At 39.1% G+C, this 72,089-nt stretch overlaps 2 protein-coding genes and 3 pseudogenes across 2 annotated transcripts; all 5 read right to left on the minus strand.

Moving 5' to 3' along the window:
* Positions 1-9,149: 9,149 nt before the first annotated feature.
* On the minus strand, positions 9,150-13,107 carry LOC139456043 (sulfotransferase 1E1-like). Its single transcript, XM_071237554.1, has 5 exons — positions 12,936-13,107; positions 12,501-12,824; positions 11,689-11,792; positions 11,150-11,336; positions 9,150-9,265 (listed from the first exon to the last, which is right to left on the minus strand). Exons 1-5 carry the CDS (start codon positions 13,105-13,107, stop codon positions 9,150-9,152), a joined length of 903 nt encoding a protein of 300 aa, XP_071093655.1.
* Positions 13,108-33,363: 20,256 nt separating this feature from the next.
* LOC139456044 (uncharacterized) lies at positions 33,364-38,134 on the minus strand (annotated as a pseudogene).
* Positions 38,135-42,534: 4,400 nt separating this feature from the next.
* Positions 42,535-46,798, minus strand: LOC139456045 (gustatory receptor for bitter taste 93a-like; annotated as a pseudogene).
* A 5,569-nt stretch (positions 46,799-52,367) lies between these two features.
* On the minus strand, positions 52,368-53,153 carry LOC139456046 (uncharacterized). The gene has a single exon (XM_071237556.1). It carries the CDS (start codon positions 53,151-53,153, stop codon positions 52,368-52,370), a length of 786 nt encoding a protein of 261 aa, XP_071093657.1.
* A 2,509-nt stretch (positions 53,154-55,662) lies between these two features.
* On the minus strand, positions 55,663-59,878 carry LOC139456047 (gustatory receptor for sugar taste 61a-like; annotated as a pseudogene).
* Between the last annotated feature and the right edge of the window lie 12,211 nt (positions 59,879-72,089).

Consider the following 72,089-nt stretch of genomic DNA (forward strand, 5'->3'; position numbering starts at 1 on the left):
TAGTTCATAATAAGTGTTCAAAACACATAGTTTTTCAAAAGAAGTCGACAAGTAACACTCCTAACTTAGTCCAAAGAGAGATGTTTTACTTTCCGCCAAACTGTTTGTACACTGTTGTACACTGTGGACTGACTGTCATTTCTCGGAATTTTGTGAGAGCGGTCATTTCTTGGAAATCGAACATGCCATCATTTCTATTGTAGGGGTGACGGGTAATAGAAAAAGGTTTTAAAATGCTAAACGAATATATTTCTACAGCAAACTTTATGAACTAAGATTTTATTATACATTTAACATGTGTAAGTGTTATTAGTTAGTTAGTAATTACCCCCAGTAAACAATGATAAAAAATAAATAAATGCCTCTCCACCCCGAACTTGGATGTGGCAGAACTTGACCTACATCACGGTAACTCACACCTCACAGCTGTCAATGGCTGGCAATCAGTGTTTACATTCTCCGTAGTGAGTTAAAGAAAGAAGCGGAATGACAACCCCGATCTATAATGTGGTTCAACATTAACATGTAGATTATCTGGGATTGATTGAGCCTGCTTGTACATCCATGTGATTACCTATGTGACTGAGTATGACTGAACAGCCGCTTTTTAGGCTGCAGATGAGCCAGATATTTTGAAACGAGGAATCTGCATGGTGTGACCTATTAATTTCAAGATTTCATGGATCCAAAGCCAAATAGTGACAGAACTTAGACATCTGTGTCCCAGAAATAGTGGATCGTGTATGATTTTCTTAATTGTGCTGTTCTGAAATGAATTTAATCAAGTTTGATAAGCTGTCACTACAGTTGGGACATTGTTTTCGTGGACTTTTGAAGGGGAGTGTTTTCTGATGGACTTTCAAATCCCCTCCTGGTTGAAGGAGATGGCAACGGAAATTGATCAGAAAAAGGTTTGTAAACAACATGTTGTCATGAATAAAGTTTTTTCAAACAATCTTGTATAATGTTATAGATCTATTTTACTTTCATTGTCGGTTGTTTCAATGAGGAAATAGCTTAAATTGTTCCGATTCTGGTCACCATAGAACATTTCTCTAACAGTTTCATAAACATTTCATTTGTATGCAAAATATATGCCTTCGTTAAATCTTTCAATGTCATCATCGAAGCAGTCAGAACGCCCCAATCATCCGATATCAAACTACCGTATTTCCTCTATTTGACACTACGCTGTCTATTAATTTCGCGAGAGGCCTTTGACTCGGCGTGTATTAGAGACCTGGCTGGTATTAGAGACCCTGCGTGTATTAGAGGAAATATAGATATGTTTTACAGTTCATATGGGGGTGATCGATCGACAGCCAACACTGCCATTTTCTATGAATCGATATGTAGGCTATCCATCTATTCATACGCACGTTTTTTGTGAAAAGGCTTAATATATTTGAAAGGGGTTTCTGTAGCATAAAGGAAACCGCTTTTTAACCAATCAGAATTAAGCATTCATCAATGTCATGGTAGAATGTTGGATCATTACCTATTATGACAGAAACTTGTTTTACTGAGCCTGATTTGAATATACACACGCAACCTGGAATACCCGATAGTGGTGAGTACATTCACTCCTCTCATCCCGACATAACTTGATAATCATTGCATTAGACAAAGTATTGAATATGAATATTTTAAATTCAAATTCTATGCAGAAGTCATGGTGAAATGTCCAGTTAATTGCCCTCCTCATTCGGCGGTAGGGACGCCCACATAAATACAATGGGATTTCATACCTGTTAGTCACACCACTGGTGGGGAAACCTACATCAGTTCAACAGAAATCCATACCTGTGATTCACACTATTGGTGGGGAAGCCAACATAAATATGATATAATATCTTCCAAGCATCAACCACACTGTGCCTTGTTACAGCGAAGAGTTATGGATGGCGGCCTGTAAATAATGAACCAGACGACAGTCCACGCCTCGGAAACGATAACCCGCAATTCACCGAGCCTGACATCCCAGTCAATCAGCCGGAATGCCATGGGGTTCAGCTACACTGGTAATGTGTCCTATATGTGTTGCAAGTCATTTGAGTCATCCCGGAATGTATAAGTGCAGACATACATGGTGATTGTGCAAAACTTGGAGAATGAGCAGTGTCGTCATCCAAAACTGGTTCCCACAGGAGATATCTCTTGGGTGAGATCAAGCGATTTCTACTGATTTAAGAATGATATTGGGTGATCCAATATTAAATATATCATCACTCGTTGACAAAGGTGGAAAAACTCCTTGGCAAACCTCGGAATTTTTCCACCTTTGTCAACTCGTGTTGATACATGTGATATCCAAAGACACTAAGGTGAAATTATCTATGTATGAACAGTGACAGAAATTATATGAAATCATGACTGAAGTATGAGTGCTGTTTAACAATATATACTCACACGCAAAAGAAACGCAAGTGAAGCCTGATTGTGTTATCAATATTTTTGGTTGCATTTTTGAAGCCCCGAGTAAAAACGCAACATAAAAAACGAATCGCCAAAACGCACCATTTCAATGAATATGTGGGTATCATGCACCCATTTCTCGCGAAATCGAAAATGAATGAACTGTCACAAACTGTAGTGGGTATAAAACTGTGGCCGAATCTTGGACCTACCACTCCGTCGTCAACAATGCAACCCCTAACTCAAATTCAGAGAAACCAGGCTATCGGACGTTTGGAAGCTGCAGAGTCTGTCCCAGATGTTGCCCGTCATTTCAACGTTAACATAACCACAATTTACCGTCTCCTGCATCGATACAATGCTACAAGACCATAGATGACCTTCCTCGGAGCGGTCGTCCTAGGGTCACTACACCTCGACAAGATCGGCAGATTACCCGTCAACACCAGCGACATCCGTTCCTAACTGCAAGTGGTGAAAGTGCTTGACAGACCATAGGAACACATAATTGACACATTAGCCGGGACACTGTGATCAGACGTCTCTGTTCCAACAACTTCAGATGTCGCCGACCAGCACGATGGAAGAGTCAGAATTTGGCGGCGTCGAGGTGATCGTTTTGCTGACAGAAACGTTGTGGAAAGGGATCCATGGGGTGGACCTAGCGTCATGATATGGGCAGGAACTGGACTTAATGCGAGACTTGGACCCATGTGCTTTCTGAATGTTGGTCAAGGTCGGGGACACGGCGTCACTGCTCAGCGGTATATCGACCAAGTGATCAGACCCCACGTTGTTCCATTTTTTGCGTTTCTTTTGCGTGTGAGTATATAAACAACAGCACGACATTGTGGTTTGAGCTGAGGTGAAATGGGGTTTTACGTCGCGTCCAAGATTATTGTACTTATATAGCGACGTGCATGCGCGCGCGCGCGTTTGTGTGTGGCTGCTTGTACTAGTCCGGACTCCAAGCCGACCAGTCCTTGTTTTAGCCCCTTAATGCCGAGCGCCAGACAGGGTAACACCAAGTACCATCTTTTAACATCTTTTGGTATGACGCGGCTGGGGATCGAGCCCCGGACCTTCCGCTCTCCGGGCGGATGCTCTACCACTAGACCATGGAGGTGGTCTACCAAAAATAAACATGAATGCAACTACCATTTCCAAAACAATTATTCATTTAGTGGGGGGAGTGATACACACAGAAGGGCGCACCATCAATAAAGACAACGTGGATGTTTTACATTTGCTTGAAGTATAATAATAAAAAGGACAAAACTCTTTCCAGAAGTCTGTTGTCCGATTGTCTTTTTATGAATCACTACACATGGGTGATGACACAAGGTTTTCGCGAAAAGGTGAGCATATCCTGCCCCACCGGTGGCACGGGTCGCAAACACATGTAACAGCAAGTTAATTGTTCACCTGAGAAAAACAAACGAAAATTCCATCGAACATAAGATGGATCGGCGCTTTCGACGTCAACCAAGTGTTCCACTCCAGGAACTTTGAAACATGCTCCAGCAGATATGGACAGGTCCCACAGGACTTTGTGCGACGCCTGGTCCATTCTATGAGACGAAGATGTGTTGCTTGCATCGCAACCAAAGGTGGACACACACCCTATTGATTTGTAAATTGACATTTTGGCATGTTCATGTTTTTTTTAAATGAAATCACGCATTTTCTGAAGTCAGTATGGCAAAGTAAACCATTTTACAGGAGTCTTTTATCTGTTGCAAACCGAAATTGTTTAAAAAACCCAATAATTTTGCATTAAATCTTATTCAATGTCTCAGGAACTTTTGTTGCTCAGTATAAAAAAGGGCAAGTATGTTACTTAGGGAAAACTCAGTCAGAAATATCAATTAGTACTATCACTAGTGCTCAATGTCCCATGTTTTACAGAACTTGGAAAAGTACTTGGATACAAACTATGGACCGTTGTCAGAGATGATTTTGCTTGGAGTTCCGTTTCTGGCAAAATGCTGCTTCAGCGGAGGTCGTTGTGATGAGTTTATCAACCTCCAAGAAATTGCTGAAATAGTCAACTGTCAGGAGATATTCGTTTTGTTCCCATGTAAAGAAATCCACACCTACAATTTCCCCAGGGGAAATCAGCTGTTATTGGCATCAGAGTCTCTTTCTGATGACTATTTGTATAGCTTTGACATGCCTCACATGTTTCAGTGATCTACTTTATCTGGTCTGTCATCCCAGACCAGAAGATACACTCCTGAACTCCCCTGAGCATACTTTCTTTGCCAAGGTGAGAGGAGTGTAGATGGGCTAGGGCTGCTGGACTGGAACTCTTGGGAACTACTATCTCTTCCCCCTTGAAGATCAGTGCGTCATGGAGAGGTAATTCATATTGATATGAGAAACATGGCTTAACTTGACTCCTTGTAGTGTCCATCCTTGTCACCTTACGAAACTTAGTCAGTCTCTCTGAGTTGACTCTCAGATGGCTCACAGCATTTATTGAGGAGAACAGGTCTACATGTGTGAGTTGAGACACAGAATTGACATAGGCTCTAGACATCATGTCTGAGATATATATCTCTTTTCCTCGCAGATAATCCACTTCTATGTCGTATTACTGGAGTCGGAGCATCATTGACAGTAGTTGTTTTGGAGCTTTGTGTAATGGTTTTCTCATTATTGCTTCAAGAGGTTTGTGGTCTGAGAAGACATGAGTGGTGTGCCCGAATGTAGACTGGTGGATTTTCTCTAGTGAGAAAACTATGGCTAAACACTCAGTGTCTGTCAGGGCTCTACTTGCATAGGCCACTGGTTTGCCTTCTTGTAGCAAAGCAGCTCCATGGCCAGTGCTTGAGGGATCACATTCAATCTGCAGGTTCAATTTTGGGTCATAGTATCTGAGAATTGGTGCTTCTGTCACAAACATTTTGATTGATGTCATTGCCTGTTCCCGTTCTTCTCCCCATTCCCACTTCACCTCTTTGTGGGTTAGTCGACGTAGTGGTTCCATCACGGCGGAGATCATAGAGAGAAATCTTGAGAGATAGTTAACAGACCCTTGTAGTCTGCAGACTGCCTCAACATCAGTTGAAGTTTCCATTTACAGAAGTGCTTCATCTTTCTTTTTATCTGGCTTTAGACCTTATGTTGTGATTCTCATAGCCCGGAAATTCAACATGGTCAAATTTGAAACAACATTTGTCCTTGTTGTGTTTACTGCATCTTTCTAGCAACTGTTGAAGATTGCCTTCATGGTCATCGTCAGACTGTCCATGAATGAGGATATCATCTGCCACATTGATGACACCATTCAGACCTTCCAGATTCTGGTTCAGCATTCTCTGGAATATTCGAGAGCTAACTTTTGTACCGAATGGTAATCTCAAACATTGATACCTGCCGAAGGGTGTTATCACTGTAGTCATATGACTTCTCTCTTTGTCGAGAACACAATGCTAGTATCCACTGGTTAGATCCACCTCACTTAAGACTCTTGCTTTAGAAAGTTCTGGGAGAGCATCTTCTATTGTCGGGAGATGATATCTCTCTCTTTGCAGAGCCTCGTTTAGAGATATTGGGTCAATACAGACGTGTAAAGTCCCTTCTTGAATGGGTGATCACGTGCACAGAATTTGCATGTTTGTGATTTTGTTGCTTGAGCTTGTGAGAATTTCCTACTAGAATTGTCACTATGCTTTGATTGTTGTGATTGACTGTGATTGTTTCTCTTATATTTTCTTGTGAAGTTTATGTTTGATCGTCTATGTGTGATTTGGTTTACATCTGCTGTTTGATCACTTGAAATATGCTTTAGTTGTGATGCTGTGTTTTCATACCTTCTACAAATTTCAATCCACTTAGCAAGTGTGAGATTTCTCTCTCGTAAAAGTCTCATGATCCTTAAAACTACCCTTTCTCTGATTAACGAATCTCTAAAACATTCACAAAAGTTACATGTTTTGGCTAGCATCTGCAACATAAGAGTCTACGTTTTTATCTGGCTGCTGCGTTCGAGTGTTGAATTTGTATCTCTCAAACGTTTCATTACATTCTCCGAGAATGTGCAAGTCAAGTTTATCAATAATGCTTTTAGCAGAATCTGTGTCAGATGGGTCACAACCATTGTAAATTTGTAACCCTTCCTTTCCCATAGTGGAAATTAACAAAGACTTGAAGTAATCTGCACCACAAATCTGTTCATTCAATCTTGAAATGACACAACAGTGTCCCCACATTTGCTTCCATAACGTCCAATTTGTGACTGCATTGTCTGCTAATTTAAGCGAATCGGGTGCCGTAATGTGGATAGAGTTTAAGAACTGATTATTTGCTTGGTTAGGTGCAGGTGCGCCCTCTGTGGCTTCCATTTCATAAGAAGAATTTTCACCAGAATTTGGGGGCGGTCGGGTAGCCTAGTGGTTAAAGCGTTCGCTCGTCATGCCGAAGACCCAGGTTCAATTCCCAACATGGGTACAATGTGTGAAGTCCATTTGTGGTGTCCCCAGCCGTGATATTGCTGGAATATTGCTAAAAGCGGCGTAAAACCATACTCACTCACTCACTCACCAGAATTTGACATTTCTATGGCAATTTAGAGACGTTTTAGACGTTAATAGATCAAAGATATATCTGATCAAAGGCATAATTCTTCAGGATATATCTAATCTTCTTAGAGAATGTCTATACTTCGATAAATAATCACTATTTATCACAAAGAAATTCCGATTCACGATTTCCGATCACGTTGATCGACAACTGAACAGATTAGAAAGTTCGGGAGTTTTCACTCAGAAAAGTACTGCAGAGAGTTAGAAAGTTAGATAAATGTCATTATTTATCTAAGAAAACTTATTTCAAGCTCTTCCCTACGCTGCCACCATGTTTCCAGTTGTAGTTTTGTGGGTTCCAAGAACAAACACCGTTTTCATTTAAACACGAAGTTTATTAACTGCCGGAGAACTTCTTGTTCTTGCATAACATAACATAAGCCGGAATACTGTTACAAATACGATGTAGGATATTGCTCTAAACAAATCAGGATTATTGAAGAGATATGATTAGGAAACAAGATAATATAATAACAACTGATACCTACCATCAAATCCAGCAGCACTACAGACTACAGTCATTGACAGTCTTTTGTTCAGTGGGTGGGACGGAGTACCATCAGTCTCGAGTAGAGTTTACAAACTCATTTTGCTTTTCACTTGCTGGAATTGTTCCACTTTAAGGCAGCGATTATCTTAACCACTTCTAAGTGCATAGTTAAATCCAATATCATATACCATCGTATCACGCAGGGCTTGAAGGCTTAGATGGTCCCAGTGTTCCCTTTTCTAACAGGATCTTTTCCTTTTCAATGATTAGACGACCTTTCCTCATAATATGACTTCTAATTAATCCGAATCAAAGGACTGTCTTCATATTACTGAATGCATTCGAGACAATGTGGACAATAATACCATGTAGATTCTCAAAAGATCAAATTCAATATCAGACAAGAACGAAATTCAAATCATTTGAGTTGTTCAACTTTGTAAACCATTATCCAACACAGCAAACTTAAAGAAACCTTCATTTCTTGAAAACAAAAGTCATCTAAAGTTTACCAAGAAAACAATATTTGAAATGCTGGACTTCGTCATTGATGACATATGTGTGAAATACGTGGGAAGGAAATTTAAGCAGGAACTAGGCATCACCGTTGACACCAATTATGCTCGCCTTCCTGTTCATCTGTTTCTTTATGAATATGAATCGGACTTGCTCGAATTAAGCTTCTAAGTAAAAACAAAGCTTCAGTGATATCGTTCAGTAAATGTCAAATAGCAAATTCCCTTCCACTTAAATCCAAGAGAGCAGTGAATAAAGCAACAAAACCCTTTCAATATCCAATACGAATCTCTGCATAAAACAAGTAATAAAGCAGAGTCAATTGTACGATTCCAAGCCCCTTCAATTGTTTCATGTTTAGAAATATACATAAGGGACCACGTTTTGTGGACGGAACATATACCCGGAGACTGGTGGTCGGTGATCTGTGGCCGTGTCCAACCAAACGACGTTGAAAAAGGTTCTTGTAATTATCCTGCCTGGAACTCGGTTTTAAGGGGTTTTAACTCGTCAGTATACTGTGTAAACTGCGGCATGGTGGCCTAGCACGTCGCTGAATAAGTGCAATTTTCTTTCATGCGACGGTAAACACCGCGTCAGCCTATTTCACCTCACTTCACCTTTGCGTGAAGATTCAGAGTGACAATAAAGTATCCACAAGACCAAAAGGGATGACTTCAACTTTAAGGTTTTTACACATTCCGTCTTTTTTCGAGCAAGAACCCCACACTCCGACTCTTCATACACCAATGAAGCAGGACGGGTGGCCTAATTGATGTACATGTATGTTCGCCGAAGACCCTGCTTCTATTCCCCACAAGCTGACAAGGTGTGTAACTCATTCTTGATTCCTTCTGTCGTTGTAGTATGGTGTTAAAACGGTCTTAGAAACATTCTAGCTAACTTATATACCTATGACCTGACACAAAGTAAGTAAGTATTTCAACAGTAACGTGTAGTGGCGTGCATTATCTGCAAGGCTACAAAGCAGCGTCACTGGTGTATTGTAAGACAATGTCCGTGACTGTCCATTTTGTTTAGAGAAATGAAAGTGCCGTATCCTATGATATGCATGTTGATGACCTATTTAAATATGCAAGGAAGCAAATCATAAAAATCACAGTTCAAAGCAAGGTTAATTATGCAATCGAATACGAAAATTCGATCCCCGAACCGTTCATCTTCTCATTCCATTTCTCATCAAATCTCTCGCTGTCTGCCACAGTGAACCAGTTTTTCCAGTCCCCAACCTCTCCTGAAACACACAACACTGCGAATAGTTTAAGTTAATATGTTTTTTTATGTATATTATGTTAATCATAACATAAGACCCACTAGGACGGCGAAGTAGTGAATATTGCATCAGTCAGCACATTTATACATCTAAACGCCACGAATGACGACAAGTCCCGTCCCTTGGTTGCCACAAATTCCTCCCTAAACAATCACTCTATCTCCACCATATGGATGGACTTCTTCATTGTAGCCTTCCGCCAATCGTTCCCCTCTGTGATGATAAATCTGTGCAAAAATCTGCCAGCGTTGTACTGAACTTGCCCAGTGACGTCTTCAACGTTAATGTTCGATCGTTAGTCAAGTCCATTTCACGAAATGGGCGGTAGACTCGAATACGTTGTTATATGGCAGTTTAATATATTGTTAAACATTGATTGTAACTGTGTTAGATTGTTTCTCTTGAGATTCAGCAGAAGTTAATGGCCTTGTATTTGGACAATGATGAGTTGTCGGGAAAGTAGTACTATTTAAAGTAAGCAGTGTTGAGGAAGGTTTTATATTTAGATGCTCGAAATATCCATAAACTGGAATAGCATAGACAGATGTTAAATGTTATAGAAACAATTGGAAGATTCTGAGATGTTCTAGTGACACTGTATTCTGTCAGTGTGTGGAACGTGCTGGAGCTGGCTAGACTTTTTAAGTGGAGACCAGCTTACGTGTGAAAATCCCTTTCCACCCTGGTGTTCAGCCAAGGTGATGTGATTATTATTCTTGTCATTGTCATTTCCACTGCTCACATTTTATACGGCCATTGAATATTATACAACCACTCTATTGTGTACTACAATTGTAATTGCTGTGCAGTAATTTGTATTGATTTGTAAACCTAGTTAATTTTGCAATACAATTGTTGATTGTATACCATTTGTTGGATGTTTGTTGGTTTCACACAAAGTTCTTTTACGGACCGATTTCTTGGCTAACACATTATTTCAATTTGGGAATCGACATGAACAACATGCCACACGGAAACGTTGTTAGGAGAGTGCGTCGACTGATAGTCAAAGTGTTGCTGCAGTTTCGTCGTTGCAACAAACCTGTTGCTCAAATGCAAAATGTGCAAGTACCGGTTGTCCTGTACCATAGTCACGCGTAGTCTGTAAGATCTTGCCCAGCCCTGTGTTCTGCCAGTCACTGGGGCGGTCGGGTAGCCTAGTGGTTAAAGCGTTCGCTCGTCACGCCTAAGACCCGGGTTCGAATCCCGACATGGGTACAATGTGTGAAGCCCATTTCTGGTGTCCCCCGACGTAATATTGCTGGAATATTGCTAAAAGCGGCGTAAAACCAAACTCACTCACTCACTCTGCCAGTCACTCTTAAACGTTCAAATAGACTGACGATTGTTCCACGTGTACAGTTGAAGTTTCACGCAAATTTGGGTGTGGTCGGCACTCGTTTGTCTTATTCCTACTGCCCCCTCTCTGTTGAGCTTTTTTATTACCTGTGATGTTTTGGCAACGATCCATTCCTCTGTATACCTTTTCTGCACGTTCCTGTTACGGGTACCCGAAAAGTGGAAGTAAGTTTGAAGTGTTTCGACAACTGATTTCATCCTAGTATCGTTTTAATAAGGTTTGTAACTATTTTTGGTTAAATTCTACTTTCAAGTGTATGCGTTCTTTTGCCCGGCAGTTGATTCATGTCTCTAGATATTCCAAAAAGTGCTTGGCAGTGGCAGGCAACGTGACGCGATAACACAGGATCAGTCAGGCCACACACTGCAAACACCTGGACCTCATCCACAATTAATCAACTGTATTGAGGACCATAATGTCCTGCGTTCATATCTAGACTCAATACTGGGTTCCAAACAGGATAATATATTTTGCGTCGGACTTACCTTTCCTGTGGAATGTACCTCCTGAATTTTCCTTCCAGACATCCACTAAAACACCGTCTTTGATGCCCAAGCTTTCTTTCATCTTTAGCTTATCAAAAGAGCACGCCTCCACTACAGCCTCACAGAATGTGTCTTTGATGTTAAGGCCCAGAAACGTACGAAGGTCTTTCACACACTTCACGGGATCCTGGTGGTAAAACATGCATGCATCACTTACAGGTGAAAATTTAGACATACGAAATATAATGATTAAAATATTTCTATTATGTCTATGGCATAATTCAAACAACTGAGTCAACAAAATTGTATCAATATATGAATTTTGAATTGATTAACTATATACTGCATATATTTGAAATATTACTATTCTCACTTAGCGAAATAATACTACTTCAAGAAGAGATATAGAAATTAAGGCCGGAAATATTCAATTTGCCTTCATGATCATATTTTGGGTGGCCTTGACTTAAAGCAAAAATCATTTGTTCCCCAGAATACTCGATGTAGCAGAAAATATCAATTCCAACACAGACACTAACCACTTTCATGTCCTCATAGAACATAGTGAGAAACGGCAGGTCTGGGTACTTTGATACGTCAGCCTTCCAGGTTAACAAATAGTCATAGTAGGACCCATATGGAACTGAAACATTTAACATTTACAAATAAATTTGATTGAAAATGACCAGTAACACTCGGAAGGATAAACTGCAAACACGTTTTTGTTTCTTGTCTATCGCCACACACAGCAGTATCCCAGCTATATATATATATAAATAACTGAGCTTGGACCAGACAATCCAATGATTGACATCGTGAGCATCAGTAACCGAGCCTGACCACACTATCCAGTTAGTTGCCTCCTCCCGGCAAACGTGGGGGGTGACGACAGATTCTAAATCTGATCCTCACGGGTGCAGACGATGTATGATAACTGCTCGGTGATCAGTGAACAACTCATTGACCCGAGATGAACCAGTCTGCATACATTTGCGTTGTTTTCAACTACATCCATTAGAGTCAACTTGGGCCAAATACGTTTACGTCTTTCTTTAAGCTAATGATATAAGCCTTTTTGACACATTTTATCCCTACTTGCAAGTTTCCAAGTTTTCCTTATTTCGTAACTTGTGCAAATATAGTGAACCAAAGGTATTTCTGTTCATATATGTACATGGTTAGTTAATCTTCATCGTCAGTTTAACGAAGCGACATCTAATGTTTGTCCTTGTGACAATGCTTTTGTTTTTTGCTCATGTCAATAGGAGCAACTGCCTTTAAACGTATGGCTAGCTACAAGACAGCTGAAACAGTAACCTGAGAAGAACAATCAGAAGGGCTATCCACTCACATTTTTCTGTAAGGAAAACGTCTGTAAATTCTGGAAAGTCTACTTCTAAGGTATCAGGAGGTGCAATCTTTGTTGCGTGGTTAAAATATGACACACAAACATCTTTTGGATTGCGCAGAATCTGGATACATTTGATTTTCTTTTCCACGACCTGTGTGGGCAGCATGCGCAGAGGGAGGTGTGTATGAAGGATCCTTGGAGGAGATAGTGCGTCTATTCCTTTCTTGCTGATCAGTTCGATTAATCTTGATGCCAGGAGCGGACTTGCATATTGAATGGACCCATGAGTTAGCATGTGGAGGACCTGAGAAAGCCAGTGATTCCCTGAAACATGTACTGATTATGTAGGTAGGAGGGTGCATGAGCGGCATTGGGGAATGACGGACAAACGGAAGAGACATGGCAAAGGTTAGAAAATGAGGAATAACCACGTACCAGATTTTGGATACGCACAAAGGATGATATCATCTTCATACATCCGGGCTGATTTTATGCTCTTCATCTGTTCAGTAGGATTGTCACATGTTATTCTAAGTCGAGGCAGCATCGGGATGCACAGGTCGTCATACACGAAAGTCGCCTTGGCTATTTGTTTCAGTACAGCCATAACTTTACGTTTTCTAAAAAAATGTCATGTATTTACAGCTAGATATATAAAGTCACATTTCCTCAAGTTTGACTCCGGATCAAACAAACTAAACTGCCGGAGAACAGAAAGTACACACATGGTGGCTAAAAATGAACCTAATGAGAAATGTTGATATAATCGATACGTCTATCACAGTGGTGTATTTGACCTTAAATTTGCATTTTTTTCGGCGTATTGATCACGTTCAGTTTTTGTACTTATCCAATTTTCAAATGTATACATTCCTTGCCCGGCAGATTTGTACACTGTATAAAGTCGTGTATACACTAATGGTATACTCTTCTCAGGCTAATTCGTTGTTTATACATTTCGTTAAACATTAAGATCTTGCCCTCCGAAAAAGGCAGAATACTATTATCAGTGACTGATATGACATCATGAGACAGAAACTCAAAATACTTTCGTCAAATGCAAATGCATGTTTGAACTGCACTGTTCGATTTGTTGAATTAGATTAAGGAACTAGCTCCCCTGGCAATCCCTTATAGTCTTCCCGCATAAAACATTTAACAATGCGTACCATTCGTGAACTGTTACATAGGAACCCTCGGTCAGAATAAATTTCCAGTTTAACCTGTGCTTGCCGCAAGAGTCTGCTTATTTCTAATAATCCGTGGGTCTATTCCTTTGACTTGCCCGATTGTGTCGCCTACCCGATGATGTGAATCACTGCTCATGATTTCAGTCACTGCTTTGCCTTGTCGAGACTCGATTATTTTAGAGACTGTTAAACAACATTCATTCACTCTTACCTAGGAGTCTCCTGGTCATCCTGATCTGCGATCATTTTTGAAGTTTTATGTGCTGGTGCAGAGAACCGACGTCATGCTCTTATATTAGTCACGTGAACTGCTCCAGTCTGTGGACGGGATATATTGAATCGTGCACACAAAAGAAGATTAATAACACAAATTACAACAGAAACAGAAATTGTTTTCAATAAAAACTGCTAAACTGGATGTGTAAATTGATCCCAGCTATTGTCAGGATGTTTTCAGGCTTACCTTGAATTCAAGTGTTTATAGTATACTATTGTCAGCAAATTATATCAAAACCATAACATCTCAACGCCAGTCAGCCTCGATTATCTGACGAAACATATTTCATTGGGGACAATTAAAGCTGACAGGGACCTTTGCCGGTGGAGTTCAGAAGTAATGTGACCACATGACGGGAATGAATTGCTGACGCATACATGGGATGTTTATCTCGATGATTTATTAAAAAAAATCGAGTGCTCAATTAAGGAACATTGATGCAACAATATCAAAATATAACATAATTGCTGTTACACGTTTGCGTATTGTAAATATCCGGAATCATTTATGGAGAGCAATATGGAAAATTCAATAGAGAGAGTCCACAATGGGTTCTGCTTTTCTGAAATATTTCATTGATTATGAAATCCCTTTGTCGCTCTTATTTACTTTGTTTTGATGTATTACGAATACTGATTTAATTTGTCATTTCTATCACTACAGTAGATGGGGTATGATGTTGAACTAGCTTCGTACCATTTTGTTTTATCTATCATGTAGCAGGGTACTGGCTCATTGTCAAGGAAATTTCTAAGACGTTTTGTTCAGGGCTTTCTACATATACCCGAACCTGCGTCCACGCCGGGTGTTGCATTGTGTTTTGATTTTGGTTCTTTGAAAGAGAAAAATATGAGGGTTCTTAGACATTGACCTTTCTGAAATTATCCTTTTTAACAGCGTACTATATGTTGATGTTAATGGTAAATATGTTCGTGTACATGTAGCCTGCAACTTTAAAATTCAAAAAGGTTTTGTCTCAGTCATATATACAGCGGTCGCCGGACGATGTGGGGGCATCGGTGATTTTCCCTGTGATTGTTGTGCAGTAATTTGTATTGATTTGTAAACCTAGTTAATTGTGTAATACAATTACTGAGATTGTATACGAGTCATTATTGGAGTATCCTTTTTTCGACATCTAAACATTGTTTCTCGTCGATAATGCAAGTCACAGATCTCACCTGATGGAAACAGCGTTGGTGGCGGAACTATTGATGGACGCAGATCTTGGATCCAAGTTGCTGTACTAGATCCAGTAGCCACCACAAACATAAGCACAGCCCTGCCCAGAAGCAGCCTTTATCCTGTCGCCATACCGGGCGTCCACTGACTCGTGGGGTTGTATGGTTGACTTTTGTCCATTTGTCCCTTTGGGTTGCACAAAACACCCTTTTGTCGCCCTCCAAAGTTCAGATGATATCCCAACCTGACCTTTCTTGCACCTCGAGTTGCTTCAGTATGTCAACTTGTTGTTATTTATTGACTTTAATGTCAGAGTTGATGTGTGAACAGCCCTACTGAACAAGGGAGCTAACTCATGTCTATTCCAGTTTCATGACGGTGGTCTGTAAATAACTGAACCCTGATCATATTGATACCATGAGAAACGATTCATGCCGTCGGGACACATAGATACGCCAACAACCCGATCAATTCAATCACATGTTGCCTCACACAACGTGCCCTGATGCATCGCCTATATACTACAATGCATATTTTCAAACTGACAATGGATACTATCACAATCCTTCCTTGACATTGAAAATTTACATTGTTTGGAGCTGCAGTTTTCTCCACACTTAAAATGTCGTGTGTTTGTAGGTGTTTTTTTTGTAGTCTATTTGTTGTTTTTCACAGGAATGTATGCTGACGTCCACATACATGTTCAACGATAATGTACATATTAACGTTTAAAGAAAGAATAACCTTAGGTACAGTTATCGGATTCACTGCAACACGAGTAGGGTTGTCCAGACACAACGGAGAGGCTAGGCATCGACGGATAACAGATACAAGGTAATCGAAATGATTCAGGACTAAACAGAATTGTTTTAATGTTTTATTATTATTTGAGTTAACTAGAAACAAATCGGACAATCGTTATTGGTAATGATTGAATACGAAACTACATGTACGTAAAAACGTACATGTAATCATCATGTAGTTCACGTTCACTCGACATTTACTAACCCTTATGAAGGAACAAAATATCACAGTGCAGATTTCAGACCTCCCAACATGCACGAGGAGATGAATGCGCTTACACTACTGCCTAGAAGTTCATTCCCCTTACACGCATGGGCAACGCGTTACGCAACCAGTGTGCATCGGGTTGGTCACGCGTGTGATACCCGTGTGCAACGCGTTGCACACGGGTGTGCACCCCGTCCGCCACTCGTGTGCAACGCGTGACACACTCATTAGAGGGGGAACAAACTTTTGACCAAAGGAGGACCCGTCTTAAGCTGAACCTGGAGGTGGTAACAAGGAGAGAAAATTTTGTTATCCTGACGAAAAATGATAATGCACATGTATTTCCTAATGTCTCCTTTCTTTATGTGATTTTGTGGGAATAACATGAATACTGTTGTGATCAAATAGATGTGTTTTGTTTTATACGACCATTGCTTCTAAATCCGATGGTGTTAAGAGAATACATGGTCCTGGAACATGTTATTGCAATTGAAATGCTTTTATTGTGATTTGACATTAACCGTCTGTAGTACGACTTTCAGTGATAATATGTATGAGGTTTGGCGGCGCATTGTTTTTATTGGACCCTAATTACTTTATGATGACTTGGACTCTTTATCACAGCTCCATAGCCGTGAGGCTGGAAAAGAGCAGCATGTAATTAATGAGGGTGGGTTATATCATTGAGGATACACTTGAGGGAGAGAATACTAATTACCGTACTACAGGAAGAGACCTGTAGACGTAAGCGCGGGGTTGTGTTTTAGCTGGCCGTTCGATAATGGCCGCCAGGAGAAGTGAGCTTTGACTGCGTCATCTAAAATAAATAATAAGATACAGCAGTGTTATTTTCACGGTCTGCTGAATAAACTCCCAGTGCAACGGTCAATGTATCTTCTACTTGATCCTTGATACATCATTTTGGCATTCACAATATATAGTATTTCAACGTACAAAAGAGCACTGATCTAAAGCAATTCCGCGGGAGTAGTTGTTACCTGTGCATTACTGTATTTTCTCAGTGAGTACCCGGATGATATAGCAGAAATCTAGACTTGTTCGCGACCTGTGCTCGCCATTCGTAAGCGCATTTTTATTGAAAGTAGAAGGACATATGGTCACACTGATCAACAAAAATGAAATACAGTTTTTGAAATGTAGGTATATTTGTGGGGAGCATCGGTAATGGTGATGCAGTTTTGATAAGTCACTTGCTTGGTAATTGTGCGATCTTCGTGTACACTATTTTGACTTGCAACACAAAGTAAATATTTCATCTGCACATTGCTTATTTTACCGTGTGTATATGTTTACATTCAAAATGTAAACAGATTTCACTAAGGAAATGTATTAAACGCCTAAATATTCAGTTTATTTTACAAATTAACTGAAAAATATGTCCATCTTTATTAATATGATAACGAATTCCAAATATTTGTTTATGTTTAATATCATCACCAAGTACAGTTCTGTATTGTTTGGCTTCTTTTCTTAGCACAATTAATATATTGTGATGTGTTTAAGCTCTTTTGGTCGTCTTTATCATTTTTAGTCAGTCGGTTAAATAAATGTATGGATTATTCAGTCAATTTGTAAAATGACTGAAATATTTAGATATTTAATAAATTGCCTGAGTGAATCATATTTTACACATTGACTGTAACATATACACGCTTACAAAAGAAAATACTTGTGAAAACAACGTCTAACCTTCCGAAAAACCGAAAAACTTCCTAACCAAACGGAAAGGAACAAGAATGATTCTGTTCAAAGCTGCAGCGAATGAATGAAAACAAAATGCAAATATCATTATTACAACCTACCAAAGTTATAATGTATCCGGGAATATCAACATAAAGGAACAATATCCATTGCGTCTGCAGCTGTACAAAAATACTTATTCGATGTCAAATGTCTATGTAAGAATCAAATACTTTAATAATAATTATTTGGAAACAATATTTGGAATATATATGAAATATATTAAAATATTTAAATATATCGTTTTTAAACGTTATTTAAATGTATCGAATATTATAACCCGTGTTTGTTTCTTAACTGATCACTTAGTTTGTTTCAATTGTTTCACATAGGTGCCAAGTTAGCTGAGAAAGCCCACGTGACAACTATTTTTATAATGTCCACGGTTCTTAAAAACATACATTGAGTAAGATAACAATGAACAACCAGTCAGTGTATTATCGCTTACCCTTTGAACAAAGTATGTTGTTTTTACATCTGTACTTCACGCCATGATATGAGTGTATTCCCTAGGTTTAGTAACCCTACCTTCACATGTAAACACTTACTTTTGACATATCCACTGTGCAAGATAACAGTAATTAATCAATCAACGTATTTCCTGTTGATCCTTTGATGTCTGGGAATGATCAGTTGATTTACAAAAAAAGTAAATCAACTGATCATACATCTCTTGCTGGGCTGCCACGTGCATAATTCACATTCCACCTCACTTCAAACCTGGATTTAGATTAAATAATTACCCCAGGTACAAGAAAGACCAAATTTGAACCTTTATCCGGTAATCTGAGTGGTGCTACAACTGAGTATACATAATATAAATTGATTAACTGAGCAGCATGTGAATTACGACAAATACAGAAGTGTAGGGTTATACCAGAAAATGTGGATGACAACAAGGGAGTAGTAATTGTATCATCCACGCAATCCGAAATCCGCAAATGCTTTCACTCAGGGATACTTTTTTTTATTATCAAACTGTAACAATCAGGGGTATTTCCAAATAACCACATCCGATGAGCTTTCGCCGTTATTTGTTTGTTTGTTTAGGCTGAAGAAATTAATTACCATGCGCCCTTTGTTGAAATCTTCATAGATCACGGGTAACCAATCAGTTTTCAAAAATGCGTAAGTTTATTTAGCTGTCCTTGCAGACTGGTAGCCCAGTCTCTTGTCACGCTCGGTTGCGTTAACGAGCAAATTGACAAACGGCAGCTAGTAAGCCCAAGCGGAAATCCAAAGGTCGTATTACCTGAAGAATCAACCTTCATTTGCGAAATATCTACTGCTCTTAAAATCAATATTTCTCCCAATACTAAAATTCAGAACTTTCTAACCAAGGATTACCAGTTGAAACTGGTCGATGGCTGAACATTCCCAGGGAAGACAGCCAGTGTCCACTCTGTGATTCTATCGCTGTGGGAGATGAATTGCATTATTCATTCCGATGTGAAGCTTTACACCAACGGCGATATGAACTCTTAAATAAGCAATATCTTAAGTTTCCCAACATTTAAGAAAATTATGACCACTAACAGTGTAAGAAATCTAAAAGGCCTATCTAAATTCCTTAACAATGTGTACAATACAATTGGTAAATTGTATTAGTATCCACGTATCCTATTTTTATTATTTTAGTTAAATTGTACATAATAAAAATTGTAGATAATTGTATGTCATGTTATTCTAAGAATAAATGAGTTTGAGTTTGAGTTCGACACCCGAGAAGAAGCCAGAGATTAGTGCTCCTTTTTGAATAGTTTACAATCATGTGTTTTAGGGTTAGCTGTGTTGGCTTAAACGTATTTTTATTTCAAAAGAAATCTGGATCGGTAAACAAGCAAAACTTGCTTATGTAATACCTCTCCAGGTAACATCTTAACAACAGCTGGATATATATATATAAGAGAATGATGAACATAAACATACAAAATGCACAAATGAAATACTCGAAGCCAGTACACTGAAGCAAGTGGTGTCTGTGAAATAAGGTAATGCAGTTTTCCTTTACTACATGCATAAAATTAAGCTACTCAAACCTTTTGCTTTTGACAATGATGTCATGAACTGATTTAAGAAGAGTCATGTTTGTAGAACTGCTTAACTACTGCCATGTAATATCATGTTTAGACCATACCCATGTGTGTAGAAATACACAGTGTTTCTGATATTATCGTATTTTTTAACAGTTATAGAAAAAGTGAATTGCATCTTCAAGGTGATATCCACAAGTGCAGTCTGGTATGTCTGATACATGTCGTCTAAACTTATCAGCATTTAAGTCACTGCAGCCGAGCCTAAGGCGACAGTGGACAATTTGGCATGATCTATGAAAATATTTGAAGTCAAAATTATTAATAATTGCATCAGAACGATTAATTAAGGATTTGATTTCTTTTAATGAGCGAGCATTAGTTACTTCATCGGATAGAGGGTTCCGCAGGTTGATCATATCCAGAAGAAATGATAATAAGCATAGGTCTGTGTTCTACATTTGATTGTTTGTATGTTGAATCTTTTTCTAAGGTTATATTTGCTGTTATCAGAGAATTGAATATACACTTTTCAAATATTTTGGCTAAGCAACTTGTGAGTGCTACAGGTCTGTGATTTGGGCATTCATGTTCATCGCTGACACTGACACCGCATCAGCCCGGCAGTGGACTTGACACAGTTATTTGCGCACTGATTATATAACTCCTACAGACAGGTGGGGTGGTTGTTCAAAGCGAAACGGACGACCCCGTCTGTTATCTAATAAATGCTGTGCGGCGCCTTTGATCTTGCCTCCAACCATACATCTTATAGTAGTAAACGACGATCAGGATGGCCTGGAAATAAACACAATTCTGTCTGCCCAGTGTATCCACAATTAACTAGAATGCTTCATATCTACAAATATATATATAGAAAATTGCATCAGTGTGGTTTATCATGTACAATGCTTTCTTACGCTTGGTGAGGCAGACTGATATTGAACATTAGGATAACGTCAGCAGGGATAAAAGAGGTCATACCAAAGAACTGTATTTACTAGTGGAAAAATCAGACATTCCGATCAACCACTACAAGCCCCGGGCGGATCTCAAGGTTGACCAGATCAACACCCCAAAGGAATATCTCTACGCCAACCAAGGAGTCCCTTTCGTCATGGTGCACAAGAAGGGGGGACAGGACATCGAGTAAGACATCACAAACTACACAGACTTGTACCACTTCTTCCAGAGTAGTGGCGTACCGACCTCAAACCACTTCGTCGCCAATACCGCCGCCCTCCTTGCCAAGAGTCTCTACCAGAATCCCGACCCCCAGGATGAGAAGCTGACCAAGAGACTACTACAAGGACTAAACTTTCTTTCTTTTTTTTTTTTTGGGGGGGGGGGGGGTGTGTGTTTGCACTTCTTTATTTAATCATTACGCTTTTTTAACCTAGTAGTATAAGTGCTTCCCCGTGTGCGAGATAGGCTAAAGTCGGAAAGCGCACGTTAAATCTCCGAGGTACCTATCTACCAGAACTTTATTTGCTGTACATAAATATATGTAAGTTACGTACATGGGGAGGCTTGATTATTTACAGCTTACAGCAATATAGTGCAAATATTATGTTCAATAAAAGAAAACGTTGATAGATCTATAACACACTTTTTGTACTTTTAAACAAACTGTGGACTTTTAAGACATTTTCGCTTATTGTAATAACATCTAGCTAACCAATCATGTCTATCTATGAAATCTACAAGCATAGTTGCTGTCAAACCTAAAAAACATATACAGGGAGGTAAGTTTTGACTTGCCAAGCACCTTAAGGTGAGTTTACTTTTAAACTGTCAAAAGCTATTGTCCCTTCAATAATAGTATAAGTCTGGAAGCTATCTCTCGGACTGTTATGAGTTATGATGTATTTTATGATATAACTGGGGAATGTTCAAATTAGTTACTGTCATTTAATCCAACGTTCTAACTGTCTAATATCTCCTCCCTGTCTCTATGTCTTAAGTTGGTAATCGGTAACTGCGGTCCAAATGTATCAACTTATTCATCTATTGTTGCAAACTTGATTGATTTAAACATATCTTATTGATCATGAACTACTCAGTCAGTCAACCACCTGTATCAGAAATGTAAAACCAGCCATGTTTCATGTAGTCCCAATATCACTGAAAAATGCCGATGTAACGTGACATATAAATTTACTCACAGACAATATATTTTTCGTGAGAGTGAAGCACAATTTTATTAAAGTTTTATTAACAATTTCATAAACTATAATAATATTAATATTAAAATTCATCATCACTTGCCAAGTTTATGAAAATGTCCCCATTTGGGAGATGTCACATATAAACAAGGATTCGAACTAAATTTGATCGTCTTTGACACTGAGGTTTATCCCCACTTTGCCAGCAAACTGCAGAAGATTAACAGTGAGTGAGTGAGCATCGTTTCATCGTTTCTATGTTTACACAAGAAAAGATGTCATGCCAAAAACGCTCACAGTAGTTAGTGAGTAAACTCACGACCTGTCATGACCTGGTTGAGTGACTTCCTCCAATCAACATGAAAGGATTACCCACAGAGAAAGAAAGGATTAAAGTCACCCATAAATCTTCTCCTAACGTAGTACTCCAACTTCTAAATGCCTCTCAAAGAAGGATTAAAATCCTAAAGATATCCTATCTACGTGGTATAGGTACTCACAACCTCTAATAATAAACTGTTACGTTTGGTATCCCCAGCAATACTCACCATGGTCATTGGGCAAATGTAAAAATCACAAACCCTAACGAGATTCTGTCAACATGATCACACCCGGTGATTGTGAAGATCTCAAATTCTATCAACTGTCAGACAGCATGGCTGTTCATATTCATTTACAACATCCTCTTATAAATAGTATAAAAGTGTCCCACACAAAACCTTCTATTATTTATTCTTTCAAAATACAAAAAAGAAAGTGGGGTGTGGGGAAATGGGACATATTCCTACGTGAAATAATGAGACATTAGTAGTGGTGACGGCTATATCATAATTGTACTGTCTAAAGCATAAATTTGGCGAACGAAAAACGTTATATTTGCAATCAAATGGAATGACTCGTGTGGGCAAATGAATATGTTCGCAATCCACAAACAATCATTTTATTAATGGCGAACATTTACCAACCCGCGACAATCGTGTCAACACAGGGGTTCCCCTAGCAATAAACTCGCATCTAAATTCACTACTGTTCTACTGTCGGCTAGCCACAATGGCTAGACTGGACCCTAGTGGAATGGTTCATGCCATAAAAGTCTAGCAACCGAACACTAATTAAGATGGGCCGACCTTGAATTTACGGTCTGGTGAGCACAGCTCAATGGCCGCTCATTAACTTAAATTTCACATCTCACTGTTTTGTTTCTTCTCACTATTCATTTGATAAATTTGTCAACTTCAACTGGAACCCGGTCCCGTGTTACACGCGTGGCACACGCGTGTGCAACGGGTTGCACACGCGACGCACACCCGTTGCACACCCGTGTCCAACGGGTGCTCACCCCGTGTGCAACCCGTTGAGCACCCGTGTCACATGCGTGTTACACGCGTTCTCAACGCGTGTTAGGGGAATGAACTTTTAGGCAGTAGTGTACATAGACTTGCTTATTGTACAAAAAGGTAGAACTACTATATACACCAATGGACCTATCATTTAGTACAGCCTTGGAGCAAGGCTAACTGCAGCCAGTGTTGAAGGGAAGACGGGCAGCAGGAGCAAGGCTAACTACAGCCAGTGTTGAAAGGAAGACGAGCAGCAGGAGCAAGGCTAACTGCAGCCAGTGTTGAAGGGAAGACGGGCAGCAGGAGCAAGGCTAACTACAGCCAGTGTTGAAAGGAAGACGAGCAGCAGGAGCAAGGCTAAGTACAGCCAGTGTTGAAAGGAAGACGAGCAGCAGGAGCAAGGCTAACTACAGACAGAGTTGAAAGGAAGACGAGCAGCAGGAGCAAGGCTAAGTACAGACATTGTTTAAAGGAAGACGAGCAGCAGGAGCAAGGCTAACTGCAGCCAGTGTTGAAAGGAAGACGGGCAGCAGGAGCAAGGCTAAGTACAGACAGTGTTGAAAGGAAGACGAGCAGCAGGAGCAAGGCTAAGTACAGACAGTGTTGAAAGGAAGACGGGCAGCAGGAGCAAGCTCCATCTGTATAAACCAAGAGGTTATTTCAATCATCAGAGTCCTCTGGTCCTCATCAGTAGATGCCAAATCTCCTGTCTGCCTGTCTCCTACATTTTTATAACGTATTGGCAACAACTTGAATCACGTTCCACCGTTCATGAAAGGGTTTTACGTAGAGTCTTAATATTCTTGAAAACCTTTCGGCTTCCCTCTCATTCGCCCTTGAAGAGTATTATGGTAACTAGGCCGAATCTCACTGCTGTGGACAGTGGAACAGCACAGCGCAATATGGATATGCTAGAATAAATCGGAACAATTCTTATAAATAAATTGCAAATATGAGTGAAAGTAGACCACCTTTAAGCTCGAATAAGAATGATAAATGTTTGAATACACTAAACGTTAAGAAAATTAATTAGCGTTGATATATGAACGTTCAAATCTTGATGTTAGGTATTAAACTATTACAGATATATGTGCGATAAGTAGATCTGTTTGTTTTATCTCTTTATTTCTCTTTTTAAAATGCGTCATCTGCTGCAGTTATCTGTTGCTCAATTATCTTCAGCTGTGACCACTTTGCATGGTCCAGCGTCGTGGTCAGCACAGAGCCTATAAATGTACTCTGGCAACTTCAAACAGCGCACTCTCTCCTCAGATCCGAGCAAATTCCGACCACTGAAAGATGTATAGACTTGCAAAATTGTTAATTTAAATCATAGTTCCTGGATAATATAAATAATAAGAACAAATGTCCCTATAAAAGACTGGCATCCTTAGACTGGCCGCTTATCTTGACTTGCCTATTGTAAGGTTTGAATTACTATACATCCATGGACATATTATTCAGTACAGCCTTGGAGCTGTTATGGAGACCATTACATAATTGAAAGCAATTAAATCGCGAATGCTTATCATAATTATATGTTTTAATTGATACAGTTGTTTTATTACATTACTTTAGTTAGTTCCCACTTGTTCATCTTTGCTGTTTAGAATAATACAATTATAAAGAAATCTGATGCTTAGAGCTATAGTTTCCTCCACCACCAGACAGTTAGATTGTTAAAATAGTTACTGTTTGCGAAATAGTACATTAATTCATGTTGCTTCCTGCATAATTGTGCCTAGCTACGTCTTGATGTTCCGGATGTGAGTGAGTGTATGCTCTTTGCTACCTAAGGCATCTATTGAATAAACCAAATAAATATCACCAATGATCGAATATACCCGCACTAATGAAATATTTAATGTCCTAAACTGAAAAATTTGAAAAAAAACATATCACCTTTTCCCCTGTCACGAGATGAGACAAACATGATATTTCACGAGAATATTACATGGAATAACCTATTTATTATATACTTTACTTTTTGTGCAGTTGACTACCGGAAAATTAAACTATGTCATTACAAATGTAAAACCTTAAAACGTAAATTCAGGGACTGTTAACCCACCCTTGTATTTGTGACTTAAAAAGTAGTTTCGTTTTTGTAATATCTTAAAAAGTATAAACAAAAGTATGAAAAAATATTTAGGGTCACGATAATTCTTTATCACACATTTGATATGATTATATACAAAATCAACTTTAACTAAAAATATTCTTGAATACTAGGAGACTGCTGAGAGAAGCGAAACAATACAGGCTGGTTAAGTAACAATAATGGCACTTTGCGAAACGAACAGTTTCGATTGACGAGTTACATGAGACATTTACACGTTTATATCGAAACATTTTAAAGAGAGGAATAAACCGCTATAAGTGAATTAACTCCCTAAATGACCATCCGTCATTATTTTGCCTTCTCAATGTGGAACTAACGTAAAAAAGAACGTCAACGGGCTAGTCACTTATGACAAAGGAAGATAAATAAAGCGGAAGTAACTCTTGTATAACAATAGTTCCGTCGAAGTGTTATGTTCACTGCAGTGAGATATCAAGTGTTATATTCACTGCCATGAACATAACACTTTTCGCAACGTCAGAAAACTCTTTCACGCTGAAGAATATCATAAGATGTTACTACACACTGTTACATACGGAAGCACTGGAGGGACCTAAAAAGGAGGAAAGAATAATTGTATATCGTGCACAGAAGAAACTAAAGTGTGCACACTATATGGTATCATGTGCCGCAATGAAGTGACGTTATTATAAAAAAACCCAAGTATATATCATATCGTGCGCACGTTATACTATTCCGTGCGCGCGAAATGAAGAGACATGGTTAAAAAATAAAAATATGTTACATCCTGCGCACGAGAAAGTAAACCTTGCGCACGAACAAATACAAGTGATTTATTGAAAGCATAATGCCAGGACATTGTACTGCGAATAGTGTAGAAAAACATCCGGCCATGGCAATTCAGCAATGTTGTGCTGCCTCATAAGGTATGTTACAACATGTGAAAGTTGTTAGCGGACTGCAACATGATCTTACGTCCCTGCATTTGCACATACAGTAGCGTACTCCTTTGACATTGCCATTAACTATAATTAATTGTGTTGTCCCATAATTTGTGATGCCACCCGTTACTATTACGCTTCCACTCCCACAAGGACACCGTTGAGTATCGCAAAAACGTTCTCCTGGATGCCACAGACACTTACACGACCATCAGAGCTGTCCAGATGAAACCTGGACTCATCTGTGGAAAGGTTATTTTCCCAGTGTTGTCGTGAAGCCTCAGACGCTGACCACAGAAAGCTGGGCGTGCCTGGCGGTGACGGGAAAACAGCATTGAGCGTATCACTCGACGTCAGGGCCGGATGTTGTGCTTCCTCAATTGGTTGTGTACGATTCTGCAAATACTTGATCTCAACCCAAGAAGTGTCCAAATTGTCCAAACTGGCAGTTTGGTATCAATTCTATATATGGTTGTCTTGTTGACGTAACGTCACTCGTGGACGACCGGCCAGTGGCAAGTCGTGTGTGTTGCCCTGCTGTGGATATAACGACTCCAAAGAAGTGATATTGCATTTCGACGAACATTAAAAATCTCTGCCAACTTCATTTTGCGCCAATCCTAGTGTAGCATGCCACAGACGCAAAGACATTGGTGTTGAGATAGCCGTGGCATTGCGTGAGCGTTAAGTACAGTTAAACACAAATGTTTTAGGACCACCTGTTAGTTAAACAATTAGTGTGTGCTAATCACATTCAAACCAAACACGCGTGTAACTAGCATGATTATGTATCGAAAGGTGATTTCTTTAAAATCAAAATATATACTCTTCAAACAAAGAAATGTTACATCAAGTTCCAAGGGGATATATTTTACTTTGAAAGGCAGTATCACAAAGAACAATAACAAATACATGGTCTGAGGTCATAAGCGAATCATGTCTCCAATAAGACTGATACCTTGATCACAAAACGAAACGGCAATGATAATGAACAGCACGAGGTGGTGTCAGATTGTTAATACCGGGTATGTACACCATTAGCGTCTACCACTGCCTGACATCTCCTACCCATAGAAGCAATGAGATGTTGCACTGTGCGTTGTGGGATATTCTGCCATCCCTGGTGTAGGACCTGGAACAGTTCTTGGAGTGTTCCTGGAGGTGGAAAATGTTGTCGAACTCGCCTGTCAAGAACATCCCACAAATGTTCAATCGGTGAGAGATCTGGTGATCGGGCAGGCCAGGGTAGCACACTGATGCTGTTTCTTTGCAGGTACATTGTACTCCTGACACACACGTGTAATATGCGGTCTGGCATTATCAAGCTGGAAAATCCCTCACTGACGATGCAGAAATGGCACAACATTACGTTGCAAGATCTCATCCCTGTATCGTACGCCTGTCATTGCACCTGCAACTTGCACTAGACCTGTTCGGCCATTGTGAGTGATACCGGCCCACGGTCGGCCTGTTGCACACAGTGAGCAGCGTAACGTTCATTACGCCTCCTGTAAACCCTGGCCCCTCCATCAGCCCTGTTAAGCATGAAACGGGACTTGTCACTGAAGAGGACTGTTCTCCACCATGCATGTGGTCGAACACGATGACGATTACTGCACTGAAGGCGTTCAGCGTAATGACGTGGGGGTCAAGACGTTGCGTCTAACAGGTCTACGTGCTCGGATTCCTGCTTCTCTCAATCGGTTGCGAACTGTCTGATCGGAGATGCGTCTCAACCCAGGTACGCTGTTTACTGTTTGTGAAGCTCTTCTAAAGCGATCGCGAAGATGCTAAAGTCGGATGTAGCGATCTTGTACAGGGGTGGTAACTCTTGGTCTGCCTGCTCTAGGTCGATCATTAACACTTCTTGTCGTTGAGTACCGTATCCATAGCCTGTTGATGGTTGCGCGGAACACACCATGGCTGTGGCAACAGTTTGTTGAGTCTGTCCTGCCTCCAGACGGCCTATTGCGTTGTGACGTTACTCTTGAGTCAGACGTCGCATTCTTTCATAAAGCAATACAGACAAACAGGTGAAGTGACGGGATTGAAAACCCTGCAGCTTTATACCCCTTTGTCACACACTGACTGCACGTGCAACGGAGTAAAGTTCAGTTGCACGTGCAAACATTGGGCACATGTGGATCATTTTGTCGACCGTGTCTCGTAAGTGATTCGTTTTGGCGTCATGTTCATTCTTTTGAGTACTACTGTGCAGGAAATGGCCCGCTTTCTAATTATGCATAATATTTTCAACACTTTATTCACTCACAATAATTTTGGACTGATTTTTCTGAATGTAACATTTTTTTTTGAAGAGTATATATGTATTCTTATTGAACTTAAAAAAAAGCATAGTTACTTTTTTCCGTTGGTATATACACCATATACACGCTTATTGTTTTCTATTATTAATTTTTAAACAATATCTTTTTAGCCACTTAAAGCATGGATTTACTTTTAGACATAACCCCAATACAGATATGAGCACCTGTTCATGAATGCATTGGCGAAAACATATTCCGAGGTCGATATTCTGCTGTAACCAAGGAACAAACCCGCTTTTAGAGAGACTTAACAGGGTTATCTCATGTTTTATCTCCATGTAACAGAAAGTGTCTAAATGAAGTTTGTGGACAACACGTATTAGTAGACGTCTTACAAGAACTACATGTAACGTAACGTTATGTGCAACAAATCAGCCGAACACGTTTGAGGTCGAAGTATTAGTATTGCGCGCGCACGTTTTGTGATAGCGTGTGTCAAATGTTTGACATATATTACCGGAGGGAATTGGAACACATTATTGCTACACGTCGAAAGTTTTTCATGGACAAAATGTTTTTTACGCTCGGCAATAGGGACTACTGGCATCACTGTGTTTGTTCCATAATGTTTCCGTGGTTTGCTAAGGTAATCAATTCGCATGTCTAGCAGGAATCGCAAAACTAGTCAGTTCTCCATGCGAAACTGACACCTAGCCTGTCTCCTAGTCTGTCTCACTGTCCCCAAACTATATTAAGTTCCCTTTCGCCCAGCCCCTTCTGTAAGACAAAAGTCTAAATGAAGCTAGTTTAGATTTTACTCAGGTTCCGGGTCTGTTATCTGACTCACGTAAGGGGTCGGATTTCTGAGTAAACATATCAAACTGTCAGGGCTGGCTGGACCAACATCTTGACCAGGAATCTATTAACTATTTTAGCACAGAAAGCAAAGGCAAGAAACTAGAGAGGCTAGAACCTATAGTCCTGCACCATGTGTGTGAAATATGTATGGGGCCTTGCACACAGTCTATAATCTTCAATAGGCAAGTCTAGCTATAGCTGCCTTTAATTCAAGACTGCTTATAAATATTATTTAGTAAATATTAGTATTTCATTGCCTTAACCGTGGTCTGGCTGGGGGTCCTAACTTTTTCAAACACATATGGCAGCATGTGCTCCATCTTAACTATGATTAAGGCTTAATTCTAAAACACAGGTATTTTATTTTGGCCTGGCGAGGTACAGTTTTTATGTATCAAATGATTGTAACTCCAGCTAGGGATGGCAGGAAATGTAACACCCTTATTTGTAATGCTCTGGTCGCACGAACTGATAGGCCACATATTAGCAAATGTAGTTCCATGAGTTTTGTACAACACACGTTTCTTTAAAGGACGACATCAGCTGATTAACGTTTTCACGTCCCCTTGACGCTACACTGATGCAGTTATTACACATGATGTGTGTATAGCAGTCTCCCGGTATAAAACCTAAAGGCTATCTTCAAATTGAGACAGTTTCCGGTTTTTTTCTCTTCCATTGTAACGTATTCTTCTGTAAAGAGCTTTATCTCTATCCTTCCGACATATCATCCAAAGAGATACTTTTGAAACTGAATCTGCCATCTCACTCCAGTGAGTAATACCATCCGGGCGATCACGACACTGGAGGCATGTGGGTTGTGAACGAGGTGCCACGTGGTCAGGCCGTCTTACCTTATTAAGAATATGATCACCACTTTTAGAAGGTATATGCATATACACAACCCAGGAGCTGGGCACTATGAAACTTAGCATCCAGCTCACAATAGAACTGTCCACGAGCTTAGCTTTTGCTCTTGGGTGATAGCTCAGGGGTGAAGTTTAAGAAGACAACAGCCATGTTCATTGTTGCAGGTTGAAATAGGTCGAAATGCTACAAGTAATGGTAATCACGTGACAGAACGCCCACGGGGACCGTGAGGACAATATGTTCCTGGGTGCGGAGATCCGCTCTGTCACTTACACTCAGTCAGGAAGTTGGACATCTGTAGCGACAAGAAATGGGATACGTCCAGAACTGGGTTAAACACCATAGGGAATTATATCTGTCGCATGCAACTATGTGTTTCATTGACAAATAGTTCATTAGAACAAAATCATCTGCACTTCTGGTGTTTTTTAGTGCGCCATTGGCAGTGCTACTGACTCGATATCCGCCATTTGTAGCTAAATATAGCAGCGTATAAAAGTGGTAATGCAGAACTAAAGCGGAATACAATTTCTTCTTTTTATACAGATCGGTAATGAATAAGTGTAAATTCCTATACAATGGTCGTGTTTCTTAGTATCTGTAATTATTACCCATTGCCATGTTTAATTTCTAACCACGATATCAATCCCAAATGTATTATTCAATTGTCTATCATATGATAACCTTCGTGACATGTTTTATAATAGAGTAAAGTTTCTGTTAAATATCTTGGCCACTTCTGAACACAAAGTTTTCCTTAAAATAGCAACAGCCAAATGGAAATAAAGATGTTATGCCACTCATTGGTGGCGATATAAGTGTAATAATTCAAGTTTTGTAATGTGGATATAAAACCTCCTTGGATGTTTGTGTTATGCTATTTTTTAAGAGTCATAAGAGTTGGACATATTTCTTCTGATACGCAGGAGGCAAATATATAGGAGTATACACTGATGACATACGATAGGCGAGGATGTTCACAATATATTTGTGGGAGGGTATGTATAGTAATGTAATTGTAATAATTATTTTGAATATTACTGAGTGTGTCATTAAACATCAAACAAAGAATCTGATACTCAACATTCTAAGACCCAGTACCTCTCAGCCCTCTGGCAACTGATGTGTGTATTTTTGTTTGTAATCTTAAGTCCCATTTTATTAATTTTTTTATGATAACTATCATGTTATTTCTTGTGAACATTGATCAATCGGAAGGGGTGCTAAATGGGATTGTTCACAAACCAATATATAAGCAAATATCGCCGTGGGCGCTTATTAGAGCGGGGCGCTTACTACGTCGAATAGGGTATTACAGTTGGGAACTTAACACGTGTTGGTCAAATTAACACATTTGGAGACCATTATAAAAACGACAACAACAGTGTTATACATAGCAAGCGATTCAAAGCATGGTTTCCATAGCGACGATGTCAACACACTACCAGGTAATGCTGCATAGCTATTAGTGTAAAAACCTCAAGCTGAAGTCCAATACGATTTGATGCAGTTATCCTGTCGTGTTGTATGCATCCTTCCGAAATCCTCCAGTTGACTCCGGTTTAAACTGGATCACGATGAAAACATAACATAACATAATTGTACTGATAGGTTCTTAATGCAGTGGTTGGTAGCTCTGTTTTGATATCTGGAATTCATTGTCCAAATTTGAAAACTACAGCATTTTATCGAGAGTGAAAATGCGCGAACATGATAACAGACATGAAGTAATATACAAAGTAAATGCAAGGGAGGATAACGGTGACTGTGTCAACTACTCTTTTCCGCCACAAAACCAAGCTTTGAATTAAGTTCATTGATTTCTGTTCCACGTGGATAAGAGAGTGGGTGAGTGCGGGAGTGAGTGAATCGTTATCTCGCCTTTGTCATGACGTACTAACTCATAACGGTAAACGTTGGCTGCACTATTGGATATAACACGATCCTCATGTTTCCTTTGAAAGGTTGGTGCTGATACACGTTCATACAGTCATCCACAACATTTTATCTCACTTAAAATTAAGATTCTTACTTCTAAGTGGTTAAGGAGTGAGCAGTTTCCCAGTGAAAGAATTTCCAGTACATACAGCAAACTAGAGAAAGATAAATATGGTTTCAATTTTTGTTTACCAAGCTGAGGTCGTTATTCATTCTCTAGATCACAAGTAGATCTAGACTCAGTCAGATTCAGGACATGATGCTTTTACCGTATTATTGCTGAATTTGGTGTAGCACCACATCCACGTTTTGGTCCTCCAATGGTGAGTGAGTTAGTGGGTGAGTATGTATTGTTTGACATTTCCCAGAAGGATGACAAAGTGGACACAATTTATGGATAACACCTTCTTTATTATACTGTAATAGCGACGTTTCGGTATAGATCCTGATACCGTTGTCAAGCAAGCCTGAATACTGAACATTAAACAGAATTATATATGGAAGGTAAAGGATTAATAGTAACAACAATTTTCATATATGAGGGAGTTTAACATGAGTCGGTTATATAGAAACAACAGAAGGATAATATTGTAACGACATGATGGACAGAGAACACATGATGACGAAGCGAATAATACGGGAAGACAATTCAACCGGATTAAGTATACATACTCGTAGGTGGTAAGAGTTGAAAAAAACCCTATTGCTTGAGTTCGGGGATGAGATGCGATAGCCGTGATCTCTGTTGATTCATGGCTTGTGGCGGCGAATCTTGACTGCTTCTCTTTGTTTTCTCTCATTATTCTTGGTATCATTTCTTTTAGATTTTAACTCTATCTATTCACATTCGGAGACCATTATAACAACTTAAAACACGGCATGCGTTTCACAAGCATGCTTTGCAAAGCGACGATGTCAAAACATTACAAAGTAAAGCTGCTCAACCATTAGTGCACAAACTTCAAGCGCAAGTCAAATACGACTTGATGCAGTTATCCTGCCGTGGAGTTTGTTTCCTGATGCATTCCGTCAGTTGATTCCGGTTTAAACTGGATTACGATGAAAACATAAGCGAGGAGGGTCCCGATGATCTGTGTCAACAAAGAAGAAAGGTAATGGAGAACAGTATACATTGAGGACAAAAATGTCTTGATCTATATGAAGTCCACGTACCTTTAGGATCGTGTCCTTCGTGATGGTCATTAGGCCTAAAGCACTGATTCCGATATGCCGTTGAGACAACTTGTTTGCGAACAGTGTGACCTGGGTGAACAATTCGTAAGAAAGAGGGAATATTGACAAGACACTTCATAATCATTAAATAACATATATATTGTTTAATTACATCATCATAATTTAAACGTTCCAAAATGTTATGTTTATCATTGGCACATATTAACATTTATCATATCAAATATGTTCAGGAGCATTTCATTTCAAGTTTCGGGTGCTTGAAGACAATTATTCAATTTAACAGATAAAACATGTAGGATGTTTAACACATAAAATTTCCAATCTGTTAAATTAATATCGTATATGGTTACGTGTTCCTATGAGGCATTGTCGATCCCCAGTATCCGATGTATCCATGAGTGTATTAGCGAGTGAATTGTGTCTTATATATGCCAAAGTGATGACTGGGAATATTTTTGTGATCATTGAGGTATGATTCGAGAAACTGACATGCCAAATGTGTCAATCCGAGAAACCAAACTACCACACGTTTGTTTGCACACAGCAATATTTCAGCTATATGACTGGATTATAAATATAGTCAAGTGTGGACCAAACAATCAAGTGATTGACATCATGAGCTCCGATCTACGCAATTTGAATACAATTACCACGCCTAACGGACTCAGTAGGCTAGGACAGAGGGCGGTTGGTCCAAGCTGACAAATTCAGTTTCAATCATGAGAGAAAGTTCCTGGAAACATGAAGACATAGTTGCAAAGTGACGGTTAGAATGAACCCAAATGGATACGGATTCATGCGTTGACTCTGATTGTTTCATTATAACGATTTACCAGTGCAATAATTCTGTCTGGCATCTTTCTCCCAGCCAAGTCATGCAGAATGTTCAGAGGTCGGTGTGCCTGAACAAAAATATTCCAGTTACTTTGTTAAAAAACTAATCTTAGTTCATAAATAAAACATTTAAATTGACACAAGATCTGATTACATAATACATTGAGTATAACGAAGTCACTGGTGGTAGCTCTACGTAGGCCATTCCTTTAATTATTCCCTCGTTATGCCTTAAGTCGCAGAGACACATGGAACATTGCTACAAGCTTTAAGTGGAAACAATACAATAATCACCCCCGTTTGTAATCCCATACGCATTATTGTTACTATATTATTGTTTTATATGAAAAAATTGTAGACTTACGATATACGCTTTATTGTTACTACTTTCCTTAACATGAAGGCCCTGTTACTACATTTATTTACATTAAGGCCTTGTTGAATCACGATACACGCATTATTGTTACTACTTTCCTTAACATGAAGGCCCTGTTACTACATTTATTTACATTAAGGCCTTGTTGAATCACGATATACGCATTATTGTTACTACATTCATTTACATTATGAACTTGTAGATTCGAGACATACGCATTAATTTTACTACATTTATTTACATTAAGACCCTGCAGAATCATGATATACGCATTACTGTTACTACATTCATTTACATGAAGACCTTGTAGAATCACGATATACACATTATTTTTACAACATTCATTTACATGAAGACCTTACATGAAGACTACGATATATGCATTACTGTTATTACATTTATTTACATGAAGACCTTGTAGAATAACGATATAAGCATTATTGTTACCAGATTATTTTACATGAAGACCTTACATGAAGACTACGATATATGCATTACTATTACTACATTCATTTACATGAAGACCCTGTAGAATCACGATATATGCATTGTTGTTACAACATTTATTTACATGAAGACCTTGTAGAATAACAATATAAGCATTATTGTTACTACGTTCATTATTTACATTAAGGCCTTGTAGATTCCCAATGTACACATAATTGTTACTACAATCATTTACATTAAGACCTTGTAGATTCAAGACATAAGCATTGATTTTACTACATTCATTTACATGAAGACCTTGTAGAATCAAGATATATGCCCTATTGCTACTTCATTTATTTACATTAAGATGCTGTAGAATCACGATATACGCATTAGTGTTACTACATTCATTTACATGAAGACCTTGCAGAATTACGACATACGCATTACTGTTACTACATTCATTTACATGAAGACCTTGTAGAATTACGACATACGCATTACTGTTACTACATTCATTTACATGAAGACCTTGCAGAATTACAACATAAGCATTACTGTTACTACATTTATTTACATGAACACTTTGTAGAATAACGATATAAGCATTATTGTTACTACTTTCATTATTTACATTAAGGCCTTGTTGATTCACGATGTACGCATTATTGCTCCATTTATTTACATGAGGACCTTGTAGAATCACGATATTCGCATTATTGTAACTATATTCATTTACATTAAGACCTTGTACTATCACGATATAGGCATTATTGTTACTACATTCATTTACATGATGACCTTGTAGAATCTGGAAATACGCATTATTGTTACCAGATTCATTTACATTAAGACCTTGTACAATCACGATATATGCATTATTGCTACTACATTCATTAACATCAAGACCTTGTAGAATCACGACATAGGGATTATTGTTACCAAATTCGTTTACATAAAGACCTTGTAGAATCACGATATACGTATTATTGTTACCACATTTATTCAGATAAAAAACCTTTTAGAATCACGATGTGTGCATTATTTTCACCACATATATTTACAGTATGACCTTGTGGAATCACGATATACGCCTTAATGTTACGACATTCATTTACATGAAGACCTTGTGGAAATACGACATACACATTATTGTTACGATATTCATTTACATGAAATCTTGAAGTATCACGATATATGCATTATTGTTCCTTTGTTAATTTACATGAAGACCCTGTAGATTCACGATATACGTTTTATTGTTACCACATTTATTTACATGAAGACCTTGTAGAATCATGATATACGCATTATTGTTACCACATTCGTTCACATGAAAACTAGACTAACATATAGTCTCTGAAATGAACATATCATACAGAAAATAAAAATCTAATAAAAAGGGAGCCCAGTGATTCTCTTCATTCTGATACTGCAGTAATCTAGACTTGCCAAACATTATAGACTTGCATGGGCTGTAGTTGATATAAATGTATCAGGGTCTGTAAGACAGACTACATGAAAACCTTTAAGAATCACGATATGTGTATTACTGTCACCACATATATTTACAGTAAGACCCTGTAGAATCATGATATGCGCATTATTGTTACTACATTGACTTAGATGAAGACCTAGTAGAATCACGCCTTAATGTAACGACATTCATTTACATGAAGACTTGATAGAATCATGATGAACGCATTATTGTTACTTCATTCATTTACATCAATAACTTGTAGGATCACGATATTCGCATTATTGATACTACATTCATTTACATAAAGACCTTGTAGATCCCGATATAGGCATTATTGCTTCCACATTTATTTACTTTAAGACCCTTTAGAATCACGATATGTGCATAATTGTTATCACATTCATTTACATAAAGACCTTGTTAAATCACGATATACGCATTATTGTTACTACATTCATTTACATCAAGACCTTGTTGAATCACGATATACGCTTTATTAGGGTTCGCCATATCAACAATTAACCGTTGTACTGCTTTTATTCAGTGGAACCCTGCTAGTCCGAACTAAACTGCCGGGCAAAACATAGTATATCCCCGTGTTGGATGGTGGCCAAAAATGAAGCAAAAGAGAATGGTTATCCGATGGTGATGAATTTGATACGGGTATAAAAGTTGTATTTTGGACCTTAAGTCTGCAGTGTTTCGGCGAATGTTTCCAGACTACTGGCGTTTTAAGACCGTTGTGTAATGCTTTGGTCAAATCCAATCTTCAAGAGTATATTTTCTTTTGCCCGGCAGTTTATACCATTCTCAGTGAAATAGACCGAGATGATAACATGTCCAAACAAAAGAATCATAGAACCCCTTGTATTCATATAGACATTTCATAAATTTATCATTCAGAATATGTGATTTCTGTCTAACAAGGTTTCAATGTACAATTCCACAATTACATTGTAACACTCACCGCTTCGTGCAGCCGGATACCAAGGTAGGTGAGAGTGACGAGATGCAATGTGGAAATGTACACAGCAAATGCCGCAAAGACAAAGTAACCAAGCGAGGGGACGTCGTTGATGAAGAAGTACAGGCAGAAACACTCAATCAGAAAAGAGCTGAGATAGGCAGCAGCCACGTGTATGGATATGAAAGAACACACATATTCCACCAAGCCTGTCAGTGTTGCATGGTATCCTCGAATGTCCTCAATATCCTCTTCTTTGACGGACCCTTCAGATGCCCGTAACAGTCTCAGGGTGCAAACATCATATTCATAGGTGAGAAGGAGGGAGATGGACAAGAATAGAAGCAATAACGAATGGTATATCAGAATGATATAGCCAATAATTATCACATTCAAGAAAAGTAAAGGCCAATATAGTTCCTTGGATGTTTCAAGCGTCATGCCTGTATTGATTCCATTGGCCACACAGGTGAAAGCCGCGAAGATTATTATACATATACATGCCCTTTTTACCCTCTTCCTCAATGTAGTGTTTGGAACACAACTGTTAAACTTCAACCGTGCTTCATGGAGACGTTCGCGGAATATGCGTAGCTTGCTGTGGATGTTGGTACTGAGGCCCCAGAAGGTTATTGATAACAGAATTACAATGTGACTTGTTAGCAAGATACTTGTTTTCGTGATCGATTCAGTATACGATGTTATCACTTCGATAAACAATAGAATGAAAAATATGCACACCAAACTTGAATATATGCTGGAAGCAACAGAGGAGACGGTGCACCGTTTTGGTGACTTCGACTGCTGATAGTCCCATGATAACCCAGACGATGCCATCAGTCTCTGGACACTTGTCAATGTTTCCTGTACATCATCTGTATCACTGGATGTACCAACGGTATTTTGAAAAACCTTCAACATTTTCGACTGACTGGATTATAAAAATATAGTGTATTCTCTTCGGATTCTAGACATTCATGTGGTTCTGTTCTCAACTCAGTATCACTATTATCTTGTGTAACAGTTTCCATGACGATGCATCAGTAAACATACAACTCAGAACGCATATTTAAATCCCCAAGAGATTTCAAATTGGATATGGGCGAGGCGAGCCTATCTAGCACTAGGAAGATAAAAAATGCAACATTTATTTGTTTGAGAAACGCTGCTGGCACGTAATTCCTAAAGCACAGCTTTAGGAATTACGTGCTAGAAGCGTTTCAATAAACATTCTGAGCCGAATAATTCATGAAACCAATGGGTTCTTGATGAAGTAGATGATAGGTCGGTTGTTATACCTGGCATTAGTTGTCCACATTTGAAAACTACCAGCACGTCATCGCCAGTTAAAATGGGACGAAAGCTTTGACTGTGACCACTTCTTTCTGAAACCAAGCTTTGAATGTGACGTAGAATACCTCACTGTGCAATAAGGTAAATTGATTTCTGTTCCAGAAGAACTGGGGATCTCTGTGTCAAATTCTATAATGTCTTCAATATGCATGGTAGGATGAATAAGTCAGTGTGTGAATGAGTGAGTCAGGGAATCATTTTCTTACCTTTTTGCTGACATATTAAATCACAAGTGCTGAACCTTTGAATACTCGTACATAATACCAACCTCATGTTTTCTTTGAGACGTCGGTGCTGACACATCTTGTATTAACCGGTAATTGTTAGACACGGCGTTTACATATGTCATCCACATTGTTATGTTATCATGTCATTCAGGAAGGGCGAGAGATAAACAGAAAGGGAGAGGGGCAGAGAAACAGAGGAAGAAATAGATGTAACAGTTAGTTAAGTTATTCATGATGTCGGTAGTGTGACGTACAGTGTAATGTCCATATCCTTCTACATGTCTAGATATTACAGTTCGGAAGAGTAAAAGTAATAGTTGGGGTGTGGATTTAATTTCAACAGAAGTTAGCATTAAAACGGTATCAACCAGCGAGTTCTGGCATGATAAGTATTCTGTCGGGGTATGCCAAGTTGTACCTGATGATAGCTCATTACATCAGAGTGTGTCAACTTAAACCGAACGTACATTTAATACCAAATGGAAATGGGCGAGGCGAGACAAAATGTCCTTCAACGTGATCAAATAATAAAGCATTGATTTGTGCTTGCACGTAATTGTCTAATCGGTTTGTTGAAATATCTGGGAATAGTTGTCAACATTTGAAAACTTCAGTTTGTCATCCCAAGTCAAAATGTTGAGTGAGTATGATATCAAACATGAAGTAATATATAAAATGTGAAATGGCAACGTCAGAGAATAGCCAGTCTCGATCATCCCGCGAGACAGATTGTCTTGGGCGTAAACACAAAATAACAGAGGAAATTATATGAATGGATTAAAAGTGGTGATGACACCATGTGTTTGCGAAAAGGATCCGCAAGTCCTGCCCTACCAGTAGTGCCCGCCACTCGCACAATTTGTTGACAGAACAGTATGCGTTGGTTGCCTGACAGCGCACCGCACCATTCCTGCCATGCGACGGCATGTGAACAAACCAGACAATTAGATGATGAACAGGACATCCAGTCACACAGCGCATTTACTGATATTGTTGAAACTAAAAACGATAGGTTACTTTCATATAAGTATTGAGATTATGTTAATTAGAAGTAAAGGCTTTCAAGAAATATCCTCGTTTTGCAACACAGTGATGGACAGTTTTAAAGTCTCCGTCCGAACATTTCTTTTGTAGATGACTCAGCATAACTGATCGAAATTACAGAGTTAATGATCACATCGTTCAGTGTCCATTTTTAGGATATTGACGGCTGTTTATGATTGCTGCGCCTCAATAAAAGGGTGAAAACTCACGACGTATTGTCTCTCTTTGAACACGATATGAACGAACCATAAGTACGTGCTCCACACTTTACACAGTTGGTAACAACACAATACATCAAACAAGGATGTCAACCACAAAATGTCTGGAATTTAAAGTCGTATCTTCAGATCAGGCAAGTTATACACACTGGTGGCTCTTTTCATTTCAGTACAAGTATCGCTTGCACTTGACACCTACAGGTGAATGAGAGGTATTTCACGCCAAATTGTATTATATATCATGGCGATTATAGATACAGTCGACCACTTAATATACCATAGTCCATCAAGTAATAAACCATTAGCACTGATACATGTTATACCTGAACAATCTTATCTGTGAAAATATTGGTTTATTTATTAAACTAAACTTTTAGAGGCACTGTAATTCCATGTGCAGAGTTTAGACCTTTGGGTAAGCCATAAACCTTTGATCGAATCCTGGTTTGACCTGATTATGTTTCATGCTTTGTCAGCACCATACCCGTTTCACCAAAGTGGTAAAAACATGCATCAATTTCCTAACGCACTAAGCAGAAACGCAGTGATATAACAGGAATACTGTTATACACAGCCACGTTAAACAAATCTCATTCACTTACTAAATCCTGCACCACTTCGGACTTCCCTCCAACACCAAATTAATCGGAATTAATTACAGGAAATGTAACTCGTTGATATAAAGCTCGCGTTCTGAGGGAATCATCTTTACTAACCCGAGCTCAAGCTTGATTTGAAACGGGAACGTGTTTTGTATCCTATTTATTACCAAATCAACATACTTCCGCCATGTCTAACATAGCAAAGAGCGTATGAATATAACAGGTGCAAAATGTAAAATGTAAACAGAGCTACAAGTCAGTACCAGCATCCCTAAAATAGTATCTCTGTGAACTGACTATACAGAGAAATTAAAGATTCTGACCCAAATAGTTATATTTGTATATCAAATTAAATGACACAAAATTGACCACCTACACAATTTTGAGGTCAACATCATCAAATTTGCCCATGAGCCATCGCCTTCTGGCATTAGATAATTAGTGCATTCAAACTTGTTACAGACAAGACTAAAGAATGCATTTGTAAAAATCAAATATGTGAGGAAATAAGTTTATGACAGGGCTTGGGGTTACCGATTGATAGAACCGGGATACTTCTATCACGCGTCTAGATGAAGTTTGTGGTTGAAGTGTTTGTTTTGGCAAAGAATCACTAACCCTAACCCTAACCCTAACCCTTCAGTGGACTCACGGTATTAGTATTCATTCAGTTATTTACTTTACATTAAAATGTCCAATCCCCACCTGCATGGCAGTTCGAAATGGAGCGGCAATTTCGGATGTGGCTTTTTCCCCCAAAATATGTTATCAACCATTTACTGGGCCTAACCACCCGATCCATCTTATGTCCTGGGGATCTATTCTGACCAGGAATCCCGACGGGGTAGCAGCCATTTACTCGTCACAGGCGTTGCTCATGACAGTGAATGAATACTGCTCTTGAAAGCTGCATCGAACTCTCCTGATCTGTCTTGATAACTGGTTTGTGTACAATTAGAAGACTGGTCGATCTTTTAGGTCATTTAGAATTAATGAGATGCATGTGATTGCACTTACTTTTGCCTATGAGCATCCATTAAGAATGTTTAGCATAGCGCCAATGACTCTCGTGTGGTTTTGTAGAAAAAGTAAATGTCCATATAATTAACATATGTATGTTATTGTACAATAACACAGGGAGGGGTGTTGTTTCGTGTGTCTCGAACAACTGACAGCTCTTTGTGATTCTTCAGGGTTTCTCCACTTAAAATCAGTGTATTGACTATGAATATATCTAAGTCACATGTTTTAATCAATCGAGCCTGCATTTCGCTGATTACATGTGAATCAATATTTAAAAAGTTGTTCCATTATCAATGAACACTTTCAAAGGCAGTTCAAAGCATGGTGTTCACAGTGACGATGTCCAAACATTACAAACTAAAACTGCAAAACCATTAGTGCACAAACTTCAAGCGCAAGTCAAATACGACTTGATGCAGTTATCCTGCTGTGGTGTTTGTTTCCTGTTGCATTCCGCCAGTTGATTCCGGTTTAAACTGGATCACGATGAAAACATAGGTGAGGAGGGTCCCGATGATCTGTGTCAACAAAAAAGCAAAGTAATGGAACTACAATGGGTTATTGGTAAAGATATATACATAGTATATATACTATGTTAGAGTGCACTGTGACGTCAAAACATCGTAACGGTAAACTTGTACACTTGAAATCACATGCGTGAAACCGACTGAGTAAATTATACAGCTCATCTTTGGACTTTTGTATTTTATCTATCTATCTATCTATCTATCTATCTATCTATCTATCTATCTATCTATCTATCTCTATATATATATATATATTGTTTATGTTTCAGCGAAAAATCTAAATAAATAATTCAACGTACCGTTAGGATTGTGTCCTTCGTGATGGTCATTAGGCCTAAAACACTGATTCCGATCTGACGTTGAGACAACTTGTTTGCGAACAATGTGACCTGGGTTCGTGAGAAAAAATTAAGCTATTGATAAGACACTGCAAATTTATTAACTTACATAGATAGAGACATAGATAACAACATAATAATTGAAACGTTTCAAAATGGTTATTTTTTAAAGTAACATCATTTAACAGCATTTATCAAATGAAACATCTTCAGGAACATTTATCATGTTTAAGATGCTTGATGACGTATATCAAATTTAACAGATATAACGTGTAAAGTAAGAAATGAAACCTGGAAACATGAAATGTGTGAAGGTGAGATTGTGTGTTACAGAAGCATGTGGGTGGTTGAGGACGTCTCTGGCGGGTCTAACGGACAGTAAGGCCATCTCGGTGAGAGAATGTACATGTATTTGTTGCCTGACACAGGACAATCCTGAAGAATTCTGGAAAATTCTGAAGCAGGGCAGAGCTACCAGTAATATAAGTCAGGAAACTAGTCCCCAAGACTGGAGCACACACTTCTCTAATCTGTTGAATGTTGATATGGGTGAGGTTACGTGTGACGCGAGCCAACCCGAATCATGTATACAACCGGATCCATACACATCTTCAGGTCTGGTGTGAAGGCTGACCCGAACAATTACAGTGGCATATCACTGATAGACTCTTTGTATAACAGATACACTTCCATTTTAAACAATCGGTTACGACAGTGGTGTGATCAAAATTATGTAATTCATGAGATAAAAGCAGGATTCAGAACAAATTATTCCACTGCTGATCATATATTTTCACTCCATGCAATGATCCAGAAATATGCCTGCAAAAAGAAAGTTACTGTTTGTTTATTGATTTTTCAAAAGCTTTTGATACTGTTAAACATGACGTATTACTATCGAGCCTTAAAAATGGGGAAATCTTCAATATTCTTTCATCAATGTATTCACATCTATCAGCCTCTGTAAGAACTTCAAATGGATTGTCTAGTTACTTCCATTGTTATGTTGGTACTCGTCAAGGATGCATCTTGAGTCCCCAGATGTTTATTATTTTCATCAATCAACTTATTAGTATGATGGAAGAATATGTTGGAGAAGGTATATATATATATATCTCCTGATGCAAATAATCTATTTACTCTCATGGTTGTTGATGATGTTTCTGCAGTCGCCGATACTGCATTACAATTACAAAAATAGAGAAATTGGTTTGGATTTTTTTGTCTATTAACTGGTATGAAAGTAAATGTGAAAAAATTAAGGTTGTTGTGTTTTGTAACCTTGGGGCACTGCGACACTATGCGAATTGGTCTCTTCACGACCAGAAGCGTGATGTGGTGTCACTTTATAGATATTTAGGTATAGTATTTACACCCAGACTAGTTTGGACAAAAGCACAGTCCTGCCTTGCATCACAAGCAAATAAAGCTCTAATGGCAATATACAGGTATCAAAAGAGAGTAGGTAATATTAATTGTACTAATCTTTACAGGGTTTTTGATGCAATGGTTACACCAATATTGTGCTATGGGTCATAAATCTGGGGAGCAACATATTGCAAAACAATTGAAAATGTTTAGATAAGAATGTGCAAATATGTCCTGAAAGTTGGTAAAAGTTCATGCAATAGTACAGCACTGGGTGAATGTGGAAGAGCTCCACTTCAGCTCACATGCATGTCACGGTCAGTTAAGTACTGGTGTAGATTAATCACTCTGGTGAGTGAATGAGTGAGTGAGTAAGTGAGTGAGTGGGGTTTAACGCAGCTTTTAAAAGTATTGCAGTTATATCGGCGTGTCAGCTTAATGTGGAAGGAAAGCCCGAAGTGATGCAGGTCTCAGTCGTTTACCACTTTTTGTGAAACCCACGAGCATGGGTATGGTGCTGACAAACCTAGAAACATAATCGGGGCGAAATTGGATTCGAAGCCACAATCACAGGTTTTTGGAGTGCCCAAAGAGACGCAAGTCTGCAAAGCGAATCGCGGGGCCCAAGACGACTGGGCAACCGCGTCCCCTCAATCTGGATAGAAATAGGCTACCTCATCAATGCTATTAAATGTGAAAGTCTCTTGATGATGCTGGCAGAGTCATATAGGCTACACATATCAAACATATTCTATTTAATTTGGGTTTGGTTTTGTATGGATTCACCAGTATGTTGGGAATATTAACATTTTTATGAGATTTTTTTAAAGAAGACTTGTTGATAATTTTAAACAAAATTGGTTTTCTACACTACACGCCTCTCATTAATGCATCTTATGCATTGCTATTCCTTTACATTTGTAAATTCATTTCACAAGATTTAGATGTGGCAATTTTAGACTTATGACAGAAACTTTAATATACCATACCATTTAAGACTATGTCCTCATTGTAGGCTAAATGATAAAATGGACTTAGAAGACGAGATTCATATTTTACTTGTATATGATGCAATCAGCGTTTTCATATATATGTATATATTTCAGATGAGGTTGAAGTGTGGTCTCTAAATGAATTGTTAAATGTTTTCTTACCATTGCAATCATTCTGTCTGGCATCTTTCTCACAGCCAAGTCATGAAGAATGTTCAGAGGTCGGTGTGCCTGAATACAAACATTCCAGTTACTTTGTTAAAAAAAATAAAACTTTTAAATTGACACAAAATGGGATTACATAAAACACTGAGTCTAGGGAAGCCACTGGTTGTCCCTAGGTCGCCCATTAGTTAAATCTTTCTCTCGTTATGCCTAAAACTGCAGTGACACATGGGACATTGCTGTAAGTGGAAACAATACTCATCCGAGTTTGTAATTCCAAAGGAATTATTTTTACTGCATTCATTCGCTTTGAGACATTGTAGAATCGCGATATACTTTTATTCGGGTTCTCAATGACTATAGATAACAATTATTGGTATTTTACTCTGTGGAATCCTGCTAATCCGAATTGAACTGCCGGGCAAAAGAAAGTATACACCCATGTTTGATGGTGGCCAAAATGAAGCAAACAAGAATGGTTATTCAACGGTGATGTATTTGATAAGGGTATAATGGTTATATTTTGGACCTGAAGTTTGCAGTGTTTTGATGTTTGTATTCAGATTACTAAAGTTTGCAGAACGCTTGTAACACTTTAGTCAGATCCAATTTTCAAGAGTATACTTTCTTAGCCCGGGGGGCTATTCCACTCTCATTGACATCGACCAGGATGATAAAAGGTCAAAACAAACGAAAAATGTAACAACTTGTAATCCTATTCACATTCCATAGTTTTATTATGCGGAATATGCGATTTTCTGTCTGACGGGGTTTCAACGTACAATTTCACAATAACATTGTAACACTCACCGCTTCGTGCAGCCTGACACCAAGGTAGGTGAGAGTGATGAGATTCAGGGCGGAAAAGTACAAAGCAAATGCCGCAAAACCAATGTTCAAAATGGAGGGGACGCTGTTGATCAGGATGTACAGGCAGAAACACGCAGTGAGGAAGCAGCAGAGAAAGGCGGCACCCACGTGTATGGATATGAAGGAACACACATATTCCACCAAGCCTGTCAGTGTTGCATGGTATCCTCGAATGTCCTCGATATCCTCTTCTTTGAAGGATCCTTCAGACGCCCGTAAAAGCCTCAGCGTGCAAACATCATATTCATACGTGAGAAGGAGGGAGATAAACAAGAACAGAAGCAATAGGGAATGGTAAAGCAGGATGATATAGCCAGCGTGTATCGCATTAAAGACAAGTAAAGGCCAAAATATTTCACTGGATGGCTCAATCATCATGCTTAAGCTGATTCCACTGACCACACATGTGAAAGCCGCAAGGATTTTTAAACATATACATGCCCTCTTTACCCTTTTCCTCAATGTAGTGTTTGGAACACAATTGTTAAACTTCAACCGTGCTTCATTGTGACGTTCGCAGAATATGCGTAGCTTGCTGTGGATGTTGGTACTGAGACCCCAAAAAGTTATTAATAACACAATCATAATGTGACTTGAAATGGCGAGACCTGTGTCCGTGAAAGATTCAGCTGAAATGTACGATGGTATCACCTGGATAAAAGATAGAATGAAAACTATGCACACCAAACTTGAATATATGCAGGAAGCTACCGAGGAGACGGAGCACCTTTTTGCTGACTTCGACTGATGATAGTCCCATGATAACCCAGACAACGCTATCAGTCTCTGGACACTTTTCAATGTTTCCTGTACATCATCTGTATCACTGGATGTATCAACGGAGTTTTGGAAAACCTTCAACATTTTCGACTGTCTGGATTCTGAATAAATGGTGTATTCTCCTTGTAAGCTAGACCTTTATATGGTTCTGTCCTCAACTAAATATCATCAGTATCTCGTGTAACAGTTTCCTCGACAATGCATACAATACCAAAACGTACATTTAATTGCCCAAGAGATTCCAAATTGGATATGGGTGAGGCGAGCCAATAAATCAATCATCATGATCAAATACCACAACATTTATTTTAAAAGCCTTTAATGGACATTCTGTACCGAATAATCAATGTAAATAAAGAGTTCTGAATGCGGTAGCTGATGGGTCTGTTGTAATATCTGGCATTGATTGTCCATATTTGAAAACTACCAGTATGTCATCCCAAGTGAAAAAGCTGTGTGAGTATATCAAAGATGAAGTCATATATAAAATGTATAATGTCAACGCCAGAGAATAACCAGTCTCGTTCTTCAGACGAAACAGATTACAATGGGTGTAAAACGCAAAACAGAAGTGGAAATTATATGAATGGATCACTAAGAGTTGTTCACGATACAAGGTGTTTGCCAAAATGATATGCAGGTCCTGCCGTACCAGAAGCGCCCGCCACTCACACACTTTGTATAAAAAGGTATGTGTGGGTTGCCTTACACAATACAGCAGTACTCCTGCCATGCGACGGTGGTATGTAAATAAAACAGACACTCCACTAATGGACCAGAAATACAGGCTGATGACAGCATTTACTTAATTAAAGGGATGAAACCTATGACTTTGTCAACTACTTTCTGAAACCAATCTGAATTTGACGTTGTAAATACCGCACTGTGTAATGAGGTTCATCGAGTTCGAGAATGTCATCAATATGCATGGGAGGAGGAATAAGTGAATGGGTGAGTGAGGGAATCACTGTCTTGCCATTTTACTGACATATTAAATCAAATCATGGTCAACGTTGGCTGAACCATTGAATACCCGCATATAACACAAACCTCACGTTTTCTTTCAAAGGAATGGACAAGAAATTCAGTAACCCGACAGCACATATACTGATTTTGTTGAAACTAAAACTGATATGTTAATATCAAGTGTTGAGATTCTGTTGTTTAAAAGTCAAGGCGTTTAAGAAATATGTTCGTTTTGCAACACAGCGATGGGCTGTTATATGACCGAATATAGAGTAAATATTACAGTGTAAATGATTACATCATTCAACGACTCAGTCTGTGTCCATTTTGGGATATTGGCAGCTGTTTATGATTGCTAAGACACAGTAAAAGGGGGACTACTCACAACGTATTATCTCTCTTTGAACACGATGCGAACGATGCATAAGCACTTGCTCAACACAGTGCACAGTTCGTAACAACACAATACATAAAGCAAGGATGCCAACCACAGAAGATGAGTAATAATAAGTCGTATCTTCAGATCAGGCAAGTTATACACACTGGTGGCTCTTTTCATTTCAGTACAGGTACCGCTTGCACTTGACACGAACAGATGACTGAAGGGTATTTCACGCCAAGCTGTTATAACATTATCATGGGGGTTATAGATTCACACAAATCTGGTAAGTAATACTGAAAACAAATAGACAGTCGACCACTTAAAATACCACAATCCATCAAGTGATAAAGAATTAGTACTGACAAATGTTATACCTGAACAATCTTATCTTACCTTTAACGGCAAGCATGGGTTGCTGAAGACCTATTCAACCCCGGATCTTGAAGTAGTTGTAATAGTAGTAGTAGTAACATTAGTAGTAGTAGTAGTAGTAGTACTATCCCGGATCTTGTAGTAGTATGATAAGTAGTAGTAGTAGTATTAGTACTAGCCCGGATCGTGTAGTAGTATGATAAGTAGTAGTAGTAGTTTGATTAGTAGTAGTTTGATTAGTAGTAGTAGTAGTAGTAGTAGTAGTAGTAGTAGTAGTAGTAGTAGTAGTAGTAGTAGTCTATGAAATACTCAAAATGACATTTTTAATACGAAGGTTCACAATGTAATTTATATTTCCACTGTCCATGCCCCATGTATCTACGTGTCGAGAAGTAGAAGTTGGGGCCTATAACGTATTCAAAATGAAATTTTAAAAACGAATTTTCACAATGTAATTTACATTCAAACTGTCCTAGCCTTCCTACATGTATACAGAACACGGGTGGCCCAGCCGTTTACGGTGCCGTCATGCTGTGCAGAGTTGTGTGTCACGAGTCCTCGTATGTTCGAAACCCAGTTCACCCTAAGTACCTTTCTCATAGTAGTTTGTCAGCACCATACCAGTGATCTTATCACCAAAGAGGTAACTGTCTGAGGCCTGCAGGGGGAACATTGGGCCCACTTGTCTCAGGCGCCGCAATTCCATGTGCAGAATTTAGACCTTTGGTCACGCCAAAAACCTGTGATTCGGGATTCGAATCCCGGTTCGTCCGGATTATGTGTCTAGGTTTGTCAGCACCATTCCCGTTTCACAAAAGTGGTAAACTTCTAAGACATGCATCACTTCCCTTACGCACTCAGTTGAAACGCCGTGTTATACCAAGCCTGTTAAACCAATCTCATTCACTCACAAAATCTAAGTCCTGCACCACTTTCCTCCAACATCAAATTGACACACTGTGATGTCACTGCATTCTCGGAATTAATTATAGGATATGGAACTCGTTGATATAACGTTCATGTCTTCAGGGGAATCATATTTACCAGTCCCGAGCTTAAGCTTGATTTGAAACGTGAACGTGTTTTGTATCCTATTTATTACTGAATCAACATACTTCCGCCATGTCTAACAGAACAAAGATCGTATGAATACAACATGTGCCAAAAGTAAACAGTGCTGCATCAGTCCCAGCATCCCTGAAATAGCACCTCTGTGAACTGAATGTAAAGACGTCTGAAGAACATGGGACATTAAAGATTGTGGCTAACATTTAATTCCATTTTTGTGATATATCCTTATCTTACATCATTGAAACATGATTGAAGGGGACTGAATTAATCTGACTCTCTGTCGCTACGTTTGGCAAGCAGCTACTGTCGTGCTGTTCAGTCAGCTCCACGTCATTGGGTATTAAGAGAGCTCGAGTTGGAAATATGATAATAAGGAGTAAGGAGTTAATATTTATTGTCTCATCGGTAGTATTTCAGCCATATCGTGACTAAAACAAGTTATACATAAATAATACATAAATTTATACTATAAAATCTCTTGACAAAGGACAGTAAAAAAACTAAGTTATCACAGATAGAGATTTAAAACTAGTATGTAACCATATAAAATTGACTATTCATAATGATACATGATAAACATGGACTGTACATCACCAGCAACCAACGTTAGGCCACCGTACTGGGGACGATAAGGGCCTTCAGTACCTTTGTTACCCTCATGAACCACAGCAGGATTTACATCATCCCTTTAGTCACTGTGGATAATTGACAGGGTTTAGCCGTAAATTAAAACAAACAAATAGTCTACGATTAAAACACTAGTAGACATAGAAGTACTTTGAATGACATGGACTTACGCTTCTTCAACCCCCACCAAGGGCACAGCCACTGACAATCTCAATAAATTATCATACAAAACCAATTATTAAAATAGATAACTTTCTTCATCAAACTTTATCTATTAATTCTATTTCCGTTAAGAAAAAAACGATAATTAAATGAGCACTTATTTGATTAAAAAGATCCTTTATGTGTGGAACTTTGAAATAGTTTCCCCTTGTAATGGAAAAATCAGCACTGTCAAGGAGGACATGTTTGACCGTGATTCTTTCATTACAAGGGATAATGAGGATCCGCACCTTCCAATAGATATTCATGAGTATATCTACTATTACCAATACTACTTCGACAACCCAAGTAGGTGAAACAGATGGTTGGTTTGATTTGGTGTATTTTATGTATTCCTACTTGGAGGTCCCTCTTCTTTTGCATTAGATTTTGGATGATACATCTAATAACAGGTTTGTAATCAGTGTATGTATGGATCAGAAGGGGCGTGGCAGATCTGTTGAGTTACCACTGTGTTACCTTCTATGGCTAAAAGACCAGGCAACCAATAAAAGACGATATTGTATTGGCCAGTAGCAAAATTATTGTACACTTCAAAAATATCTAAAATAATTGAGTCGAAGAAATTTAATTAAGTGCCTAAAGACAGGAAAGAGAATAAAAAAGATGATAAACTGCTTATATGCAGACGCGTTGAATATATACCAAGGCTGTAAGGAGAGCATGGGCCTCAGCAGTAAAAATAAACGTTTTATCCAACGACAGTGGCACTTGCTACCATCAGTAAAAATTGAACTATGAGTATCGTATTTATTCCTCAGCTGTGCATATTCCTGTGATATACCAGTTGAAATAATCCAGTTGATATAAAGTTGTCAGATTATATAAAACGTGTCAAGGAAATGTCTCCTGGTCTCACCAAAACTACCAGAGAGGAGTAGACAAGATATAGGAGAGATATTATCCAGGTCCAGATTTGCAGCAGTAAAACTGGAACTCCAAGTGGAGGAACCACTTCTGAACAGTTCTGCATAGAGGGGATTAAAAACGGAGTCATCAGCAGGAATGGAGGGATTTCAACGTAATTTAGAGGTAAGTCAGTGCGTGATGTTGTGACTGAAGGAATTCACAATTTGTGCCAGTGGAGACCTTGCCTTGCCAAATTTCATAATTATGCTTCATGTACATATGAGGAAATCCAGCATTTCACATAGTTTTTTTCCATGTACAAAGTATATTAAAGTTACTTTCATTTTTATCATATAACATGTGATAGATTCAGTTGTGGCAGAATGATAGACCGTAGTAGAGTAACTTGAGTTAAGGGAGGTTTTGGTTGGCAACCAGCTATTTTTTCATCTGTAAATCGACTATCATTGTTAGGAAGAAAGACAAGTCCCATGGATGAACATCTTCTTTATTACAATCAGTGCGACGTTTCGGTGTAGATCCTAACAACTTTATCAAGCAAGTGATGGATAGTGCTGAACAACATAGGTATATATACTTATTAACATCAATGTTTATACAGTAAATTGATTGATGGACACAGAGTGCTGATTAAGATAATTGGAAGCCAGTGAATGACTAATGGGACAGGGTAAACAACCACGGAAGCTCATTGGGATGATTGGAACCCAGTGAATTAGAAACCAGTGAATTGCCTGAATTGTCCGACTGATTGTTGACCAGGATCGTGATGTTGTTCCACTGGATGTTGTGATCGGGGTGGGTTTGGGTGTGGTCGGTCCTGTGTTCTTTCATTCTAATGGGTAGGGGCCTGGATGTTTCACCTACATAGGAGTCGCCACAGTCACATTGTATGTGATATACGACACCAGCTGGGTCTTCTTTCTTTGATGAAGAGGGCCTGCCATTGGCACTGAGGATGTTCTGGATTGTCCTGCCTCTCTGGAATACTGTATCAATGTTGGCGTGGTGTTTGAGCAGTCTTTGGATTTGGTGGCTGACTGTTCCAATGTAGGGTAGACTGATAGCAAACGGGGCTGTCTGTTGTCGTGGAGGCCGCTCTCTGGGGCTGAGGATGCTGTTGATTGTTTGTTCAACTAGGCTGGTAGGATAATTGTTGAAGTTAGTGAAGACATGGCGGAGGTGGTTGCGTTCAGTTTGTAGCTGTTGTGACGTGGAACAGATGTTGACGGCACGTCGGGCTAAGTTGGCGATAATTCCTCTCTTGAATTGTGGTGGATGGTTGGAGGAATGGTGAAGATACTGATCAGTATGGGTTGGTTTACGGTAGACACTGGTGTGGAGTTTGTTATCGTTGTCTGTATTGTCTGCACTCTTACATCTAGGAATGGTAGTTGTCAGCTTCTTCTTCCATAGTGAACTGCATAATGGGGTGTTGGGCATTCAGGTGGTTGAGGAGGGTTTTGGTGTCATGGTCAGGTTGGAGAATGACAAAGGTGTCGTCGACTTTCCTAAACCAGCAGTGTTCCTCTCACAAGACTAAGACATTCGTGTGAATCCTTTTACCCATTGTCTATCCGATTGTGGAACTCTATTCCGTTATCAGATTGAAATTCTACGATTTCTTGTTTTAAAAATTCTTTACAAAAGCACCATCCCACGTCACCTGCGTACTTCGCATATGGAAAAAGAAAATATAATATCTTGCACACAAAACTGAGATACATGTGCAGTCAATTTGATTATGATTTATATAGAATTGGTATAAAGATCACCCGAACTGTACATGTTCAAATACATGTGAAAATGCATATCATTATCTCATGGAATGTACATTGTTTAGTCATCAGCGTGAAATTCTGTTAAACAGCCTCAAAAATATTGTTCATAACACACCTGATGTACACTTACTGTTATACGGCAATGCAGTATACGTTGTTACAGAAGATGAAGCTATATTTAAGGCAGTACAACATTATACATGTACAAATAAAAGATTTGTGTAAAGAACTGTTCATTCAACAATGTATCTCTATGTCCCCTCTATAGTGCTGTATGCATATATATTGAATTTGAAATTGTGAAATTTTTGTAAATACCAGGGAGAGGGCATTCTAAGTTGGAAGAACTTGTCCCCCAATCCCATTCACTCCTTGTGAATAAATATGTTTAAATCACAGATGATGTATGGAGGGCGGTTTCTTCTAGGTCCGTCATATAGATTTCTGTGATGAAAGGAGACAGCGGGGATCCCATGGGAAGGCCATGTGTCTGTTGATAGATCTTGTCTTGTCAGGTAAAGTATGTGGAAGAAATGCAAATGGTCTTTCTTCATCACACAACTTCTAAATGCCACTGAAAGAAGTTATCATTTTGATGCTTTAGTTTTACTACCTCTGATTTCCTTTGCCACTCAGGGCAAGATGTGGAGCATGCTACGTGATTGTCAACACAGTTGCAACACTTGACCTCTTCTTGACATGTATATCCCTTCTAAATGCCTTTCAAAGACTTAAAGATTAATGGTCAAACTGCCAATAATGGCCGTGGAGTGGATTGGGGACATACACATTTGCTCTGATACTGAAATAACCATCCATAATGCATTGTGGAACTGAAGTATGGGCAACAGTTGGTGATGCTGAAACCATTGTCTTTGTTTTGATAAATGCAAGCGACAAAACGCTTTCCAAATTAAAAAAAAGTCTAAAGTAGCAGAATCGATTGTACGATTCTGGCAATATGAAGAGCATCTGTTTATGAATCACTATCAAATAGTATTGATACCAAGTGTTCACGAAAAGGTAAACGTATCCGGTGGCACCTATCACAAACACATGCAAGGCAATTCAATTGGTCACCCCCAAAGAAACAGGAACAGTGTTCCGACATGACTTCAGTGTCCAGCGAACAGACGCAGAAACGTCAACATTGATAACTGACAAAAGCGTCAATATGTTACTGTAACACCGAAGATAAGAGTATCATTTTTCGATTTTACCACAATTTACAGGAAATGAATTTACTTTAATTGGTTGATGATCAGAAGCCTTCTACCGGGAGCAGGACTGTTTTGGAAAATGGTCAGCATCGTCAGATTGGCCCATGAGCCATAAACTTCTGGCATTAGATAATTAGTGCAGTCAAGTATGTTATAAACAAGACAAACCAATGTATTTAAAATAAATCAAATATGTGCAGAAATAAGTTTATGACAGAACTTTTTAACCGATTGATAGAACCGGGACAGTTCTATCACACGTCTTGGTGAAGTTGCTGGTTGAAGTGTTTGCTTCGACAAAGAATCACTAACCCTAACCCTAACCCTTACCCGAAACTTAACCATAACTCTTCAGTGCACTCAACCACCAGACTCTCCTAATCCGAAACTCACGCAAAACAAGTTGCCAACAATTTGGTCGCTTCTTACAACCAGCAATGAGATGCAGGGGACACATTCAACACCATTCCCCCCTCCCATCAGGGTAATACAGAGCATTATCATTCATTCAGTAATTTATTTAACATTCAAATTTCCAATCCCCACCTGAGAAGCATAAGAGTTAGACAGGGAATGACAAATTTTGGATGTGTCTTGTTTCCCCAAAAACGTTATCAACCATTTACTGGGCCTAACCACCCGTTCGATCTAATGTCCTGTATAGTGTCCTGGGGATCTATTCTAACCAGGAATCCCCTCGTCCAAGCATTGCCCATGACAGCTTCGTGTGCCCAGAACTACAGACAGCTCTATGTGTTCTTCAGGGTTTCTCCACTTACAATCAGTGTATTGACTATGAACGTATCTATGTTACCTGTTTTAATCAATCGAGCCTGCATTTCGCTGAAAACATGTGATTCAATATTTAAAAATTTGTCCCACTATTAATGAGCACTTTCAAAGGCGTTTCAAATCATGGTGTCCACAGCGACGATGTCAAAACCTTTCAAACTAAAGCTGTTTAGCCAGTAGTGCCAGTAAGTTCAAGTCCAATACGACTTGATGCAGTTATCCTGCCGTGGTGTTTGTATCCTGCCGCATTCCACCAGTTGATTCCGGTTTAAACTGGATGACGATGAAAACATAGGTGAGGAGGGTCCCGATGATCTGTGTCAACAAAAAAAGCAAGGTAATGGTTATTGGGCTGTAATGAAGAGATATATTTTGTTATAGGTTTCAGCAAGGAAAAGAGATGAATAAATAAATTCAACGTACCGTTAGGATAGTGTCCTTCGTGATAGTCACAAGGCCTAAAGCACTGATTCCGATCTGACGTTGAGATAACTTGTTTGTGAACAATGTGACCTGCGTGAACAATTCGTGAGAAAAATAAGCTACTGATAAGAAACTACACATTTATTAGATGTCATATATATTATTTCATAACAACATAATAATTTAAATGTTCCTATTTAATTTTAACGTTTTTTATCATAAGTAACAACATTTATCAAATGATATATCGTCAGGAATATTTATCATGTTTAAGATGCTTGAGGACAATTATCAAATTTAACATATATAACATGTAGGGTGCTTCATTAAAATCAATTAATATTTGTATCAAATCTGATTATGTGTTCCCAATGGGGATAATGTGGCAGTATGCATCCCAAGTACCAAAAGTATCTTAGAGTGCATGAGTGAGTGAATCTAAGCTTTATCAACCCAGTCAAATGGTCCTGTATAAACATAACAGATTCTACTGGGCGTAAAAGGCAAAATAGAGGCGGAAATTATATGAATGGATCCCTAATCTGTGATGACACCAGGTGTCGCGAAAAGAGTAAGCATGTACTGCCCTGCCTGTAGCATTTGTCACAGACACATTTTGCATGACAAAGTATCTATTTGTTGCCTGACACAGCATATCAGTGCCCTGTAATGACTGGGTATGTTTGTTTTAATTATCATTGAGTTGTGAAGCGAAAAATCAGAACAGCGAAAAATCAGATCTGGAAGAGGACAGCGGGATAGAGCTAGTAAAGTCACTTACTGCAAGTTTCAAACATTAGAGGAGTTTCCTGCGAACTGGAAGGCACAGTTTGCAGTGTGAGTTAGAAACGAAACCTTGAAACATGAAATGTGTGAGGGTGTTATTGTGTGTTGCAGAAGCATGTGAGTGTGTGAGGACGTCGGTTGTTGCTTAATGTTTTATATTCTTTGGGATATAAATATTATTATAGTATATATTTATATACAACAGTAATCCAGATATGTTCAAGTGCGGTTTATTTTTTCCCTGACCAGTGGATCCCTAAGCATTTAAATCCGAAAAGGACATTAATCTATTTAGCCAATGCAGGGAATACAATTCGAACGCACACATGCACGTACGTTCACACATAGAGAAAGATTAACTACAAACAATTATACTAATAACGTATTAAATATCATACATCATATGTCTTAACCGTTCTTATATACCACATTGGCATGCATAGAAGAACCGTTACATTTTAATAGATGCAGTTTCTGTGCAGTCGGTGTGCCAATATTTTAGTGTCTTTTTCAAACAAGTAAAGTCTGGTTTTCAACATTGTAGTACATGTATGGAAACTGCTACAGAAAAGCATGCATTCCATGCAAAAGTTGACTTACATGCAAGCCCCATGCATTTCACTACCCAAGAATGGGTATAAAAACATGTGCGTTTACGGGATTTCATATGCATTGTTTAGCATCGTGCTGACAACAACCACTCAGAAAAACAACAAAATGACGCAATTATTCAACATTACGAAATGCCACGCCTGTCCGAAAATGAGCGTCTGCGAGCCATTGGTATGCTTGAAGCAGGATCGAATCAACGTGATGTTACAAGACAATTTAACGTCCACAGAAACACCATTTGGTATTTATGGCAACGTTGGCAACAGACGAATGCAGTCAGAGACTATCGACGGAGTGGCAGGCCACGCGTAACCAATAATCGACAAGACAACTGGATTCGAACAACAAACCTTCGAAATCGATTCCAGCCAGCAATAGTGACTGCAAGAATCATCCCCGGCCTTCGACGAATATCTTCACAAACCGTACGTCGTCGCCTCAGATGTGCATGGATTGTCCCCAGAAGAGCCACCAGACGTCCCATTTTGACAGGAAACCACCGTTAAGCATGTTTACAGTGGTGGAGATAGCGTCTACGCTGAACGGCCATGCAGTGGGGACAAGTTCTGTTCACTGACGAGTCTCGTTTTCACCTCAGGCACAGCGATGGACGGATTCGAGTGTACCGACGTCGAGGTGAACGTTACGTCAATCATTGTGTCATGGAAGAAGACCGGTTTGGGGGCGGCAGCGTTATGGTATGGGGTGGGATTACAGCAAGACAGAGGGCCCGTTTGATTTTAGCAGAGGAAAATCACTATGGACAGCGCTACCGCGACGATCATCGGCCCTGTTGTTCTACCGTTTTTGCGTCGTCATGGCCCAGGCATTACCTATCAACATGACAACGCCCGGCTTCATATGGCTTGACTTGTTCAGGACTCTCTTCAACAAAACAACGTGAATGTCATCCCCTGGCCGACTCGCTCCTCTGATCTCTCACCAATCGAGCACATGTGGGATGAGATTGATCGGCGCCTTCGACGTCAACCATGGGTTTCACAGACACTCCAGGAACTTCGAAACATGCTCAAGCAGATATGGACAGATATCCCACTGGACTTTTTGCGACGCCTGGTCCATTCCATGGGACGAAGATGTGTTGCTTGCATCGCAACCAGAGGTGGACACACACGCTATTGATTTGTAAATTGACATTTTGCCATGTTCATGTTTTTTTAAGGAATCACGCATTTTCTGAAGTCAGTATGTCAAATTAAATCATTTGAACAGGAGTCTTTTATCTGTTGCAAACCGTAATTGTTTCAGATATGGTAAAAAACATAACTTTGCATTAAATCATATTCAATGTCACAGGAACTTTTGTTCAGTATATATATATATATATATATATATATATATATATATATATATATATATATATATATATATATATATATATTCCAGATGAGGTTAAAGTGTGGTCTCTTAATGAATTGTCATAATGTTTTCTTACCAGTGCAATCACTCTATCTGGCATCTTTCTTCCAGCCAAGTCATGCAGAATGTTCAGAGGTCGGTGTGCCTGTATAAAAACATTCCAGTTACTTTGTTTCAACATTAATTGTAATTTATCAATACAAAATTCAGACTGACACAAAATCGGATTACATAATACAACGAAGCCACTGGTGGTCCCTAGGTAGACCATTATATAAATCTTTCTCTCGTTCTATCACTAAAACTGCAGTGACACATAGAACATTGCTACAAATATAAATACCCCGTTTGTAATCCCAAAGGAATTATTATTATTATTCGCATTGAGACACTGTATCACGATATACACTGTATTAGGGTTTGATATCGATAGATAACCATTATGGGGATTTTACTAATCCGAACTGAACTGCCTGGCAAAAGAAAGTATACTCCTATGTTGTAGGGAGGCCAAAAATGAAGCAAGCTAGAATGGTTATTCGATGGTGATGCATTTGATACGGGTATACTGGTTGTATTTTGGACCTTAAGATTGCAGTGTTTCGGTGAATGTATCCATATGAATAACGTTATGAGTATTCCTATACACATTCCATAGATTTGTTATTCAGAATATGCGATTTTCTGTCTGACGGGGTTTCAATGTACAATTCCACAATAACATTGTAGCACTCACCGCTTCATGCAGCCTGACACCAAGGTAGGTGAGAGTGATGAGATACAGAACGGAAAAGTACAAAGTATATGCCGCAAAAACAATGTTCAAAATGGAGGGGACGCTGTTGATCAGGATGTACAGGAAGAAACACGCAGTGAGGAAGCAGCAGAGAAAGGCAGCAGCCACGTGTATGGATATGAAGGAACACACATATTCCACCAAGGCTGTCAGTGTTGCATGGTATCCTCGAATGTCCTCGATATCCTCTTCTTTGACGAACCCTTCAGATACCCGTATCAGTTTCAGCGTGCAAACATCATATTCATACGTGAGAAGAAGGGAGATGGACAAGAACAGAAGCAATAACGAATGGTATAGCAGAATGATACAGCCACTATATATTGCATTCAAGACAATTAAAGGCCAATATAGTTCATTAGATGTTTCAGTCGTCATGCTTGTAGTGATTCCAGAGGCCACACATGTGAAAGCCGCGAAATTGATAAAACATATACATGCCCTCTTTACCCTTATCCTCAACGTAGTGTTTGGAACACAACTGTTAAAGTTCAACCGTGCTTCATTGAGACCATCGCAGAATATGCGTAGCTTACTGTGGATGTTGGTACTGAGGCCCCAAAAGGTTATTGATAACAGAATCACAATGTGAGTTGATAAGGTCATACTTGTGTTCGTGAAAGATTCAGCTTTCGAATACGATGGTATTCCCTGGATAAAAGATAGAATGAAAACTAAGCACACCAAACTTGAATATATGCAGGAAGCCACCGAGGAGACGGAGCACCATTGAGCTGACTTCGAGTACTGATAGTCCCATGATAACCCAGACAATGCCATCAGTCTCTGGACACTTTTCAATGTTTCCTGTACATCATCTGCATCACTGGATGTACTAACGGTATTTTGGAAAACGTTCAACATTTTCGACAGAGAGGATAAGAAATAGATGATGTACTCTCTTTGTAAGCAAGGCCTTCTGCTATTTCTGTTCTCAACTCAATGTCACCAGTGTCTGGTCTAACTGTTTCCATGACGATCCATGCAACATTCAATTCCGAACATACATGTAATTCCATCAGAGGTTCCAAACGGAAATGGGCGATATGTCATTCAGCGTGATCAAATAACACAATGTGTATTTGTTTGCGAGACTCTTCGTGCACATAATTGGGCTAATCTGTAAAAAGCCTTCAATGGACATTCCATAAATGTGGTTATCTGAACCGAATAAAGAAGGAAGCTAGGGGATAATTGTCCAGTCACACTTTCCGTAAGTGTACTAATAGGTTCTTAATGCAGTAGTTGGTAGCTCTATTGTGATATCTGGCATTAATTGTCCGCATTTTGAAAACTACAGTATTTTATCCAGAGCGAAAATGTGTGAAAATGATAACAAACATGAAGTAATACACAAAGTAAATGCAAGGGAGGATAACGATGACTGTGTCAACTACTTATTTCCGCCACTAAACCAAGCTTTGAATAAGGTTCCCTGATTTCTGTTCCACGTCGATAGGAGAGTGGGTGAGTGCAGGAGAGAGTGAATCGTTATCTTATTCTAACTCTTAACGGTAAACGTTTCCTTTAAAAGGTTGGTGCTGATACACGTTCATACAGTCATCCACAGCATTTTATCACACTATAAATTAGAATACTTACTTTTAAGTGGTTACGGAGCTGGCAGTGTCCCAGTGGGAGAATTTCCAGTACTTACAGCCAACTGGAGAAAGATAAATATGGTTTCATTTTGTGTTTACCAAGCTGATTGGATTCCGTCATAAACAACAGGTCGTTATTCATTCTCTAGATCACAAGTTTGCTAGACCTGGATTCCGTGAGATTCAGGACATGATGATTTTACCGTATTATTGCTGAATTCATGTTTTTGTTCTCAAATGGTGAGTGAGTGAGTGAGTGGGTGAGTATGAATTGTTTGGCATTTCCCAGAAGTTGACGGATGACAAAGTGGACACATTTTATAGATAATACCTTCTTTATAATACTGTAATAGTGACGTTTCGGTATAGATCCTGATGCCGTTGTCAAGTAAGACAATACAAAATTGTATATAGTAGGTGAAGGATTAACAGTGGCAACACTGTTCATGTATGATAGAAATTAACATGAGTCGGTTATATAGAAACAACAAAAGGATAATATTGTAACAACATGATGGACAGAAACACATGATGACGAAGCGAATAAAACGGGAAGTCAATTAAACCGGATTAAGTATACATCGGTGGAAAGATTTGAAAAACATTTGGAGGCCATCACAAAAACTTAAAACATAACATGCGTTTCAAAAGCGTGGTTTGCAAAGCGACGATGTCAAACCATTATAAAGTAAAACTGCTCAGTCATTACTGCCTAAACTTCAAGTGCAAGTCAAATACGACTTGATGCAGTTATCCTGCCGTGGAGTTTGTATCCTGCTGCATTCCACCTGTTGATTCCGGTTTAAACTGGATCAAGATGAAAACATAGGTGAGGAGTGTACCGATTATCTGTGTTAACAAAGAAGCAATGAAATTGACTTGTAATTGCTTATTGGGCAGTACTGAAGCTAAATATATTCTGTTATAGGTTTCAGCGAGGAGGGCGGTCAGGTAGCCTAGTGGTTAAAGCCTTAGCTCGTCACGCTGAAGACCCGGGTTCGATTCCCGACATGGGTACAATGTGTGAAGCCCATTTCTGGTGTCCCCCGCCGTGATATTGCTGGAATATTGCTAAAAGCGGCGTAAAACCACACTCACTCACTTCAGCGAGGAACAGAGATGAATAAATGAATTCAAGGTACCGTTAGGATCGTGTCCTTCGTGATAGTCATAAGGCCTAAAGCACTGATTCCGATCTGACGTTGAGACAACTTGTTTGCAAACAGTGAGACCTGGGTGCATGACAAATATGATATTGACAAGACACTACATATTCATTAAATTACATATATTTTGTATAATGACAACATAATAATTTACACGTTCCAAAATAGTTAGATTTGACATTAGTAACATTACGCATTTGAGGAAGCTTACTCAGGAAGCTAGGATCTCCGCTTCGCGTCATAAATGACGCTATAGAAAAGTCGTTAAAAATTCCAAGAAATACTCTCTTGAAACCTAATGAAAAATCTGTGGGCCATCAAATTATACCGTTTGTGTCCACATTCAATCCTAATAACTGTGATATCATGCCAGTCCTAAGGAACAACCTCCCAATTCTACAGCTAAGTGATAAAATGAAACAAGGACTGAATAAATTTGAAATTATAAAAAGTACCAGGCAACCAAAAAATCTCAAGCAAATTCTTTGTTCAATCAAATATTCTTGCACGGAGAGTGTACCATGTGTAAGTAGATGTAACACACCAAGATGCGGCACGTGTAACATCATAAGTGAAGGTACTACTTTCCTTTTTGCAAATGGCATTGTGAAAGTCGACATGAACTGCTGCAGCAAAGATGTGGTATATGTTATGAGATGTTCGGGATGCGGCGAAAACTACATCGGTGAAACCAGCATGGAATTAAAAGATAGAGTCACTGTACAGAAACAGTAGATTAGAGACCTTAATGTTCGATGCTTACGTGTCAGCAAACACATTGATGTTTGCGGAAACGGAAAATTTAGTATTTTTCCGTTTTATAAATTGTATACCAGTAACAAGCAGCAGAGGCTGGAAAAAGAACAAATCTTCATCCAATTGATGAAACCCAAATTGAACTCTAGAATGTATTAATAGATTTGTCATTTCAATCGTAAATGTTACACTGCTACTTTACAAATACTGTATGTTTTAATTCAAATGTCTCCCTACAATTGTTAAATTACTTGGTGTTGTCGCTGGAGTGTGTAAATACATAATGACGTCACAGCTTTGATTTATGACATCATCGTAAGTATGACGTCATTTATATGTCATTGTCAGTTACACTGAAGAGCTGTCATGAGACAGCGAAAGTACTGTCCGAAACTTATATGAAGGAGACACTGGACTAACGTGGACTTTATTATTTGATTGTGGTTAGTTTGTTTTAAACTAATCACAGTTGATAATAAAACATTTTAAATTGACAAAATAATCGGATTACATAATACACGGACTGCAACAAAGCCCCTGGTGGTCAACAGGTGCCCAGTAGTTAAACATTGTTCGTCACAGCATATGAGGCCAAACTCATGTTCTCGAGGGAGGGGACCTCGTTGATGATTTTGTACAGGCAGGATTAGGAAGGAGCAGAGAAAGGGAGCAGCCACGTATATGGATATAAAGCATCACACATATTCCATCTAGCCTGTCAGTTGTCCATCGTATCCTCGAATGTCTTCAATGTCCTCTTCTTTGAAGGGCCGCTCAGATGCCCGTTACAGTCTCTGGGTGCAAACATCATATTCATCGGTGAGAAGGAGGGAGATGGACAAGAACAGACGCAATAGGGAATTAGTTAGTAGAGTGACACAGGCACGGTATATCATACTCAAGACAAGAAAGGCCAATATATTTCATTGTGTATCTCAATCGTTATTGCCTGCACTGAACCCAGGTGAAAGCTGAAAGGATTATAAAACATATATGCCCTCTTCATCCTTAGCTACCGAGGTATTGGTGCACCGTTTTGCTGACAACAACTGCTGATAACCCCATGATAACCCGGACAATGTCATCAGTCTCTGGACACTTGTTTCAGTGTTTCCCGTACAGCATTTGTATCACTGGATGTACCAACGGTATTTGGAAAACGTTCAACATATTCGACAGAGAGGACACTGTGTCAAATTTGAAAATGTTCTCCTCATGTCTACCATAAAACTTTTTGAAAGTTTCACTGATGCCTTGACTGTTGTTACCTTGATCAAACAACTTCTGAGCAAGAGTTGGTGGACGCTCTTTGAAATCTTTGTTGTAAGAGCATGCTCTATTGTATCTCAAAAGTTGTAAAATCCATACACCACAGGCTGGAGTTACTCAAATATTGGCGCCAGAACAACCACATTGCCATCTCTCCTACCTGACATTTATATTATGGAGACACTATGTTGACAGTTTTAAATCTTGAACCCAAAATTGTATCTCAATAATTTTCTTTCAGTGTTTTCTGCACTTTGACTGGATCACATTCAAAGATGACTCAATTGGTGACCTCTCGCATGAAGGTGAGGAAAAAAAGATTTCTAGCTTTGTTTGTTTTCTTCTTTCTCTCGACTTGTAAACGACTTGTTTCTCAGAATATGGTTTAGGCTGATTCACATAATGATAGAATTGGTTTCAAAGGGATGTTTCCTTGTCTGTTTGTAACGTCACACTCAGTGATACAAGTACTCCAGCTATACTCAGCCAAAAACATAGGGGATAGTAGGCATCATCAAGACATATATTCAGATCTATAGTGTATTGGCAAATGGAAATGCTATGTTCATATCTGCTGGGGAGTAGGCAATCAGATCTAATGGCTTGGGTAATAAGATGGCAGCGAACTAGGTCGTAAAAGAGGTCGGGGTCAAATTCGAAATTTTCGTTTTGGAACCAATGTCACTAATATCAGGTAAAACCACCTCTGTTTGCCAGATATACACGAATTCTTCGAGGCCAATGTCAGCTTGACTCCTGTTGTTCCATTCATCAGTGAGAGCAACAAGTGTGGTGGGTTGATTTTGACGTTGACGTACTCGTCTGCCAATCTGTAGCGCAGTTCGGCCAGTCATTATCATACCAGGCCATACTATTTTTGACTTACCCCCAAAACTCGATTCCATCGTTCATGTAAGCCGAGAGCAAACTTCGATTCGTCAGAAAAAATGACATCAGTAAGTTGTGGGGTGACACGTGGACGTTGTGCGCGCAAAAGTCATCTGAGCATATGATTTCGCACCACCTAAGCATGCACTCTAAAACTAGTTGCCTGTTGCAAGCGGCCGCTCATCTGAGTGGCAGGTTGCAGCCGATTTCTTAATGTCATCATTCTGCCTTATCTGTAGTGGGATGGAGTTCTTGCCCTTGAGCGTCCAGAGCGGCGTCTCTCATCGTCTGTTTGTAACGCCACACTCAGTGATACTCCAGCTATACAAAAAAATGACATTAGCTCAATGTGCATACGATTTCGCACTGCCTGAGCACGTACTCTTACACCAGTTGCATTGTCGCATACATGGGTTGCTGAAGACCAATTCAAACCCGGATCTTCACAGGTGTCCAATGGAATGATCCCACCCTACCCTCGTCAACTCAGTCTGACATGTGATAGATTCAGTTGTGGCAGAATGAGAGACCGTAGGAGAGTAACTTGAGTTAAGGGAGGTTTTGGTTGGCAACCAGCTATTTTTCACCTGAAAATCGACTATCATTTTGATGCTTTAGTTTTACTACCTCTGATTTCCTTTGCCACTCACGGCAAGATGTGGAGCATGCTACGTGATTGTCAACACAGTTGCAACACTTGACCTCTTCTTAACATATGTGTATCACTTCTAAATGCCTTTCAAAGAATAATGGTCAAACTGCCAATAATGGCCGTGGAGTGGATTGGGGACATACACATTTGCTCTGATACTGAAATAACCCTCCATAATGCATTGTGGAACTGAAGTATGGGCAACCGTTAACAGATATGTATTGGTGATGCTGAAAGCATTGTCTTTGTTTTGATAAATGCAAGCGACAAAGCGTTCCAAATTCAAAAGAAGTTTAAAAAAGCAGAATCGATTGTACGATGCTGGCAATATCAAGAGCATCTGTTCATGAATCACTATCAAATAGTATTGATACCAAGTGTTCATGAAAAGGTAAGCGTATCCTGTCCCACCCGTGGCACCTATCACAAACACATGCAAAGGCAAGTCAATTGTTCCTCCCCAAAGAAACACGAACAGTGTTCCGACATGAGTTCAGTGTCCAGCGAACAGTCGCAGAAACGTCAACACTGATAACTGACAAAAGCGTCAATATGTTACTGTAACACCGAAGATAAGAGTATCATTTTTCGATTTTACCACAATTTACAGCAAATGAATTTAGTTTAATTGGTTGATGATCTGAAGCCTTCTACCGGGAGCAGGCCTGTATTGGAAAATATTGTTATCTGAATATTGTTATTCAACACGGTTCTTTTGCATTTCAGGTTTAACGAGGTTGTCGTAGTGACATGGTTAAAAATAACATTTAACATTTTTGTTACCCGCCCACTATCGAGTGTCTACAAAGAACAGAATACAGGATGTTATACTCCAGCAAATATGACACAAATAGTTATTTTTGTATTCCAAATTAAATGACACAACAATGACAACAAACAAAATTTAGAGGTCGACTTCTGGCATTAGAGAATTAGTGCAGTCAAGTACGTTATAAACAAGACGAACCAATGTAATAAGTTTATGACAGGACTTTGTAACCGATTGATAGAACCGGGACAGTTCTACCACGCGTCTAGTTGAAGTTGGTGGTTGAAGTGTCGGCTTCGACAAAGAATCACTAACCCTAACCCTAACCCTAACCCTAACCCTAATCCTAACCCTAACCCTTACCCGAACCCTAACTCTTCAGTGCACTCAACCACCAGAATCTCCTAATCCACAGACACGGCGGCGCAACTCAGGCAAAACAAGTTGCCCACAATTTGGTCGCTTCTTACAACCAGCAATGAGATGCAGGGGACACATTCAACACCATTCCCCCCTCCCATCAGAGTAATACAGAGCATTATCATTCATTCAGTTATTTATTTTACATTCAAATTTCTAATCCCCACCTGAGAAGCATAAGAGTTAGACAGGGAATGACAAATTTTGGATGTGGCGTGTTTCCCCAAATACGTTATCAACCATTTACTTGGCCTAACCACCTGATCCATCTTATGTCCTGTATAGTGTCCTGGGGATCTATTCTAACCAGGAATCCCCTCGTCCAAGCATTGCCCATGACAGTCAACGAATACTTCTTAATGCGGTATCGAACTGTCCTGATCTGATTGATCTTTTAAGCCATTTTTTACTTTTGCCTTTGGGTATATATTAATACTGTTTGGAATAGCGCCAGAGGCACTGGTGTGATTGATGAAATATTGAAAATATAAATGTTCATATTATCAACATATATATAGTGTGTATATATATACACACTGTACAATACCTCAAGGATGAGACGTTGCTTCGTGTGTTTAGAACTACAGACAGCTCTTTGTGTTCTTCAGGGTTTCTCCACTTACAATCAATGTATTGACTATGAACGTATCTAAGTTACCCGTTTTAATCAGTCGAGCCTGCATTTCGCTGAAAACATGTGATTCAATATTTAAAAAGTTGTTCCACTATTAATGAGCACTTTTAAATGCGTTTCAAAGGCATGGTGTCCACAGCGACGATGTCAAAACCTCTCAAACTAAAGCTGTTTAGCTATTAGTGCCAAAACTTCAAGTTCAAGTCAAATACGACTTGATGCAGTTATCCTGCCGTGGTGTTTATATCCTGCCTCATTCCACCAGTTGAGTCCGGTTTGAATACATAGGTGAGGAGGGTCCCGATGACCTGTCAACAAAAAAACCCAAGGTTATGGTTATTGGGTTCTAATAAAGAGATATATTATGTTATAGGTTTCAGCAAGGAAAAGAGATGAATAAATTCAACGTACCGTTAGGATAGTGTCCTTCGTGACAGTCATAAGGCCTAAAGCACTGATTCCGATCTGACGTTGAGATAACTTGTTTGTGAACAATGTGACCTGCGTGAACAATTCGTGAGAAAAATAAGCTATTGATAAGAAACTACACATATATAAAATGTCATATATATTGTTTTATAACAACATAATAATTCAGATTTAAACATTACGTCAATCATTGTGTCATGGAAGAAGATCGGTTCGGGGGCGGCAGCGTTATGGTATGGGATGGGATTACAGCAAGACAGATCATATGAGACCTGCATCATTTCGGACTTCTGAAGCTGATAGGCTTTGAAGTGACTTGAATAGTGTTAAACCAAACACTTCTTATCCTGACAATGTGGAACATTATCATGCATCATCATCACCTTATTCAGCATGGATGTAGGCCATCGACTCATACAGCTTAAAGTCCCAACCGGACTATAAATAGCGCGGTATTTTGCGAGACCTGACGGTTTGACAGACGTTGCGATGATCGGTCAGCGAGTTATTCGCTGGGGATCGCGTGGACTTATAGTCCCTTAGCTTCTTGCACGAAATCCTGCGGTATTTACGTCATCACTTTAGCTATCGCTATACTGGCCAATATTAAAGTATATTCAACAATGAGTTGAATATATGCTTGACGGTGAACCTTAATTCACAAGGGATACACATAGGAGATTCGTCCTCCTCTGTCTTAAGCAGATATTCGTGGGCAAACCGACTGTGTCCAATACGTCATCGTCGCAAAACGACCTCATCATGTCTTGACTGACAACCCAAGTTGGATTGACCGATTGTTGGTTTAAATTCGTAAGGTGTATTACTTCCTACCTGGATGTCCCACTTCTTTTGCATGAGATCCCGAGTATAACTGTTGGTTGGTTTGAAATCACTGTAGAGTTGAGATGACGGTTTGTCAAGGGCTGTTTTAGCTGTAACTGCAGTTACTTATTATGCCTACATGACTTGGTAACCAGCAAGATCATTAAAAAGTTCTAAACTGTCAAGGATAATGGTGTGATATGACGAGACGCTTTTAAGTGTCTGATGTCAAGGCAGTGAATCTGAAAGATGATGAACGTTTTCGATTAGTTTTGATGTTCAATATGTTTGATGTTAAGACAGCTATGGCCTCAGCAGTAAAGATCGGACTATCGCCTGGGATTCTTGAGGAGACAAACGTCCATGTTCGAATCCTCAAAGGGTTTCCTTGTACCAAATCCGTCAAATGTAGGCACAACTTGCAGGGTATCACCGCTACGAAATTGGCGTGTGTAGGGGTGTCAAAGTCTGTTCTAAACCCATTTCCGACCTTGATCATTTTCGAATCCCCAAAGGGTTTGCTTGTACCAACTCCGTAAAAAAAGGTCACCGGACATCGCCGCTACGACATTGGCGTGTTCCAGGGATGTCCAAAATATTAATCAAATATTACCACCAAGCGGTGTTACTTTTAGCATGCAACCAAGAACAAAAGATGAGGTACATATGTCCGACAAACTTCATGTCAACTTTCAATTGTTTCTGTGGAGAACCTTACAAGAGATGATCTTTAAAGTAAAGTAGTCTGTTCTAAACCCATTTCCGACATCGAACACGTTCGAATCCTCAAAGGGTGTGTTTGTACCAACTCTGTCAAAGCATAGTCACCGTTTGCAGGACATCGCCGCTATGAAATTTGCGTGTTCCAGGGGTTTCCCAAATATTAATCAAATATAACCACCAAGTGTTGTTACTTTTTCCGTGCACCCAAGAACAGAAAATAAGATGCATATGACACACTAACTTCATGTCAACTTGCAATAGTTTCTGTCAACAAACTAACAAGATATGATTGTTAAAGTAAAATTTCGTTGAAAAACATGATCAAAATCAAAATCCAATACAACCGCAACTAAAACAGATATCCAAAAACGGCTTTGGAGTTTGCTATGCTGTGTGTGGAGACAATTCTCAGAAAGTTTGGAGCATTTCATGCAGTGGACTCGGTGTTGTTTGCATTTGAAGACAGGTACCCACAAGACACTGTGAAAACCTTGACTCCAATATGGCTGCCAAACCACGTGACCAATGACCAAAGTCAAAGAACAAAATATGTCAAGCATCCAAAGCAGCAGACATGTGTAAAGTTTGAAAGTAATAGGGCAAAATATAGCTTTAAAAAATGCTTGTTTTTCAGTTATTTGCCCTTGGTCTTTGGGCCTACGGCCTTGGAATCTGGTATCTGGTACTTAAGTATCTGCATAAACACACAAAATTTGAACAAAATCGAGTCAGTGGTTATTATGCTAGCTCTGGTACAAAAATCGGCGGAATAATAATAATATCAAATCGAACGATGACACTAGGGCTCTTCAGCCTTTCGGCTTGATGACACTTCAACATGCTGTCACTTCTTTGTCATTTGAGCTTCAGTCAAACGGATTAGCGTTCTGAGTTTGTCAGGACCCCGGGTTTCTGTCGCATTGCTTAGATAAAGTGCCGAACCTGTTTCCGACCTCGTCCATGTTCGAATCCCCAAATGGTTTGGTTGTACCGACGCCTTCAAAAGTAAGGAAACGCTTGCGAGACATCGCCGCTTCGACGTTGACGCGTCCCAGAACTTCCCGGGAGGTACTACACCCATTTCAGACGCCTTGCGTCTGATTTCCTTGCCAAGAGTGGAAATAATATCTATCTGGAAATAATTTATTCCTGCCACTATGTCAAAATCAAAGACTATGTTTATGTAGTTGTCCGCACCATTTCAGTGCCAGTGGGTTTCATAAAAGTGGTAAATGTCTGAAGCGTCACTTTGATCTTTCCTACAACATGCATGAGGCTGACCCGTCTTATTACAACTTATTGCCGTCCAAAGCAGCGTTAATCCATACTTACTGATCCTATTGGGGTTGAGTGAGTGAGTTTATATTTAAAGTCACATCGGCAATATGTCAGCCATATCGTGACTGTCAAATGTAACACATGAAATACATTTTAAAGTATAAAATCCTGTCGTCAAAGGACAGTACAATAACTAGAATATCGCTGGTTTATATAAAACTTGTTTGGGAGCATGTAAAAATAACTATCATTCAAACACCACATATAAAAATCGGCTAAAGATCGCCAGCAACTGAAGACAGATCACCACTCTAGGGACATTGGGGATTTACAGTACTTTTGCTACCTCCATGGACCTTAGCAGGATTTACATCAAGTGTTGGCGATTATTGACAAATTTAGCCAAAATATAAAACAACATATATTCTACGATTAAAACCGTGGCAGAAATAAATATGCTTTGAATGACATGGTCATACATACCATTTCCGGGGGACAATCTTTTTACACTACTTCAACCCCCTTCGAAGATAAAGCCAACAATCTCAGTTATCCAATTTATTCTACCAATATTTAAAAGATCATTTATTAATTACAAAATACGTTTCAGAATTTATTTAACAATTCTATGAAAAAAACAAAAAATAAAATGAGATCTGACATAGTTAAAAATATCCTTGAGCGATGAAACTTTGGAATATTGATCCGTTGTATCATGCTACACCCGCTATGTCAGCCCCTTTATTACTCGATTTATAACTGGCTGAATATTTTGCTTTGCTGGGAATAGAATATGAAAGATATACAACAAAGAAATTTGTTACAGATTTGGACAACGGACATCAATTACGATTAACAGACATTGAATACCACGTTTGGCAAACATGATGATGTTATCAGAAACAATCGGTTGGTTCACTAATGCTTAATAATGTAATAAAATATTGATATTTCTGAAATACCTCCTTATCAACTCGTTAATGACACAGGTAAATACTTGATTGTCATACCAAACATTATATTCCAGAGTAGATATGGGCGTTTGATCTTTTTCCTATTTAAATCAAATACATTTATGTTTACACAATGCTTCATAGTCACATCATGATGTGTGAAATCAATGTCGTTGTGACAACGAGGATATATATAATCATATTTATTTCTATCATCATGACAAAC

This window comes from Haliotis cracherodii, unplaced genomic scaffold (genome assembly GCF_022045235.1).
Source record: "Haliotis cracherodii isolate W230 unplaced genomic scaffold, xgHalCrac1.p SCAF_11, whole genome shotgun sequence".
NCBI lineage: Eukaryota > Metazoa > Mollusca > Gastropoda > Lepetellida > Haliotidae > Haliotis > Haliotis cracherodii.

Excerpts from the sequence above, each read along its gene's own strand:
- LOC139456046 (XM_071237556.1), bottom strand. The coding sequence starts at position 53,153 with ATGCCCAACACCCCATTATGCAGTTCACTATGGAAGAAGAAGCTGACA.
- LOC139456043 (XM_071237554.1), bottom strand. The coding sequence starts at position 13,107 with ATGGCTGTACTGAAACAAATAGCCAAGGCGACTTTCGTGTATGACGAC. Across the intron at positions 12,825-12,935 it reads TTGTGCGTATCCAAAATCTG|GGAATCACTGGCTTTCTCAG; the intron begins GTACGTGGTTAT and ends TACATGTTTCAG. Across the intron at positions 11,337-11,688 it reads TCTATGAGGACATGAAAGTG|GATCCCGTGAAGTGTGTGAA; the intron begins GTTAGTGTCTGT and ends TTTTACCACCAG.